This window comes from Vipera ursinii (genome assembly GCF_947247035.1).
Source record: "Vipera ursinii genome assembly, chromosome: 6".
Classification (NCBI taxonomy): Eukaryota; Metazoa; Chordata; class Lepidosauria; order Squamata; family Viperidae; genus Vipera; species Vipera ursinii.
In genome coordinates, this window is record NC_139515.1 from 62200399 (window position 1) to 62272487 (window position 72089).

General features: G+C 40.3%; 1 protein-coding gene across 2 annotated transcripts; it reads left to right on the forward strand.

Annotated features, from left to right (window-relative positions):
- The first annotated feature begins 12706 nt into the window (after positions 1-12706).
- Positions 12707-54214, forward strand: TMEM184B (transmembrane protein 184B). Of its 2 annotated transcripts, none has more exons than XM_083365795.1 (9): positions 12707-13085; positions 20178-20400; positions 29684-29849; positions 36521-36611; positions 38266-38341; positions 42747-42838; positions 44977-45146; positions 47762-47950; positions 50625-54214. In XM_083365795.1, the coding sequence occupies exons 2-9, from the start codon at positions 20197-20199 to the stop codon at positions 50864-50866; spliced, it is 1230 nt and encodes a 409-aa protein (XP_083221921.1). In that variant the 5' UTR covers positions 12707-13085; positions 20178-20196; the 3' UTR covers positions 50867-54214. The 2 variants fall into 2 exon arrangements, with proteins under 2 accessions (XP_083221921.1, XP_083221922.1); XM_083365796.1 differs by having other exon boundaries at positions 12707-12865.
- The last annotated feature ends 17875 nt before the right edge of the window (positions 54215-72089 follow it).

The window sequence follows — 72089 nt, forward strand, 5'->3', positions numbered from 1 at the left end:
TGCCGGCCACATGACCACGGAGATGTCCTCGGACAAGCGCTGGCTCTTTGGCTTTGAAACGGAGATGAGCACCGGCCCCTAGAGTCGGAAACGACTAGCATGCATGTGCGGGGGAACCTTTACCTTTACCTTTAGATCAAGAAAAAGCATAGGGCATAGAGATAGGGCAACGGCATCAGTGGTGGGATTCAAATATATGAACAACCAGTTTTCTGTGTGGATGCCGCTTCCGGAAGTCCACTCTGGGCCTGGGCAACAAAAAATTAGCTACTAGTTCTGCCAAAGTGGTGCCCACTGGCTTGTCCCACCACTGAACAGCATCCTAAACAGCTTATCTCCCATGCTACTCCTTTGGTTTCTTAACCCAACTTCAAAAATTCCAGTTCCGATTGCAGGGAGTTGGCAACTGTGCTGGGCTGGTACTCAGTCTGGACTATGGTCAGTTTTGAATCAAAATTGGAATATATGGGTGCAGGATGAGAACATCATCCATTCCTGCTCTCTTAAAGGAGTGAGAAACTTGCATTAGCAATGTGCTAGGCAGAAAGTGCGGCTCTTGTCTTAATGCATCCGGACCTCAGCAAAATCTTGTGATAACGCACTTCATGATAGTTTCTTTAATAAAATGCTAAATCCATGCCCCTCCCGTGTAAGGCCACAAATGAACTGACATGTAGGTGATTGCTAGCAATGCTTAAATCATCCTTGAGGGAGGGAATGTTCCAGCTCCACTTAGAGAGGCACTGGTTCGCCCTTTCCTCAAGGAGTCGTTGATGGACCCTGCTGTCTTAGAATTTTTTTCACCCAATCTCTCACCTTCTCTCTTTAAGGAAGGTCTGTGAGAAGATAGTGACATAGGAGCGCCAGAGGATCCTGGATGAAACAGATTATCTGGAGCCCTTTCAGTTGGATTTCAGTCCCAAATATGGAATAGAAATGCTTTTGGTTGATGTCTGATAGGAGTGACATGGGGGTAGTGCATCCATCTTGCCTCTTCTTGACCTGTCAGCAGCCTTTGATAGATTGACCAGGGTATCCTTTGGGTCATGTGGCACACAGTTTTGTGCTGGTTCACCTCCTTCTTCCAAGGCTGCTCCCAATTGGTGTTCTTAGGGAGCAAAAGGTCTAGCCTATCCCTTGCTTCATGGTCTGATAGGGCTCAGTGCTCTCTCCACTCCATTTTAGCATCTACATGTGATTATTGATCAGTACCAGATGAGGTATCATCAGTATATGGATAATATCCAATTGTACATCTCTGTGAAGTAATGCTATGGATGTTTGTTCATGGTGTTTGTTCATGTTCTGTAGCAGTCTGGATGGGGAACAACAGGCTTCAACTGGGCCCTTTTAAGATGGAGTGATTGTGGTGGGGGTCTCTTCTGTACCTGGAGATTTACCATCTTTGATCTTGGATAGAATTACACTGCCCCAGATGGACCTGGTATGCAATCTGGGGATTTTCCTGACTCTCAACTCCTGCTTAAGGAGCAGATGGCAATTGTGGCTAGGAGGACCTTTCCTCAACTTTGCATTGTGCACCAGTTGTGTCCTTTCCTGGATCAGGGAGCCGCCCTCTCTCACTCATGCCCTGGTCTACATATGGACTACTGCAATGCGCTCTACATGGGGCTACTTCAAAGAGTATCTGGAAGCTACAGCAGGTGTAGAATGTGATGATGTAGCCAGGTCTGGGAACCCCTACAGCTATGCATACACTTCACCTACATGAACTCCATTAGATGTCAGTTTGCTTCCAGATCCAATTCAAGTTAAGAGAGGCCCAGGTTACCTGAGGAACCATATTGTCTCAATTACATCAGCTTGTCCTGCCTGGTGAGGCAGGAAGGAGATGTTATAGGTCCCGTCAGTTAATGAATTCCAACTGGAGGGGACTAGGAGAGTCTTCTCTGCTTTTGTCCCCACTCGGTGGAAAATCTTGCCCCCTGATGTGAGGTTAACCCCCACTCCTCTGGCTTTCCAAAAAAAGCTCTGTTGACTGGTTTGGGGGATCAAGAGTGGTACACAACACTCTGAGGATGATTGGTGGGACAAGGGGTTCTCTCCATATTTTTGCCTATTTTTTAAGGATTTTATGAATTTCTAATGTTTTTTTTATTTGTAAACCACTCACAGCCACTTAGACACTGAGATGGGCAGCTTAGAAATTTGATAGATAAATTGAAAAGTAAATTGGCAATGTGTTAATGAGCTTTTCTTTCCCTCTGGATCTCAAAAAACTCCACTGAGCTCTCAAGGAACCTAGGTCTGGAAAAGAAAAAAAAAACTAGGCTACAGGGGCTAATAAATAGCTGAACAATTGTACTAACAAGTGCTTGTTAACACCTCTACTTTAACCTGAAGAGAAGTATTGACTGGAATGCCACAGGGACCTGCATTTGTATCAATGACTTGATAAAGCTGAGGGGATATTTATAAATGTGCAGATGAGACAAAGCTGGAAGGGATGGCATATACTTTAACAAAGAGGTAGAAGAATCAAAAAGATCTAGGAAACTCTGAAAATGGACTGAAAGGAATAGGGTGGAATTTAACAGGGAGAAATTATTGTTCCATATTGGGTAAGAAAAATGAAAGGCATATATATTGGGAGACCCAGTTTGGTAGCAGTATGTATAAGTGAAAAGGATCTGGTGTCCAAACTATGAGCCAGTGTATTCAACTTTTGATAAGTTGTCTCAGTCATCCTAGCGAGATTTCTTTTCCAGGCATGCAATGGCATCAAGCCAGCATCCTCTTGGGGAAACAAATGATTGCTGTAACTGAGGATTTAAATCTAGCTTCTCTATTGAGGTGAAAAGCTAAACCTGAGCACAGCCTTCTTCGGCTTGGCATTTTCTAACTGTGCTGGTCTAAACCCACAATTCACAGCCAGCATTGTTTGCAAGAGAAATAACATTCATTTGAATACATTTTAATCCTCAGTAGACCCCTTCAGGCATTCAGAAATGAATGTTTGAACAGGCTAAGAATGAGTCCCGTTGTTATAAGCCTTGGTGTTAGAATCCAGTCTTTTCCAAGTTCATTTAATTGACAGAAATGGTTGTGTTCACAGATCATGCTACACCCCTGATATCTTTTGTCTGATTTTGGCTCAGCATGTTGTATGGACCCAGCCCATTTTGATCTATCTCACAAATCATGAGCAATGTCTGCACAGCTGTTATAATCACACAGACTATGAAAAGTCACACCAACATTCTACACTCCCTGAAGTTGCTGCCTCACGGTTAAGCCTGGCAGAACAGAAAAACATGACAACTGCTAGCATGGGAAGTGTTAGAAGCAGCAGCAAAAGGAGAGGCAATACTCAGGGTCTGTATGAAAGAGATTCACTAACCATAGCTACATAATTTCTGATAAAGGATTTTGTGGAGCCCTTCTTTAAGAATACAGACTTCTCTAAACAGATGCGAAAAAGGTTTGCATTTAAAAAGCACACAAATATTCTTAACCTGCTAGGCTTGGTGACATATTTCTCAGGAGAAGCAGGATGATGTGAATCAGATCATCGAGCATGGAAGAGGATCTTGTGTGCATGAGACATGCCTGAGCATGTTTGTAATTATTTTTTCAATTTATCTATAAGTAAAGTACATAGCTGGTAGAATATTCCTCAAGTGCACTATCAGAAGTATTCTGGCTGTTTTATTAAAAAATTTAGATATAACATACCTACACCACTAATACATTTTTAAATAGTATTATTGAAAGACTGAGTAGCATATGATTTAAAATGATTAAGCAAAACCATTTAAAAGCAGGAAAAGCATGTCAAGAAAACTTTTGGAATAATATTATAGACATTTCTATGTTGCACGACTTCTAGTCCTTCTGGATCAGTTTGAGGAGAATTTGTTGATCATCCCGACAATCGTGAGATGCTGAGAACCTAGTAGTGTATCAGTTAATGTTCTGTTCAACCAAGCAACAACCAATTCACCCAGAACTCCACATCTCATAAGCTAGTGGTGGCCCTGAAGAAAATAAAGTTGTATTATTTACCCCACAAAAAAAGATTAAAAATCTGAGCATTTGTTGTAAGATGCAGCTGCCCAGGTATTAAATCAATATTCATATTGTAATAAAATATTGTAATAAACATGATTAAGGTAGCGTGAAATTTAGTCACCTCCTCTGCAATTAAATGCTTTTCTCAAAGTCTCTGACCATGGTCACCGACAGTGCCTGAAGTAGGGAAAAGGGTTCAAAGATGTAAACAAACATGTAGGAACTGGAAATCACTGTTAAGCACACTTTCTCACATTCTAATATTTTCATTCTATTGGAGTAAGGAATTTTCAACTCCACATAAAAGGGAAAGAAAATGCCTTTTTAAAAACCCAAGCAGCCTGCCTCCTCTATGCCCACTAATCCCCTTCAAAGTGGTGTAAATTGAGGAAACTCTTGTCAGTTTCCATTACTGCAAAAAGATAACTGGAAGGAAACAAAAACATCAGAACACATCCTCTCCAGCAACTGACACCCAGATAAGCAGGGATTAATACCAGACAAGCAATCAAGTGAAAACAATACCCTAATCTAAGAATTACCATGGAGAAAACCACTTCCACGCTAACACTGGCAGAGCAAACTACTGTGTATAAACAGGAAGCATACCCCATACTCACCAACACTGATAATGTTATCTAGTTAGGTACTGAAATGTCTGCAAACATTTCAAGCTCAGAGAGCACCAAGGACTCCATGTGTATAAGATCATACTGTAAGTGAAAGCTTTTCATTTTTGGAAGCTGAGTAGAGGTGATAACTTCTATGAAATATGAAAAATAACCCACCAGTCTGAACAATAGTATTAAAGAATTCTTAAAGAATGAATATGAATGATGAATATGAATGAATTACTGAAGTACTAAATTTTGTAATATCAAAAATACAACACAAAAGCATCCTCTTTGTTGGAGAACCGGGAACCTTACCTACAACTTTTAAAAAGTTATCCTGTGATAACCTAAGTAATTGTAGACCTATTGTCTAATGTCAATACGTAGAAAAAAATCTGAAAGCCAAAATGTTAGGTTATAGTGCAGGAAACTCTTGCTCAGAGGTGGAACGTGGCCTGTGGAGTCTTTGATTCCAGCCTGCAGCATCAGCTCTTCATCTGTGTCACACAAAATTAAGCTCGGGTAGAAAAGAAAAGACACTACTCAAATGAATGGAAGTTTATTGTTAAGCCTAAGTATAGAACTGAGAGAAAGAAGATGTTCAAGGGACTCCAGCATATGAGGAGGGGAAAAGGTCCATTTAGATGTAGGGAAAGAGAAAAAGAGGACTATGAGAAGGAATAATTATTTGTTTGTTTGTTTATATTTAAATTTGTTATGGCCACCCAACTCCAATTTATATAGTTTCAGAGGAAACCTGGTAGGCCTAGCCTTTGTGAAAGATTGGAGTATTGATAAATGAAATATTTAATGCTGTATTTCAAAAATGCATGTCAAGTTCTTTCCCAACAATCTTACACTGATGAAAAATTTACCCAATGGAAGTAGGAGTGGAGGTCTTCAGAGATCTGCACTGAGATTAGCACTGCTTAAGAATGTGGTCATCCTGGACAGTTTTCTTAATAGAAAAGCAGAAGAGATTCATTTTCAGACATTTGCACAGAAGTTGTTCCTTATGTATCTTGTCTATTTCTATAAAACTATTCAAAGCAGCTAAATCTGCTTATGTCTGTTTGTCCAGAGCAAAATTGAATTTTATTCTAAAAGGTATGAAACACCTGCCCCCCCCACCACACACACATACACATATTCATAGGCATTATTTGTGGATTGTAAATGTTTACCAGAAATAGCAGAATCAATATCATGTTTGTTGGTATTGAATTTGATTATCTACTAGACCTTAACAGCTTTAATGCCATCTATCTGTTATTCTTCAAACCCTATTTATATAATTTATAACTTTCAAGGTGCTCCTCAAAACTTAATTTTGTTTGTCTTCACAGTAACAGTGACTGTTCTTATTTGATAACAGGATACTAACACTGGAAAATATATTTTATAACAGCTGAATTTGAATGTAAATCAGTCTTTTTATAGGTTTCTGTTTTAATAGAGTACAATATTTTTGCAGATATAAGGTTCATAAAATAGTAAATGTGGCAATAAACTGATAAATCACATATACTTGTGGGAGGTGCTACATACCAGCAGTTTGTAAATTATAGATTCCCAAATTGGGGCAACTGAATATCACGTAGAGCATTCAGGATATGGACCACCTAAATCAGGGGTAGGCAACCTTGGCTCTTTTATGACTCGTGGACTTTTATGACTTGTGAGCCAGCCAGGAATTCTGGGAGTTGAAGTCCATGAGTTATAAAAGAGCCAAGATTGCCTACCCCTGACCTAAATGGTGCAACCTTAGATACAAATGTGAAGCCCTGGCTAGGGTGGAAGTTTCAGTGCCCAGCTTGTATCTCCCCATGACAAGAATAATAGATTGTATATAAATACCTGAAGTCTATTTTTTTTTTTAAAAAAATCTTAATCAAAGAGTAGAAGCTCACATTACATAACAACGTGGCAGATTGATTTTGTTATCCTTGTTCAAATTAATTTTTAGTATGTTTTCTTTACATTTTGTGATCAGAATATAATTTAACTAAATCATCTAAGTGTGAGTTCTAGCCTTGAAAGCTAGAAAGCCATGAAAGCCAGCTGGGTGACTTTGGGCCAGCCTCTCTCACTCTCTCAGCCCTAAGAAGGAGGCTGTAGGAAACGACCAGACTGAGCCCAAGGGAGGAGTCAAACATGTCATCAGTCTTGAGTCTCTTCCACACCCACAAGAGACCTAAATTCAACCCACCTTGAATTCTGCTGACTTTTATCTACTACCAATTTGGTAGTAGATTTGGTTATTAATAGCTCAGATTGTTGTAGAGAGCATTAAAGATAAAGGTAGATTTCTCCCATTCTCCCATTCTATGGGGCAGTGAACATCTCCGTTTCTTAGCTGATGGAGCCACATTGTCCAAAGACACTTCCATGGTCAGGTGGCAAGCATGACTATATGCCAAGGCAAATGGAACCCTGTTACCTTCCCACCCAAGTGATACCTATTTATCTACTCGCATTTGCATGCATTCAAATATTAGGTTGGCAGAAACTGGAGGAAGTAATGGGAAGCTCACCCCATCACACGATGCTTGGGTCCTGAACTGGGTTGTTAGCTTTCCAGCTGACCAAACTCAATGTCTTTAACTGTATATTCATTTCAACTGCCTGGACGCCTGATTTCCTGTGCTTGATACAGGCAACGGCAAACTACTTCCAAAAATATCAATGGTCCTGTCCAGGTACTTGCCAGAGTTAAGACATAATTTGAAACCACCACAACGACCCCCAAATCACCTGATAATGATATTACTTAATAATGTGCAAATGTCATTTATGTGCAAGAGTTTTATGCTGAGGACAGAATATACTGGATATGGCGGAGGTACTTATCCTTATATTCAGAGCACTTAAAACTTAATTTCAGTCAGTTGGCAATTGATTCAAAAACTAACTGCTGTATATGCAGAAACTGGTCTGTTAATAAGCAGAAGGTCCAATGAAATTGTAAGACTAAGAGCTAATTAAATAGGAGAACTCCAAGGTTGTGACAGCAATCAAAGAAGAGCTGGTTTAGAGGGAAATCTGAATAAAATAGAGTCAAAAGGGAAAGATTTTTTTAAATGGTGTTTGGATTTTTTTTTAAGGGAAATGTCTGCATTAAGATTACACTAAAGACTACTAGAGCCAGTTTGATTTAGTGTTTAAGGCACCAGGCTAGAAAGTAGGAGACTGTGAGTTCAAGTCCCACCTTAGCCATGAAAGTTGGCCAGGTGACTTTGGGCCAGTCACTCTCTCACAGCCCAGCCAGTGGTGGGATTCAGCTGGTGCACACCACTTTGGCAGAACCAATAGCTAATTTTTTGTTGCCCAGGCCCAGAATGGACTTCCGGAAGTGGCATCCACACAGAGAACCGGTGGTTCACATATTTGAATCCCACCACTGTCCCTAGAGAAATAATATCTCTAGATTTTTTTCTTTACTATGCTATATCCAGAACTGAAAATTATCTACCTACACCACTCAGTAACAGCACACACATACTATAATAAGGGAAGGATGGAACTGAGATCCCCATGAGAAGTTATTAAGGACATGACAAAAGATTTGACAGAAAGAGGAAGACGAGAAAGGGAGCTAAAGTCCCAATTCATATTTGTTAGCCAGTGGAAAAACCAGTGGTTTGGGAAAGGTGCAGCAGTATAAAGCAGGCAACAGATCTTTTGAGACTAGATTTCCCAGGGGGGAAGAATCTGCTCTACCAGCAATCCTGCATAAATACAACCTTCACTTACTGCGTGAAATATAAATGGAGTTAGAATCAGTTTAAAAAGATATAACTTGGCTTTAGGGTTGGAATTCAGTAGGAAGTTTCCCAGAAGCTGGGGGACTCCGTTACTGGGGAGGTGCTGGCAAGGCTTTATGATATCACCAATTCCTTCCTCGCTGGTTGGAGAGGAAGACCACGTCTGTACAGGAACACAGAAACAAAAGGAGAGAAGGAAAGCAAAAAACAAGAACACACACAAAAAAAAACAAGGACCAGCACTGCTTCAAGCAGAAACACAAAGATTTGCACACATACTACACAATTTCCTCTGTGACTTTGATTATCTTCCCTTCTAATAATTACTCAAACTCTGCCATTTAAATCTCTGATCCTTTCCCAGAAGCACCCTCTCCTTGAGCACCCTGAGTGTAAGGCAACTATCCATACAAATGGAGAACAGACACTCCAACACTCCTTGAAAGGGAACAAAGATTTTAAACAGGATCAAAGGATCACAAACCACAAGCTTCATAAGTCCTGGAGCAACTGATGCGGGGTGGGTGGGGGGAGAAGTAAAAACAGAAACATACATCAATGATTCTGACAGAGACAGAATTGGGAAACCTCATAAAACAGGTCAATAGACCTACAACCCTACTCCTAGATAACATGTGAGTGGTCCTCCTAAATGGACTGAATAGAGCACCTTGTGTCTTCTGACAGATGGCACTATTAGCCTAAGAAAGGTTAAGGTGGGACTTGCTTTGGGATGGCACCTGCCATAGCACCTTCAGAAGGCAGAACAGAAGCATTAGCGACCAACACATGCCATGAAAGTCAATGTGGTGTTAGCAATCCAGGTATTGGGCTGGTACTCCAATCTCAGCCGTGGAAGCTTCAGGAGAGACCTTAGTTACTCTTTCAGTCCAACCTGTCTCACACAAGTTATTGTAGGGAAAGAGGATTGGAATACTATAGATGTTGCTTTGAGCTAGTAAATGAAAAAGCAGGATGTAATTCTAAGAAATAAATCCCCATGGATCTTAACAGTTATTCCGAAGAATGTAAGATGCAGGAATCACATCTGAAGCTAAATTCAGATTTGCTTCAAGGATGTTGTATTCATATTATCTTGCCATCACATAATCAGAAGTTAGTTCTGCTATGATGGGTGCTCAGCTGGTGGTTGAAAAATTGCTGCTGTGGGACAGAGGACATAGTCTGGATGTCATTCTTTCAGGATGCCGCATGATCCAGAGAAGATAGCAAGGCTATTGTCACAGAAATGGATGACCTATTTGAAATTAGAAGTTAGTTAACCCCCCCCCCACCTTTGATATCAAAATTGGGCTTCCATGTTTTGTAGTTTCCTCCCAAGTTTTCCCCCTTTCTTCATCAGATTATGGATAGAAGAATCTCCTCTTGGTAGAGATGACCTATACTTGTAAAAGACTGAGGGGAATAGATGAAGACACTTCTGAAGAACTGAAGATTCCAGCCAATGTCTTTATCATCCAGGTCTCACATGCTCACTTTGACACCAGTTGATGTTACTTTATCAATCAATCAATCAATCAATCAATCAATCAGAATAGAGCTGCAGGTCTTCTAGTCCAGCCCCCTGATCAAGTAGGAGACCCTGTACCATTTCAGACAAGTGACTGTTCAGTCTCTTCTTAAAAACCTCCAGTGATGTAGCACCCACAACTTCTGAAGGCAAGCTGTTCCACTGGTTAATTGTCCTCACTGTTAGGAAATTTCTCCTTAATTCCAGGTTGCTTCTCTCCTTGATTAGCTTCCATCCATTATTTCTTGTCCGGCCCTCTGGTGCTTTGGAAAATAAATTGGCCCCTTTCTCTTTGTGGCAGCTTCTCAAATACTGGAATACTGCTATCATGTCCCCCCAGTCCTTTTCTTTAGACTAGCCAAACCCAAATCCTGCAATTATTCTTCATATATTTTAGTCTCCAGGCTTGTTTTAATCATTTTAGCTGCTCTTCTTTGCACTTTTTCCAAAGTCTCAACATCTTTTTTGTAAAGTGGTGACCAAAACTGGATGCAGTATTCCAGATGTGGACTTACTAAGGATTTACTTTACTAAGGCTTATTAATACTTCACATGATTTTGATTCCTTGACAAATAGGTAGAGGTTTTCATTGTCTCAAGGGGAAGGGCTAGGGAGGTATGTCTGCACAGCTACTTTTTCCTTCTTTTCTCTTATGGATGAACACTTCTTCTGGGCTCCATTGTTTTCTTTTGTTCAGCGTTACATGAATGTGTGTTGGAGGGCCATTCTTTGGATACATATGCCTTATTCCCAAGTCCCTTGGTTGGGATTTGGCCTCAAGGGAACCATCTCTTTGGATGAAGACTCTCCTCTCACTTATCTCTTGACATTAGCTTTGTGGTTCAACAGCCTCAAGATATAAAGATATGCTATAGTGTTTAATGCTCATATTGAGTGGAAGCTTGTATTTCCATCTATCTATCTATCTATCTATCTATCTATCTATCTATCTATCTATCTATCATCTACCTATCTCTGTTTTCAAATATATAAAGAAAGTTGGTCCACCATACCTGGATTTCAAAATCTCTGGACAAACATTTGCAGCAGAGATCAGTTTTGAGAAGAGCAAAGGCTTTACATAAATATAGCAAAAGGGTATTGCAATGTGTATCCACGTATTTATGTTTGTGTTTATGCATGACTGTGAGACAGAGGGAAAGAAAGAGACAAGGTACCATCCCATGGGTTCCATATTAACATTTGTTTTTCCACAAATCCTTTCCTCAGATATTTCTTTGTCTCTGGCTTCAAGAGCATCCCCTAGTGTCGTCTTGCAACAAGATCACCAAGAAATATTTTTCTCATATTATCAAGCAAAAATAGGAATAGTGAATTGTGTGGAAAAACTGTAATTTTGTATTCGTTAAACATTTTTTTTCTTCCTTTCCAGTTTGCACTTTTCAATCTGGTTTACTGAGCTTAACCAAGACTCCCTAGATTAGGGATTCCCAAAGAGTTTCATTGTATAGTAATGCTTTCATTATTTATTTTTGTTGATTTTGATGTTTGGATTTTTAAGGGAGGTGTGTACATTAAGATTACACTAAAGGAAAGTGTGAAAACAAAGTGTTTTGGAACCCCTATTCTAGATGAATAATATCCCTAGATTTTTGTCTTTACATACTATATCCAGAACCAAAAATAATCTAACTACACGACTCACCCCTTTATGGAAAGCACAGATATGTAACTTCATTGGCCAACAAGAAAAGTTCCCCCAAACATAAGATGCCTAAATTCTGGAATTTCTCCAAAATGTTACAAAGTAGACAACAAATTTTTAGTCCTCCGGGTTGGGTTTGAAGATTACATGAGGCATAATTGGTGACCATTAAAATCTAAAGAAGTTAGATCTAACTTAAGAACACGCTCTATTATCAGATTGCCCGCACCCCATGATCTAATGAGAAGAACGTCTCTCATATTTTTATACCTGATACTTCAATTTGAAATACAAGCTGAAACGGATGTTAAATAATTGCAACTGTGAGATTTAAAAACCCAAATTTTGATACTCACAACTCAAAGACAAGTCTGGTTAACAAAAACAAAGATTTATTGAAAAGAAATTGAAAATAATAAAGAAAATAATAAAGAAAGAAAGCGTTTGCAAACGCGGCCTCTTAGACCCTTCCCAAGTTGGATTGGGTTCAAAGAGCGCACTGAGCAAGTTTCAAGGTAGGCATTTTATACTTTTTCACGATACATGCCATTCCTAAGAAGCTTAACTCATTCTTTGAAGTTGTTTCCTATTTCTAAAGGGGTCCTTCTGACCATTTCCATCTATCCATTATGATCTTATCTAGATCTTATCTCGTTTACTTGTAATTTCCACCTTGGTTGTAATTTCCACCTTGGTCGGATGTTCCTGTCTCTCGGAAGCTTTTTAACATTTCAAAAGAATTTGTTGATTACTATTTGTGAGTTCTCTGTCTGAGCAGGAAATAGATAGCCCCGCATCTTAGTGTTACGTTTGATACAATTCATTGGTGTTAGATTTTATACAATTTATAAAAGAACAACCTTTATTTATTTTCCTTTACAACTGTCCTTGGACTTTCGCTCCAAGAACAAACTGTTGAAAGATGGAGAGCGAGGAAAAACACGACGCGACATCTTTAAGCGGCCGCGTCCAGCGCGCTGAGGCCCACTGGAGAGTCTCTCTCTCTCTCTCTCTCTCTCTCTCGAAGGCGGGTGAGAAAGGGGGAGAAGACGGTACCATCTCCTTAGAGGCCGCTGGTTACGTCACCCGCTTGTGGCTCCTCCCTCTCCCCTCGGGTGGGGGAGGGAAGCCGTGAACGAAGAGAAGGGACGCCAGAGCCTTCGCGCCTGCGCAGCACAATTTCGTGCCTTCTGTGCAATTTCTCGTCCGCTCGCCCTCCCCCCCTTTTCTTCTTCCAAGCCCTTTAGGGCCGCGGCGGTGAGTCCCGGTGGAGGATTTACAAGTGGCTCCGCGACGGGACGTAGAGCAGCTGCGAAGCCACCGAGCTCTACCGGGGAAGCCTCGGCCCGGCCATGGGGTCCTGAGGGCCTTTCTCCCTGCCCGTTCCCGGAGGGTCGGGACCCTGGCAGAGAAGGGAAGGGGAGCGGCGGCGGCGGCGGCAGCGGCGGCCACTGGTGTTTGCAGTGCCTCGTGGCGGGTGAGGGCGCAGTGGGAAGGTGGATGGATGGGGAGGAGGGATCGGTGCTGAGATGATGGGCATAGCGGCAAAGCCTGAGAGCGGTGGCCTGACTCCCCAGGTGGGGTGGGGAGTTTGTTGCCTGGCACTTGGCGTGGTGTTGACGAGCGTCTGGCCGCGATAATGCTTAGACTGCAGGGGTCTTCAAACTTGGCCCTTTTATGACTTGTGGACTTCAACTCCCAGAATTCCTCAGCCAGCTTTGCTGGCTGAGGAATTCTGGGAGTTGAAGTCCACAAGTCATAAAAGGGCCAAGTTTGAAGACCCCTGGCTTAGAGCGAGTGAGAAAGATGGGGAAAGGTGAATGGCAGCAAACTCCTGCTCGGGGTTGATGGCGCAGGAGGATGGGTGGTCCTGGGATGCACGTTGGCATTGCCCACTTGGGTGGAGCGGCAGTAGAAATAAGCCGTGGGTGGTGAGCAGCACAGCCTGGGTCTAAGGGGAGCAACGTGGCACCACTGAAAGTGGGTTTGGAGTTACCTCTCAGCAGCTTGGTCTGGAGTCTTGGTTGTGATAATAGAGTGTGCCTTCTGTAGGAAGCCTTTTACCTATATAAGTTGACAGCCCAGCTTATTTTCAGAGTAGTCAAAGCAGCTTAAATATTTGTAGCACAGAAGGATAGCCCCATGATTTTTCAGTGGTGCAGCGTGGTTCTTGAAGGGCATAGTGTGGGGTTAAATATGGGTACTGTGCGCAGTGGAACAAAACTAAATTCTGATGTGAATGGTTGCAGGAGAAATGGCACATTTAGTGCCACATTAATGGCTTGTGTGGATTACCTAACTATGTCCACTTCACATAGGAAATACTTTGTTCTTTCCATCTGAGAACTTGCATGCAAATACCAATATTTGAAGGGTCGTCATTTTTTTTAAAAAATGGAGAATATTTAAGCATGCTAATTTAGTTGAATCTCCTACCTTTCTCATCCTCTACAGTTTCAATGCTATTGATTATTTCCTTTTGCTTGACAATGGAATCGTGACATACTTTGAATTCACAACCCCATATTTCAAAATACAGAAATGCCTGCTAATACCCTTAATAAATAGAAAAGTATTGTGTATGTAAAGTATTGTGTATACAGTGTATTTCACAGCTCAGCGGCATATCTTCAGATTTTTCTAATTTTCATTATCAGCTAAATGTAAGTTAGTCTTCTGAAAAGAGTAAATAGATACTACTGTATATTACTGCATATAGTGATCAATTACTTTTTATATCTTAGAAATAACTCTAATGGTCAACAGCAGCAGCTCTTTGAAATTGCTGCCAGTGGTATCATAGGATGCCAAGGAGAAAGAACAATAATGAACTATTGAGGGAAGATGGGATTTAAGTATGCATTAACTTATTTTTAAAATTACGCTTTCCTGTTTTGTTCTTCCATAGAATTACACTCAGATTTCTGTCAAGACATTTAATCCTGTTTCACCCTATGGGAGTCTTTAAAAACTAATCTAAAACACAATGATTAAAAAAACAAAGCAACTTTTAAGATAGGATGGATCTTGAAAATAACAGTTTTCAATACATGGCAGATTTTTTTCTGAAAGAATAGCACTTTGCATTTATATTGTCAACTTATCAAAGCTGTATTGTATGTTTTAATTAGAATATTAGTGTGTGATGTAATGTGACAAGTTTTTCTGACTTGGAGTTTCATTTTTTTTAAAAGACAAACTAACAACAGCAAAAGTATTCACTGCAGGTTAGTTTTGTTTGTCACTGCAAATGCTGAATGAGAAGGCAACAAATTAGCTTGTGTTCAGGGAGTAAGAACATGACGATTTGAACATGTAATGCAGCATGGTGATCATTTTAATCACCCCTGTGGGATGCAATTTACTGGAAACAAATAGGGGAGGGGTGAATTAAAAACCAAATTCTATCTGCTATATAATATTTTCTTAAAAGATGTATATTAACTATTGTTGCTCATGTTATACAGTAATATTTAGCCTTGGTCATATATTGCAGATTAAGAGTATTTATGATAGAAACTATTATATATGAAACTATGTTATGGAAATAGAAGAAGTTGTCCAAGTAGTCCTCAGTTGGGACCTGAACATCAGTCACTAAATGATGCAGTTGTCAAACAAAACATCATGTGATTGGACCTGAATTTATGACCATTTTTACTGTAGCAAATCTGGCTTCCTCAGTTGACTTGTTGGAAGCCAACTGGGAAGGTTGTAAATTGTGATAACATGACCACAAGATGCTGCAACTGAGGTAAATACTAGCAGGTAGTGTGACGATCATACAAGTGCACGTCAACTACCGGTTGTCACTTTTTCTGAAGCCATCAAAACTTCAAACCACTATTAAATGAACAGTCATAAGTTGAGACTACCTGAAATACTATAATGCATGTTTCCAGCTATTATGTTCTGCAGCAGTTCATATATTCAGTTTCTTCCATGGAAAGCTCACTTTCTATATAAAGATTTTTAATTAAGTACTGTACATATTGAAAATTTAAAGCATGTAACATTTCTCAGCTTATATTTGCTCACATACACACCTGTCTAACTTTCTTTTATTTGGAGTAACCCCTTCCACCCATATTAGGTATTTTTTTTTGTCTAACATTCTTGCAATGTTCCATATGCAAGCAATCAAGTTATTTTACATCTTCATTCTATGTTAAGTCAGTTATACAGTGAAAGCCTTTTACCATGAAATTCATTTTCAATGTAGTTTTTCTCCTCTATTAACTTATATTTTTCTTTAATGCACGTGTGTGTGGGTGGGTTTGTAAAATGAATGTATGTGATAGGACATTCTTTTTTTGGAAAGAGACAGGAAATAAGTCAAAAGGGAGTAGTCTAGTTACTTTTCCTTTGAATATATCAGACCAAGGCTACCGTAGGGTGTGCCTATTTCCTAACATCATTATTTCCTAACCCTAACCCTAACATCATTATGACAATCAATATTCAGAATATTAAGAAGAAACGAAACAAGAAACTGATCCTGCAAGTAGAGATTCATTTTCATAAACTGATAAATGGGCATAGTTTCCTCCCCCTAATCTTCAAAATAATACCTGTTATTTTTGAGGTGCATCAAGTAAATAGATTTGCGTCTGAGGTTATTTTGAATAATTAATTAAATTCTCTAGTTTTAGTTACATAGATTATTTATTAACAATAAAGCATGTTGTAGTAATTAGTTTGTGGGAAATGAATTACAAGCTTAAAACATTTGTTATTATGTACTTAGTTATAGGCAAGCAAGAATTCAAAAACAGAAGTTTTAAACCTCCTACCTGTTCAGATGGAAAAGAAAAGTCAATTCTATCTGCTATTCAGCACTACTACATAGATAGATGCTCCACTCACTCAAAAACAACTACTACATCTATATCAATCCAGTGTCTGTAGTCCTCTACTTACAACCCTTCTTTAGTGACTTTGAAGTTACAATGGCACTGAAAAAAGTGACTTATGGCTATTTTTCACACAACTGTTGCACCATCCCCATGGTCATGTGATCAAAATTTGGAAGCTTGGCAACTGTCATATTTATATAGATGCTGTGTCCTAGGGTCATGTGATCCCATTTGGCAACCTTCTGAAAACCAAAGTCAATGGGGAAGCCAGATTCACTTAACCATGTTACTAATTTGACAACTGCAGTGATTCACTCAACAACTGGACAAGGAAGGTCACAAAAATGGGGCAAAACTCAATAATGTCTCACTTAGCAACATAAATTTTGGGTTCAATTGTAGCCATAAGTAGTGGACTACCTGTAATGCTTATTTGAACCAGGTAACAAAGGAAAAATACTCTGGTTTTGCTGATTTCTGTTATTAAACACTGGAGGCTCCAAAAAAAAAAAGTAACTGCACTGTTCCATTCAGGTTTATCTTTGACATACTCAGGATCAATTAAGCCCAGATACAACTTTGGGACAAAGTGCAGAACATTATTTAGGAAAATAAGTGGGAAGATTCCCAATTCAGCAAGACTGTTTTTTTTTTTTTTTGCTTTTACGTGAAAGTAAAATATACTTTGTAAAGAAGATACCCTCCAATATTGGGTTCTAAAATAATTAACATTATTCATACATTTGCCTTTTATTGACTGATTTACAACCATCACAGTGTCCTGCAATTGTGTGATCAAAATTTCAGCACTTGGCAACTGATACGCATTTGGAATAGTTGCAGGATCCCTTTGCAGACTTCCCAGGGGGCTTCCCACAAGCAAACTCAGTGGGGGAAGTCAGATTTGCTTAACTTATTTATTTCCCCACCGTCTTGAAGGAGGCGGTGGTGAGACCTCTCCTCAAGAAGCCTGCCATGGACCCAGCTGTATTGAACAACTTTCGTCCAGTCTCCAACCTTCGCTTTCTTGCGAAGGTTGTTGAGAGTGTGGTGGCGCATCAGCTCCCTCTGGTCCTGGATGAAGCGGATTATCTGGACCCTTACCAATCGGGTTTCAGGCCCGGGCACAGCACGGAGACGGCATTGGTCGCTCTGGTGAATGATCTCTGGAGGGCTCGGGATAGGGGATATTCCTCTGTCCTAGTCCTATTAGACCTCTCGGCGGCTTTCGATACCATCGACCATGGTATCTTGCTGCGGCGTCTCAGGGGATTGGGAGTGGGAGGCACAGTTTTTCAGTGGTTCTCCTCCTATCTCCTGGGACGCTCGCAGTCGGTGTTGGCAGGGGGGCAGAGGTCGACCCCTAGGACTCTCGCTTGTGGAGTCCCTCAGGGATCGGTCCTCTCGCCCCTCCTGTTCAACATCTATATGAAACCGCTGGGTGAGATCATTCGTGGTTTTGGAGTTGGGTATCATCAATATGCCGATGAAACCCAACTTTTTATTTCGACCCCAAACCACCCCAGTGATGCCCTCTCTGTGATGTCCCGTTGCCTGGAGGCGGTTCGGATCTGGATGGGGAGGAACAGACTTCAGCTCAACCCTGACAAGACTGAGTGGCTGTACATTCCGGCATCCCGGGACATTCAAAATGTTCCATCTCTTTCTATGGGGGGTGAGCTCTTACCCCCCGTGGATAGGGCTCGCAACTTGGGAGTCCTCCTAGATTCACGGCTTACCCTGGAAGATCATATAGTGGCCGTGACTAGGGGGGCTTTCGCCCAGGTTCGCCTGGTGCGCCAGTTGCGACCCTATCTGAACCGGGATGCCCTGTGTACGGTCACTCATGCGCTCGTGACCTCTCGCCTTGACTACTGTAATGCTCTCTACATGGGGCTTCCCTTGAAGACCACTCGGAGGCTCCAACTGGTACAGAATGCGGCCGCGAGAGTTGTCTTGGGAGTTTCCCGGTACTCCCATGTTACACCTTTGCTCCGCGAGCTGCATTGGTTACCAGTTGTCTTTCGGGTGAGGTTCAAGGTTTTGGTTACGATCTTTAAGTCCTTACATGGCATGGGTCCGGGATACCTCAGGGACCACCTGCTGCCGGCATCAACTCCCCTCCGCCCTGTGCGTTCCCACAGAGAGGGCCTCCTCAGGGTGCCGCCAGTCAAGGAATGCCGACTGGTGGCCCCCAGGGGGAGGGCCTTCTCTGTGGGCGCTCCGGCATTATGGAACCAACTGCCGGTGGAGCTCCGGACGGCATCAGACCTCCGAACTTTCCGTCGTGGCCTGAAGACCCACCTATTTGAAACGGCTGGTCTGGCCTGACGGGGGATTATGGGTTTTAATTTGTCATTTTAGATTTGTATTACTGTTTTTAACTGGGCATGGGTTTAATCTTTTTTAATTTTTGTATTGTCTTTTTTATATATGCCCTGTGAACCGCCCTGAGTCTCTACCAAGGAGAAGGGCGGTATACAAATTAAATAAAACTTGAAACTTGAAACTTGCTGTTTGATATGACTATGCCAAAAAAAGGTGGTAAAATGGAGCGAGTTTCACTTAATGATTGCATTACTTAGTTATGAAGTTCTGGTCCCAGTTGTAATCATAAGGAGACAGGTAGTCCCTGACACCATTTGTTTAATGAGAGTTTAAAGATATGACAGTGATGAAAAAAAGTTATTTCCAAGCACTGCTCTCACTGTTGCAGCATCCCTGCGGTCATGGGATTGAGGCACTTGGCACACAGCATGTGTTTACAATGGTTGGAGCATCCTGGGGTCAAATCATTATCATTTGTGACCTTCCCAACTTAGCTTCTGATGCACAAGTAAATGGGAGAAGCAAGATTTTCTTAATGATTTGTTTAATGGCTATGAAAAAAGGTTATAAAATTTGGTATGGTTCACTTAACAACCACATAACTTAGTGTCAGAAGTTCCATGCCCAGTTATGATTGTAAGTCAAGAACTATCAGTATTGTAGAGTATAATTTCAGATTTTTAAAACTAAATGGATTTGCTGGATTTTGACGACATTATTTTGTCCAGAATAAAAGTCAACAGGCTAATGTTGTCAAAGAAAATACAATAACTACCTGAAGGATATTTTAATAGCATGTTTGCTGATTACATACATACTTGTCTTGTAAGGCTGATCTCTAGCAAGGTCTGTCAAGTATCAGAACTTTATATCATTTTTTAAAAATGAACTGACTACGTAGATTACTACATACTGTAGGTGTAAAAACATCTAGTTTCTCTTTAGTATCACATCATAATCTCATATGTTCTGTTTTGAATTGCTGCTGTTTCTTTTTTGGAGCAAAGGTTGTATCAATTTTGGAAATGGATTTATGTATTTATTTAATTATTTACTGGGCTTATAGGCCACATAAATTGAAGCCAGTTCTGAGCAGTGCACATCTCAATCTTTTATAGATTGAGTTAAAAACAAACAATGCACATTACATTTCTACAGATTAGTTTCTTCTATCCTTCTGTGTTTTTTAACTCAAGGATAACCATGCTGTGTGTATTATAAATACATAAATAAGTTGTATCAATTATTTCCTCTATATGTTTAGCACTGATGGCAATTTTTCCCCCAAAATTCATGTAGTTTTGTCTTAGCATTTTTGGATTATGTCTACATTATTTCAAGTCATTCTGCTGATTTTTTCCCCTCCTCTTTCAATTTTCCTGTAGGTTTGAACAACAAAAAATAATGATGATTGTAGTAACTGGAGCCATGTCAGTGCCTGAGTCAGCTTTCCCAGCCAGCACCCCTGCTACAGCCCCTAATTTATCCAGGATGCCTGAGGATGGCAGCCTCACTGCAGTGGAGCAGCCAATATTCCTAATGACAACTGCTGCCCAGGCCATCTCAGGTTTCTTTGTGTGGACAGCTGTGCTGATCACCTGCCACCAGGTAAAACAAACAATTTAACATTTTAAATTGCTCTCCATTAACTTTATTATCTAGTAAAGAAGGAGCTTGTTTTCCTAAATGTTGTTATCCCATTAACATAATCCAGTCTCCTTTTAACTATGAGCACTGCTGTTTTGCATGTTGTAATGACCTGCAGCATGTATGAGGGCAATTTGGAAATAAACCTCCATTTGGTTATCAATGACAGACACTCACAGTTACAGAACTTTTATTAGACACATTAGACCATGGCTTTTCAACCAGTGGTACGGGTACCACCTGTAATACATTGGCACCTGGCAAGTGGTACGTGACCATCCTAGAAAAGTAACGGGGGAAGGGAATGAGTTGAACCGGTGGCAGCACAGCACAAGTCTAAGCGAGAGATGGCTGGAGCTAGGCGATTGGTGGTACTCAGATGTTGCCATATCCTAAAAATGGTACAATTGGTGAAAAGGTTGAAAAGCCCTGCGTTAGAAAACTACAACATTACATTACTTTTCAACATAATTGCCATTCAAATTGAGGCACTTGTCATAAAATCTTAGAAGGTTAGTAGTAGTCACTCGGTGCCAAATCTGTGCTATAGTGATCAAAAACATCCCAACGGAACAGCTTCAAAAGTTCTTGGGTGCGTCTGACGGTGTGTGGGCGAGCATTATCATGAACCAACATCACACCGGAAGTCAGCATGCCCCGACGATTGTTATGGATGGGTCGTCTGAGTTTTCATAACGTTTCACAGTAGACTTCTGAACTGATAGTCAAACCACACTCCATGAGCTTCACTAGCAGTACTCCTTTGGCATCTTCGCATTTGGCAGGATTTTCTATGGCACCACTTCTGGTGTGGTGTTGGTTCAGTATGGATTTAGGGCAGGCACGTCTACCTAGGGATTAGCACAGTTCTGTGTTAGCAAATTGTTACGTTGGGATGAGGGGATTTTTAAAGGACCATGTCCACCCATTAGATAATAGGTTCCATTTTAGCAAGCAAGTAGATGAAGCTGATAGATCAGCCTTTTAAGCAGGATTTTACTGCATAGTGACTGGTTCTATTCTACTCACAGATATCTTATCAGAACATAGGGCTACAAAACATGCTGTTTCTCTTTCCTCCTCTTCCTCCATTGTGGTTTTGTTTTGCATTCTTTCCCAAGCTGTTCTATCTGGATTTTAAAGCAAAAAATTGCTTCATAAATATGTTTTATATGATTTGGATTTTGAATTATATTTTGGTTGAACAGTTTTCCTGACGGTATGGAAGGGTTACTGCTTTTATGTTGTTCCAAATCCTCTGCACTTTTAAGAGAAAGTAGGTCATTGTAATTCAGAGTGATATAACTTGACTTTGAGCACAGATAGACTCATGGCAATAATTGTAGGACAATTTTTTTTTAAAAAAAAATAAAGTTTGCCAATGGAAGTATGATTCTTTAAAGAAGAATTTGAATGTTTTAAAATGAAAATGGTTTATATTTTGATTTTATATCTAGGAGATTTTTTGAGATATATCTTTAATTTTTAGTTCACGTTTTGTGAGTATTCTGTTGACTGAATGCATAATTTGAATACATAATGCTTTATTATATAGTAACCATTAAATTTATAGTTTAGAGGTGGGGAGGCTGCAAATCTGGCATGCATTGAGTCTCCAAATTCTTTTAAACTGATCCTGTTTCCAGTATTATTTCCCTTAACATACAGGTGTGATAATTCTTTAATACCTTATTTTGGGAGGAACCAAAAAAATTATTTAAAAAAAGCACAGGACTTTTTTTCTTCTAGTTGCAATACAAATGGTTACTGATAATTTCTTAAAAACAAGGTTACTGAAAATTTCAGTATAATATAAAGCAATGGTGTATAAGATAAGTAAGGCTCAAAAGGAAGCTATGTGTATTTTTTTTTCAACTTGCCCACTTCTTTACAAATTGAATCTAGACAGTAATTTATAGGGGAAAGTGGAGGAGTATGAAATTTACAGAAAATCAAATGTCACTTTTAGCTTTTAAAATGATGAGGCAAATAGTCATTTCAGGCTGGAGACATTTAGATAAGGTAAGGTAGGATAGGATAAGATAAGATAAGATAAGATAACCTTTATTGTCACTTTTTTCTGCAAACACACTGGCACACAGACGTGTGTGTATCCATACATATATGTATATACATATTCTGCCTCATCTCTCTCTCTCTCTCTCTCTCTCTCTCTCTCTCTCTCTCTCTCTCTCTCTCTCTCTCTCTCTCCTTGATTCTATTTTAGAATTCTTCATAATTTTTGTATATAAGGAATGCACTTCACTGATAATATATTTGGCTAATTTAGGAATATTATACATTTAATTATATAGGGATAGGTGGGAGGATGATGATGAAAAGTTGTGATTCATAATGTTTAGTAAACCTTTGGCATCATCTTCCCACTTTGTACCTCTGTTTAGTCTTAGTACATAGAATAAATAGCACTGTTTGATTCTTTCTCCCCATTCTAACTGTCATCATTGTTATGACTAGTTTCACTGCAGTGAGAAGAAGAGATATATCCACTTTTCTCCCACCATAGTCAGTGACACTTTTTAATTATTAGATAATGACTATCAATTGTAGAACATCTTCATGATATTGAATCAACTGGTAGATTAGGATTCAGAAGTGGATTACTTTCAGACCCAAAACCAAGACTGGCTCATGATAATTCTTCCAAGATGAGTTATTTATTGTTTCACACCTATAGGCAAAATCTTGCTAGACTGACTACTATCTACATTTACAATATACTCTGTGAATTATTAGGGAGGAGCTCTTACGCATGACATCTCAACTGAGTTTCCATTTACTCCTCTGGAATGTACCTCTTCCCTTCTGGGGATTCATCTTCTCGCTAAATTCCATCACATCTATTTATTAATAATAAGAAGCTGTCATTTATCTGCCATTTATTGAGGCAGAAGTAATTCATCTTGTTAATTCTACTTCAAAATTTGACCTGGTCTTTGGATTAGGTATACATGACTCTTAATGGAATTCTAGAGTACAGGAAGGGAGAATTCCTGTTCCATTATCTGTTATAGAATTGCTACAAAAGATTGTCATGGGCACTGATTAATAGTTTTTAAAGACATTCATGGATCTATCTATAGATTACAGATGTGATCTTATAGTTAAACAAGTCTATAAAATTATGTACTTTCTGATAGCCAGATGCTAGGAATAAGCAAAAAATACCTATTTGCTTCCAGTTTGTAAGTTTTCCAAAGTATTTTGTTGGCTGCCCATGGAAGCAAGATGAAACTTTTAATCAAGCAAAACAACATTTCTGTGCAATTATCTTGCATGGTAGTGTTATATTAATTACATTCTAATTAAAGGGTTGTACCAAAGTTTTGATTTGAACTGTATGAGGCAATAATTGAATATTTCATCTTGAAAATCTATTTTCGATATGAAACCCAACATGTTCACAATGACCAATTTCACCATCAAACCTAGTTTTGTACTTTTAATGGAAAGTAACATGAAGTTTCACAGAATGGTTCAGATCAACTTGTTATTTTGCACTCAAACCTTTTTTTCTTTTTTTCAGTAGTCCCTGTATTGAAATACTTGGCATTTTGCTATCTAGAAAAACATTCAGCCCAGGAAAAGCCTATTTCAGAATTATAATTAATAATCAACATTTTTCAACAAGTCCAAATATTAACTTGCAGTGGAAATATGCTGTTAAGTTTAACACAGAACTTTAGACATAGTTTTTAAATTATTTTAAAATTTTAATTTTTTTGGCGTTTGGAAGCATGATGTGCATTGAAAGCATGACTGATGCGCCTATTGCAAATTTAGATGTGTGTTATAACATTTCCTGTTTGGTTTTCAAAAAACACAGTAGGATATTATTATAGTAATCACATGATACAAAGCATTGCCACAACACAAAGGTGGGAATAATCTGCTGTATGCAATGTGCATTTGTGTGTTGGTACTATATTGAAACTATGCACTGTATAGTGATTGATCAGGTTGTAAGCTGTATCTAAATAGTCTGATAGTGAAGCTGTTTGACTTTAGTATCCTTATCTTGTATTAGAAGTCAGAATTTTGTGACTAATCATAGATTGCATCCTATTAGATTAAAATACATCCACAAGAGGGTATACTGTAGATTCCGGCGTATAAGACTACTTTTTAACCCATGAAAATCTTCTCAAAAGTCAGGGGTCATCTTATACACCGGGTGCTGAAAATTTAGGGACAGGGCTGGCTGGAAAACCTGGAGCGGATCTGTCATTTAGTCTGCGCAGGGAAAGCTGGACCAATTGGAGAAGAAGCTGCAGTCTGTGATTTTTTACAGGCTGGGGTCTGGGCGTCTTTCCTTCTAAAGTTGAAGACCAGCTGTAGTATATCCCAACTTGAAAGGCAGGTGGGGAAGGCAGCAGTCAGAGCACCGCTTAGCTCTAAGGACACATTTGACTCAGGAACCGGGTGGGCTGGCTGGAAAACCTGGAGCGGATCTCCCATTTGGTCTTTTTTTAAAAAAATCCCATTTATATCCTGCCCTTCTCCGAACACTCAGGGTGGCTTACAATTTAAAGCACAAATCAATGTGCTTAGCAATAGCCTTCATTCTGTGTATATGCCTGTTTATTAGGGCTTTCACACACACACCCCAAGCAGCATTATTACAAAGTCAGCTTATTGCCCCCAACAATCTGGGTCCTCATTTTACCTACCTTGGAAGGATGGAAAGCTGAGTCAACCTTGAGCCTGGTGGGATGCAAACCTGCACTAATTGCAGGCAGCTGGTTTTACTTAAGGCTCTGCGCAGGGAAAGCTTTAGAGTGAATTAGGAAAAGTGAAAAAGTGAATTAGGAAAATAGGGAACGGTTGCTGGAATTGGATATGTGTAGTTTAACGAAGAGAAGGGTGAGGGGTGACATGATAGCAGGGATCCAATATCTCAGGGGCTGCCACAAAGAAGAGGGAGCCAAGCTATTCTCCAAAGCACCTGAAAGCAGGACAAGAAGCAATGGATGGAAACTAGTCAAGGAGAGAAGCAACCTAGAACTAAGGAGAAACTTCCTGACAGTTAGAACAATTAACCAGTGGAACAACCTGCCTCCAGAAGTGGTGAATGCTCCAACACTGGAAGTTTTTAAGAAGAGACTGGCCAGCCATTTGTCTGAAATGGTATAGGGTTTCCTGCCTTAGCAGGGGGTTGGACTAGATGACCTCCAAGGTCCCCTCCAACTTATTATTATTATTATTAATTATTATTATTATAGTTTAATCCCCTTGCACTGTTTTATGTTTACATGTTTGATGACAAACAGCCTTATGTTTATAAGTGACAGTTTTCCTACTAAGCACCTGCATGTCATAAGCATTTGAATTAAAATTACCATATTAAAATCAAATCTGATGTTTTTTAATTTTTATTTGGTGTGCGTTGGAAGAGGGGTAGTCTTATACGGCGAGTATAGCCCAAACCGTATAATTTATGGATTACTGCCTTGTCGTGGCGAAGGGGCTTGCGTAATTCAATGAAGCTATGAGCTATGCCGTGCAGGGCCACCCAAGACGGAAAGGTCATAGCAGAGAGTTCTGACAAAACGTGATCCACTGGAGAAGGAAATGGCAAACCACTCCAGTATCTTTGCCATGAAAACCCTATGGACAGTACCAAAAGGCAAAACGATATGACGCTGGAAGATGACCCCCTCAGGTCGGAAGGCGTCCAATATGCTACTGGGGAAGAGCAGAGGGCTAGTACTAGTAGCGCCAGAAAGAATGAAGCGACTGGGCCAAAGCCGAAAGGACGCTCAGCTGTGGATATGTCTGGTGGTGAAAGGAAAGTCCGATGCTGTAAAGATTCTTTCTCCATAGGAACCTGGAATGTAAGATCCATGAATCAAGGAAAGCTGGACGTGGTCAAACAAGAGATGACAAGACTAAACATCGACATCTTAGGTATCAGCGAACTAAAATGGACAGGAATGGGTGAATTTAATTCAGACGACCATCAGGTATACTACTGCGGGCAAGAATCCCTCAGAAGAAATGGAGTAGCCTTCATAGTCAATAAAAGAGTAGGAAAAGCAATACTGGGATACAACCCTCAAAATGACAGAATGATCTCAGTTCGAATCCAAGGCAAACCATTCAATATCACAGTAGTCCAAGTCTATGCCCCAACCACCAGTGCTGAAGAGGATGAAATTGACCGGTTCTATGAAGCCCTACAGCACCTTATAGAACTAACACCCAAAAATGATGTCCTTATCATCATGGGAGATTGGAATGCTAAAGTAGGAAGCCAAAAGATAACTGGAATAACAGGCAAGTTTGGCCTTGGAGTACAAAATGAAGCAGGGCACAGGCTGATAGAATTTTGTCAAGAGAATACGATGGTCATAGCAAACACTCTTTTCCAACAACCCAAGAGACGGCTTTACACATGGACATCACCAGACGGTCAACACAGAAATCAGATTGACTATATGCTCTGCAGCCAAAGATGGAGAAGCTCTATACAGTCAGTAAAAACAAGACCAGGAGCTGACTGTGGCTCAGACCATGAGCTTCTTGTTGCAAAGTTTAGGCTTAAATTAAAGAAAGTAGGGAAAAGTGCTAGGCCAGTCAGGTATGAATTAAATCATATCCCTGTTCAATATACAGTAGAGGTGACAAATAGATTTAAGGAATTAGATCTGATAGACAGAGTGCCTGAAGAACTATGGACAGAGGTTCGCAACATTGTACAACAGGTAGCAACCAAAACCATCCCAAAGAAAAAGAAATGCAAGAAAGCAAAATGGCTGTCTGAGGAAGCTTTGCAAATAGCTGAAGAAAGGAGGGAAGCGAAAGGCAAGGGAGAAAAAGAAAGATATGCCCAATTAAATGCAGAATTCCAAAGAATAGCTAGAAGAGATAAGAATGCCTTCTTAAATGAACAATGCAAAGAAATAGAAAAAAACAATAGAATAGGGAGGACCAGAGATCTTTTCAAGAAAATTGGAGAGATGAAGGGAACGTTTAATGCAAAAATGGGCATGATAAAGGACCAAAATGGCAGGGACCTAACAGAGGCAGAAGAGATTAAGAAGAGGTGGCAAAATTACACAGAAGAACTATACAAGAATGAGCTTAACGTCCCTGATAATCACAATGAGGTGGTCACTGACCTCGAGCCAGACATCCTAGAATGTGAAGTGAAGTGGGCCTTAGAAAAGCTGAGCAACAACAAAGCTAGTGGAGGTGACAGTATTCCAGCTGAGCTATTCAAAATCTTAAAAGACGATGCAGTAAAAGTGCTACACTCAATTTGCCAGCAAATTTGGAAAACTCAACAGTGGCCACAGGATTGGAAAAGATCAGTTTACATTCCAATTCCAAAGAAAGGCAGTGCCAAAAAATGTTCAAACTATCGCACCATTGCACTCATTTCTCATGCTAGTAAAGTTATGCTTAAAATTCTACAAGCTAGACTCCAGCAGTATGTGGATCGAGAACTACCAGATGTACAGGCAGGATTTCGAAGAGGCAGAGGAACTAGAGATCAAATTGCTAACATACGCTGGATCATGGAGAAAGCTAGAGAGTTCCAGAAAAACATCTACTTCTGCTTCATTGACTATGCTAAAGCCTTTGATTGTGTGGATCATAACAAACTCTGGCAAGTCCTTAAAGAGATGGGCATACCAGACCATCTTATTTGTCTCTTGAGAAACCTATATGCAGGCCAAGAAGCAACAGTGAGAACTGAACATGGAACCACTGATTGGTTCAAAATTGGGAAAGGAGTCCGGCAAGGCTGTATACTGTCGCCTTGCCTATTTAACTTATATGCAGAGCACATCATGAGAAAGGCAGGGCTAGATGAATCAAAAGTTGGAATTAAGATTGCCGGAAGAAACATCAACAACCTAAGATATGCAGATGATACCACTCTAATGGCAGAAAGTGAAGAGGAACTAAAGAGCCTCTTGTTGCGATTGAAGAAGGAGAGTGCAAAAGTTGGGTTGAAACTAAACATTAAGAAAACCAAGATCATGGCATCTGGCCCTCTCAATTCCTGGCAAATAGATGGGGAAGAAATGGAGGTAGTGACAGATTTTATTTTCCTGGGCTCCAAGATCACTGCAGATGGGGGCTGCAGCCAAGAAATTAAAAGACGCTTGCTCCTGGGGAGGAAAGCCATGGCAAATCTAGACAGCACACTAAAAAGCAGAGACATCACCCTGTCAACAAAAGTGCGTATAGTCAAGGCTATGGTCTTCCCAGTTGCAATGTATGGCAGTGAAAGTTGGACCATAAGAAAGGCTGAGCGCCAAAGAATTGAGGCCTTTGAACTATGGTGCTGGAGAAGACTCTTGCGAGTCCCTTGGACTGCAAGGCGATCAAACCGGTCAGTCCTAGAGGAGATCAACCCTGACTGCTCTTTAGAAGGCCAGATCCTGAAGCTAAAACTCAAATACTTTGGCCACCTAATGAGAAGGAAGGACTCACTGGAGAAGAGCCTAATGCTGGGAAAGATTGAGGGCAATAGAAGAAGGGGACGACAGAGAATGAGGTGGCTGGATGGAGTCACTGAAGCAGTAGGCGTGAGCTTAAATGGACTCCAGAAGATGGTAGAGGACAGGAAGGCCTGGAGGAACATTGTCCATAGGGTCGCGATGGGTCGGACACGACTTCGCAACTAACAACAACAAATAATTTAACAGGAAATGTAAGGGGTCGTCTTATACGCCCAGTCGTCTTATACGCCGGAAAATACGGTACTTTGAAATTAAAATTAACCCCATTGGAAAAGAATCTCATTAAAATTCCCAAATTTTTTTTGTAACATTGAATTGGCAAAATTCCTGTTTTGTGGTATCACTGGAATTTCACTGAAAATAAAATTTACATCTTCATGTTATATGAACTGCAGGACTATTGTTTTTTTTTAAATTAGGTAAAAGGTGTTACGGAGAATATAATTGAAATAATTTCGAAGTATGTTGTATATTTACTAATTAGTTTTGTAAGTCAATCTCACAGGTTATTTTCTAGAACAACATTAGAAGGATAAAATGATGTATGTCAACTTCAGTTCCTGGAGAAAAAGCAGAATCTAACTATAATCAATGAAGACACAACTTCCAGTGACCACATCTGATTAAATTATTATATTTCAATATAAGAAAGCTAGGGGAAAATACTCTTGTTTGGGGTGTCCTTTGAGTTTGATTTTCTTTATGCCATGATTGAATTCTGATCACAGCCTCCATTTTCTCTTATTTAGATCTACATGCACCTTCGCTGCTACAGTTGCCCCAATGAGCAACGCTATATTGTCAGGATCCTTTTCATTGTTCCCATTTACGCTGTTGACTCATGGCTCAGTCTTCTTTTCTTCACCAATGACCAGTACTATGTTTACTTTGGGACAATACGGGATTGTTATGAAGGTAAGGTGTTTGTAAGCATGGGAAGTGGGGAAAAGGAAGGGATGGTAACCATATTAAAAATGATATGATGTTGTTTCTCTTACATTTGATTCTGTGAAAGTACATGCAGTTTCTGACCATGATAATAAGATACCCATAAGTCCTTCCTGAGTGCATCACATATTGACAATAAATTTCTGGATTCCAGAGTTGAAGTTCTCTGAAGTAGCCAGTTGGAATATTGGAAGAAAAGTCCTCCTTTACATATGAAATTTATGCTATTCTATAGTAGAGAAAGATATTGCTCATTATGTAGAAAAGGAAGCTGGATATAAACTGACAGGTATTCTAGTTTCTCTGGGTGCAGGACAGAACCCCACTGTACATGTAGTTGAAAAGTTTCTGGAGGCTGGCTGCAAACACCCCATACTGCAAACATTCCATGCCAAAATCCTGCTTGGATTTCAGGATGAACTTTTTCAGCTAGCCCACAGAAACTAGAAAGAGTCCTGTTGTCTCTGCAGTTCGGCTGCAAATACCCCATGCTACAAACAGTTTGTGCTAAAATTCTGCTTGGTTTTCAACATAGAGCTTTTTCAACTAGCCCTCAGAAATCAGAAGGAGTTCTCTCAGTAGGCGGTAGCAACTTGGGAGTTCCCTGCTAGCTTCCCCATTGACTTTCTGGGAAAGCCATCAGGTAAGATTTCAAATGGCAATCACACGATCGCGGGGCACTTGGTAACCCATTGTAAATGCAAATCGGTTGCCAAGTGTTTTGATCACAATCACATAACTGCGAGGACACTGCAAAGGCTGTAACTTTGGGTACGGGTCAGCGCCATTGTAACTTTGAACAATCACTGAATGAATGGTCTTTAAGTGAGGACTATCTGTTCTTGTATGTAACATTCTTTTGAGTATTTAAGGACGCTGTCATATTCCTTTAATCATCTTTTCTTGAGACTAAACATATCCAACTCTTTCCGGTTCTCTTTGTGGATCCTAGCTCTAATCCCCAGTCATTCCTTCTGTCTTTCTGAGAATTTGTTCCAAAGACTCTGAATCCTTCTTAAAACTATGTGCCAAACTAGAGCAGAATAAAGGGGAACAATTCTTTCCTAATTTAGAAATATATTGATACAGTGTAAAAGTGATTTTCCCCCCCTTTCTTTGCAATCTTAGCACATTGTTGGCTTGTATTCCAAGATCTTTTTCATAAGTACCATTAGAGAAAGATTGCAATTATTTATATACGTTTTAAGGATGGATTTTTTTTTTCTAAGTTCAGTATTGGGCCAAAAAAAAAAACATTCTAGAACACATTGAACCAGGGCATCAGCTAGTTTTTTTTTAGTATTTCAATAATCCAGTATAACTGGAAATTTTAAGTAATTGAAAATAAATAAGCATTCCCTGACCGTGTTTATATTAACTCAAGCTTCAGTTCTGCCCTTTTTTTCTGTTGTAATATCATAGTGGATCATGTGTGATTTGTTTGTAGAAGATTGAATTAAATAGCAACCAAAAACGACCTTTTCTTTGTTTCTTTAACCTTTTGCTACTATCATCATTGAGCATCTAATATATTAATTTATTCTTGTTTTATTTTGAACATAACTACAAATGTTCGTCTTTTTTATATTCACTGCCTCCTTTGCTAAGCTGAGCTCATTATGAGCTTTCTCTTTCCAACTCTACAATTCTAGGCTTCCTGTCTTCCTTTATGACCAAAAAAATGTCATCCTCTTTCCAGTCCCTATTGTTTCTTGCTTTCAAGTCTGCCATAAGCTTTTTGTACAGCTGCTCCAGCTTCTTTATGTTCTCTTCTGTTATTCAAGTTATTTGTAATAATGCCTCTTTCTTTAGGAACCTCTACCCATTGTAGGACTCCCACCAGCTTCTCCTATCATAGGTTCCTACTTATCGTTTGTCTGAATTAAGTAAAATTCACTTTTTGGAAGTCCATAATACATATTAAATGGTGGTCAGTTTTAGTTTCCCTTAAAGTCAAAATCTTCCTTGAATGTACTTAACTCAGGTTTCCTTAACTAGCTCTTCCTTAATAATAAGTTTTAGACCAAGAATCCTGTTGGGCCTTTCTCTAAACTCTGGAGCAGTAAATTGACATAGGAAACCATCAGTCTAAAAATAATGTATTTGTGTTCATTATCTTCCTCAGAAAAAAACCATCACTTGATCACAAAACTCAGGAGAACGGACACTCTCATTTCCAGAACATGATGATCTTAAAACCATTTTGGCATGACAACTTTTTTGTTCTGAGACAAACTCTTTAAAGGAATTATGTCATACACTCCTTAGGTGACTCATCCTAAGAGAAAGAGGATGATTAGAAAGCGGCTAAACCAAGACAGTTACAGAGCTAGGCCCAAACATAAGGACTTGCAAAGAATCAATCCCCAGTAAATTGTGAGGTTTATTTCCTACAACACTAGTGCAGATTCTCTAGCATATCCTCTCGCTCCAAGAGAACCCCAAGCAGAGTACAGTCAAATATCAAAGAACTGGAATGTACAGAAATGCATGACTGTAGGAAAGAACTCTGTGAGAATGATTACTTTTACTTTTGTTTTCTGACCAAGACAACTGTGCACCAGCTGTGGTGAAGGTCTGAGAACACCAGTATAAAACATTCTCCTTTGAAATCTGCTGACTGTTGGAGATACTGTTTTTGTAGCCTGGCTCTAATCCTCCAGGACTTGAAGCCAATTCATTCATCTGAACTTCTGAAGTGTGGCTTGAGCCTTTAGAGTTTGCCTATCTTGTACAGTTTTCTCCTTTCTGTAATTATGCCATATTCCTTTATTTTAAGGTTTAGGGATATGCTGTTTTGCTTGGGCCACTTGGGATGAGATAAAACAATCTTGGTTTCACAAGAGACTATGAAGGATCCCAAATTCTTTATTTTTGAGAAATATAGAGTCCTTCATACTAGTAACAATTCACTGGAATATGATACCTGATGGCAGAAATATATACTCAGCCTGGGAAACTCAACAGGTAAATTTGAGCCAGTGACATATTCTCTGTCCAACTACTTCACAGAGTTATATTGTTCAAATTAAATGAATACAGTTTCTTTGTAAGTTTTCCTAAGTCTCCTGCAAAAAGGCAGGATTTAAATCAAGTGCACAATCAGAAATTATTTTTGTTTAGTTGGGTATTCCCATACCTATCCATTACTGTATGTATAAATACAAAGTCATAGGAAGAAGCCTGTTGTTCTGTAGATCTCGTCTCTTAGCAACAGCTATTATTCCCTTTGCTTCGCTTATGGAGATTGCAAACATCATAACATCTGCTTGGAGGGTCAGTTTTCATTCTAAAATTTGCCACTTTGTCCAGTTCAATATCCTGTGTGTTAATGGTGTTTTATTTCCCCTCACTTTCTGTGTTTTCCACTCATGAACTGTTCAGAACTATTACTAGAAAAAGCAAGAACAGACGAGAAGAATCTGTCTTCATTTCAAAGGAGATTTTTTTTATTTTGCCATGGAAAGACTTCCCTTATACAAATGTTAATGAACATGGTACTTGATATTTATAATATTTACACAAACCAAATGTATTCTGTTCTTCATACCACCTTCCTCCCCATCGCTTTTTTCTTTTTTTCTTAATTTGGTTAACATGGTCTGATGATAGTGATTTGATGACAAATATTGTTCTAGAATTTGTAAATAATAAGCATATTCGATAATAAAAATATTGCGGCCAAGCCACTTGCAGACATTTCCATGCAATCCTATATATATCTTCTTGGAAGTTAATTCCTTTCTGGGTAAAATAGACATACAATTGTTGTATCCTGTTGTAAACACCTTGTGATGGACTACTGCTTTTATATTGTTTGTTATTTATCAATAAATACATTATTGTAAGTAATTTCTACTTTATAGGAGGATAAAGGAGATAGGCCCCTGGACAGCATGATTTCTTGATGTCTGTAGATGAATTTTCTAGGTTGAACCAAAGTTTTGGTCACAATTAGAAGGCATTTACAATCCATTAAATCATACAGAATTCTTCAACAAAGAATTGAAGAGGAGATTGCTCAGAATAAACATTAATATTATTTGGATTAGTGTAACTTGAAACTTAGAAGAATATATCTTTATGGCAGTAACAGGCATTGAATGTTGAATTTTTAAAAAGTGCCGTGCTTTATTCTTCATTTATTGTACAACAATACAACAATTATATTAGGTCGGTTCTCTGAGCCAAACGTCCAGGCATACAAGGCTTAAATCTTTTATCGTGCTCTCCAAGAAAATAATTTTCTCCTTGCTATTACTAGTTTGAGGAAAGAATATCTCTTCTGCTATCTTAATAAAAATCACCTATATGCCTGCCCCTATGCTTCTATTAGAGACGCGGTGGCTCAGTGGGTTAGAACGCAGAACTTGTCGATCAGAAGGTCGGCAGTTTAGCGGGTCGAATCAGTGCCGCGTAACAGAGTGAGCACCTGTTACTCGTCCCAGCTTCTGCCAACCTAGCAGTTCGAAAGCACGTAAAAATGCAAGTAGAAAAATAGGGACCACTACGGTGGGAAGGTAACAGCGTTCCGTGCGCCTTTGGCATCTAGTCATGCCGGCCACATGACCATGGAGACGTCCTCGGACAAGCGCTGGCTCTTCGGCTATGAAACGGAGATGAGCACTGGCCCCTAGAGTTGGAAACAACTAGCACGCATGTGCGGGGGAACCTTTACCTTTACCTTTGTGCTTCTATTATTAATTTTTTTGAAGAAAAAATGAGATGTTATCACTGCAAATATTGTGAGCATGACACATAAACCTCTTAAAGAACATTTTTAGACATAGATATAGAATCATAAGGCTGGAAGGCACCTTGAAGTTCTAGTCCAATCCCCTGCAGGAGGCAGGAAAGCTTACTGCACACTGGAAAAGTGGTTGTCCAGTCTTTTCTTGAAGATCTCCAGGGATGGAACACCCACAACTCTGGATGAAAACCTATTCGTTAATTGTTCTTGCTGTCAGGGAATTTCTCCTTAGTTCCAGATTGGATCTTTCTTTAACCATTGCTTCTTCTCCTACCTTCAGGTGTTTTGGAGAATAAGTTAACCTCCTCGTGACAGTCCCTCAAATACTGGAAGACAGTCATCATGTCACTCTTAATTCCTGTTTTCATTAGGCTAGACATACTTAGTTCTCTTTACTGTTAATCATATAATTTAGCTTCTAGACCCTTTATCATCTTTGTTGCTCTTATCTTCACTCTTTCTAGGGTCTCAGCACCTTTTTGTATTGTGGCAAGTAGAATTGGATGCAGTATTCCAAGTGTGGCCTCACTAATGTAATATAGAGTGGTACTATCACTTCACATTATCTTGTTGCTATTCCTCCATTAATGCAACCTAGGACTGTATTGGCTTTTTTGGCAACTGCAGCATACTGCTGGCTCATACCTAAATGATAGATGACTAGGACACCACGATTCCTGTCTATGATGTCTCCCTTGGACAACTTCTCTGACTCTTCCTCAGAGGCCGGCTCAAGGGTGGAAGAGCTCATGCTGTATTAGCATCCTGTGTTCTTTGGAATGTGATAATTGGGCTAAAATATGCTATTTTATCCTAAAGGCAGATTTTTGTTATTTTTGTGAGCAAGCTTACCAATGTAATAGCTGCTGAGTATTTGGATAAGAAACCTTGTTAAGTCACTTCTTCATTGAACATACTAACAATTTCACAGACACTAGGGAGCACTATGATTCTAAAAATGTGTTTAGATTGCAATGAAAAAGACATCTGAAGATTTGACTTGTTAAATGCTGCAGTTTTTCTTTTGGTTATAGAGAACTTTCTAAAAGAACAAATCAATGCTCAGAATTCATAACTAATTTCAAAATGGATGGTTTAACAGTGTAACACTCAGTGGATCATGAGTGTAATGTATATCCTTGCTTGAATAGTTAAGTACCAGTTATCTAAAATGCTCATCTGGATTTCTTTTCAGAGGACATAGAGATCACTGTCTGTAGAACCTGGCTTGGATGCTGAAGGTGCTTCAGTCAGCAGAATAACTTTGAGATAAATTTTGTCTAACGGAAGAATTAATTGTTTTCTAATTTCATTTAATGATCATTACATACATGGATATAAATATCATGAAATGCTGTATTGGTTTCCTTGCTGCTTTTCCCCCACCATTTCTGTTTACTCTGCTAGCTCTGGCAACAAGCAAATAATTTTGTCTTGAACAATTTATTTGCTGTAGCTGCCAATAATGACTTTTCTGTTTTTAGCAGCATCCATCATATCTCTAAATCATTTTTAATGAACCATTTAAAAAAGCACATCTCATTATTGAAACAGCAGATTTTTAAAAATCACAAGCACAATGCAAAAATCATCAAGGGCATTTTTCAAACACTCGTTCTTACAGTGACCTCTTCTTACAATGACATTTTGCTTATACTGAGCGATATTTTACTAGCTTAATATGTGCCTTTCTTTCTTTCTTCCTTCCTTCCTCCCTTCCTTCCTTCCTTTCTCTTTCTTTCTTTCTTTCTTTCTTTCTTTCTTTCTTTCTTTCTTTCTTTCTTTCTTTCTTTCTTTCTCTCTCTCTCTCCTTCCTTCCTTCCTTCCTGCCTTCCTTCCTTCCTTCCTTCCTTCCTTCCTTCCTTCTCTATCTCTCTTTTTTTTGCAGCTTTTGTCATCTATAACTTCCTTAGCCTTTGCTATGAATACCTAGGTGGAGAGAGTTCCATCATGTCTGAAATTAGAGGAAAGCCTATAGAGTGAGTATTTGGTGTCTATATACATATGCGTACTTTATGTTCTAGGACAGCAGAAGGTTTGAAAGAGGTGCTTTGTGCCATATGGCAGGGCTTTTCAACCTTTTCACCCATTGTACCACTTTTAGGATATGGCAACATCAGAGTACCCTAGCAAGGTGTCAAAAACTTGATGACCAAAAAAAAAAAAAGGGAAAAAGTGATGAAGTACAGGTAGTCCTCAACTTACAACAGTTCGCTTAGTGACTGTTCGAAGTTACAATGGCACTGAAGAAAGTCCCCCCCAAGGAACAGCCGAGCAAGACATATGCCTGCCCGCTTGGCGGTGCTCTTCCTCCTCTCCAAGGTTTTCATTGTTGTGAGCATTTCTGTTGAGGATTGGCGGTGGGGGGGGGGTGTTTGGTTTTTATTCCCCCTCTCTCTGCTGGGTGGTGGCAGCAGGTTTTGGTCACTTCACATGACCCTGGGACACTGTGACCATCATAAATATGAATCAGTTGCCAAGCATCTGAATGTAAATCACAAGACCCTGGAAATGCTGCAACATTCCAGCTGATTGGTGCTTCTTCTGGGCTCAGAAGCGCCAGGATCAGTGCTGAGCTCCAGCTGGAGCCTGGCACTGATCCTGGCACTTCCGCTGAGCCCTGACAGCCCTGCAGCTCCAGCTGTCTCTCGCTCAGGCTTGTGCAGTGCTGCCACTGGTTCAGCTCATTCCCCTCCCCCGCTACCATTTTTCTAGGATGGTCACGTATCACCAACCTGGTGCCTCTGTACCACAGGTGGTACCCATACCACTGGTTGAAAAGCCCTGCCATATGGATTGTGAATGAAGCACTCACTTTGAATGGTTCAAGAACATTTGTCTTTTGCAAGGCTTGTACAACTGAAAATTGTTCCAACTCTTGCAAAGGAGGTAGTTGCTTTAATGATTTGAAGAGAGATGCTTCATTTATATTCCCATGTTTCCTAAAGCACTTCTTTCAGATGCTTTGCAATATAATCATTCTCTATTTGGTGGGAGAAAGACTAGACAGATATCAATTATAGCATTTTTCTATCTCTTCTACAAGGAACACTCTACAAGAAGACGGTGATTTATATTTATAATTGCAACTCTTGTGATATATAAAAAGTATAAAATATATAAGAAATCCAAAATGAAAAGAAACTAATAATAAAAACCCTGATATCGAATAAGATAGTGTTCACCATATCAATATTTTGCATTCAGCTGGTTGATTAATTGGATTGAATTGTAATATTAGTAGCCTTTTTGTTCTTAGCCTGTCCAGAATTTAATTTTAAGCATTCAGTATCCAACATTGAAATTAACAGGTTCCACACTGAGAACGTGTGGAATTAGCAGTACTCCAGAAATACAAACAATGTAGTGTAGCTCTGTTGAAATTAGTGAGAATTTTGTCTTACAGCAGTGAAAGGAGTATTGAATCTTCCAGATTTAATTTGGCATGAAAAGCATGGTGAAAGAAATGTTTGTGTGCCTGTTTTATTTGCTTCTTTGATAGATTTTACTTAAAAGGGGCACCATATTGTCATTCCCTTGTTATATGCATAAACATATATTTATTTTATTAAGCCAAATTCCACATAAAATTTTACTTTGTTCTAATTTGACATACTGCTTTGTTGCTTTTAGGTCCAGCTGCATGTATGGGACTTGTTGCTTATGGGGAAAGACATACTCGATTGGCTTTCTGAGATTTTGTAAACAGGTATGGATTGACAATATCAGACTGAAAAACTGAGTCCTATCACAGTGATTTTCTTTTCCCCTCCATGGCATATTTCAAAGGGTGATCTCTTGAGATTATTTAAGATTTATCTCATTGCAAGAGGTTTGACGTCAGTGTTGATTAATATGAGTGGATGTATCCAGGAAATTCTTTTCTTGTTCTCTCATAAAATTTTAATTTCAAATCTTACAAATAGTTATGGGAATTAGTCTTCCATTTGTGACAACTTTAAAAATTAGAACTGGGAAAAAACAAAATTATTTAGTTCCCTTTTAAACCATGAGTTTGTGGCAATGAAGGGTGAGTTATGGAACAGGAAATTATGAATTGAAATTTCACTAGCTTCACTGATGTAAGTCGTCACTTCAATTTTCAGCCAAGAGCCTTGCAATTGAAGAAGCTTTTTTGGTATATAAACTAAACTTAAAAGAAAATAAAAAGTTCAAGGAAAAAGAAAAAAGAAGAAAGAGAAAAGTAAGAATATAATAAAGAATGAGAATATATGTATAAAGAAGTGACTTCCAATAACAATAAATGCATAACAAATTTAGTAACTTAATAACTTTTCACCTTCTCTAAAGTTATAAACATTTATCATCTTCAATACTGGTATCAGCAGAAAGTCCAAAAAAGTAGCTGAAGTAGTAGTAGTAGTAGTAGTAGTAGTAGTAGTAGTAGTAGTAATAATAATAATAATAATAATAATAATAATAATAATAATAATAATAATAATAATAATAATAATGCCATGTTTCCCCAAAAGTAAGGCCTACCCCCAAAATAAGCCCTAGTTTTGGGACACCTAAAAATCAAACTAAGGCGGGGGTACGGTGTGGATCTGCCTCACAGACAGGCCTCTCCTTGCCGGCCCACTTCTCCTGCAGCGTCTTCTGTAGCCAGGCCTGCATTTCTCAGTCATAGGCCTTTCCAGAAGGCCTGTGCAGCCAAGAACCAAGCTATGAATTCAATCCATAGCTCAGTTCTGCAAGACCTCTGCAGCCGAGGACCGAGCTATAGATTGAATCCATAGTTTGGTACTCGGCTGCATAGGCCTTCCAGAAAGGCCTGACTGTAAAATGCAGGCTGGAATGCAGCTGCAGAAAGCTGCTCCTTCAGCCCCAGAAGAAGTGGACCGGCTGGGTGGGGCTGTTGGTGCCAGAAGTGAGCAAGACATCCCTGGTGCCTCTTTTGGAGGAAAAAAAAAAGACCTGGTCTTATTTTTGGGAAAACACAGTAATAATAATAGAGTTGGAAGGGACCTTGGAGGCCAGGTAGGAAACCCTATACCATTTCAGACAAATGGTTGTCCAGTTTCTTCTTAAAAACTTCCAGTGTTGGAACATTCATAACTTCTGGAGGCAGGTTGTTCCACTGATTAATTGTTCTAACTGTCAGGAAATTTATAACAACAACAACAACAATATAATGCCTGCAGTGCCTGGAGACAGCAGAATAGAAGAGAAAGAACTGGAGAAGATAACAAAATACAATGACCTACAAATAGAAATAGAATGACTGTGGCAAAGGCAAGGTAGGGTAGTACCAATAGTAATAAACACCTTGGGTGCAATCCCAAAGCAACTTGGAGGGCCACTTGAACACCATTGGCATTGACAAATTCACCATCAGTCAATTGCAAAAGGCGGCCTTACTAAGAAGAGCTTCCATCCTGCAACGATATCTGTAATACCATCAGTTCAAACATCCACATCTGCTTATCCCAAGTCCTTGGTAAGGACTCGATAGGTAGACAAAAATGCCAAATCCAGTCTGAACATCTGGCTGACTGTGCAATGATCAGTAGTAGTAGTAGTAGTATTAGTATTAGAGTTCGAAAGGACCTTTGAGGTCTTCTAATCCAACCCTCTGCTCAAGCAGCAGACCCTATACCAGACATGTCAAACTCGCGACGTCACGTGACATCGCGCAACGTATTGGAGCTTTTTCCCCATTGCCAGCAATGAGGTGGGCGTGGCTTTGTCATGACGTGTCCGGCCTGTGGGACGGCAGTTTGACACCACTTCCCTATACCATTTCAAACAAATGGCTGTCCAATCTCTTCTTAAATCCTCCAATGATGGAGCACCCACAACTTCTGGAGGCAGGTTGTTCCACTGATTATCGTTCTAACTGTCAGGAAATTTCTCCTTAGTTCTAGGTTGCTTCTCTCTTTGGTTAGTTTCCATCCATTGCTTCTTGTCCTGCCTTCAGGTGCTTTGGAGAATAGCTTGACTCCCTCTTCTTTGTGGCAACCCCTGAGATAGTGGAACACTGCAATGTTTCTATATACAATATAGAAACAATGTATGATTTAGCCATGCATAACTTTTAGTGCTGTAATTATTTTGAGTTCAGTCTTCTTCCACATCTAGCTACTGACAAATTTCTGAAGAGTTTAATAGTTAAGTAGTAATTTGTAAATACTAAAATGAATATGTTTAATGTTTGTGTATGCTGAACAGTGTGTGCTTAAAAAGACAGATCATAACAAAAAGGTTGTGATCCTTTAATTTTTGTTTACAACTCAAAAGTTTGGCATGAAGAAATGTATGTACATTGCTTACATGGATAACAAAGGGTTTCTTTGACAACGTTGAAACAACAGGTTTGACTGGATTATCAATCCATTCATTTCTAGGAAGAAGGAACTGCTGTGTGCTTGCTTCTGGCGTTCTGTTTGCCTAGGGCAAAAATGGCATTCTTCGATCTCAGAAAGTGATAGGTGATGAGATTCTGAAGAGCCATCATAGGCTTTGATTTGTCTCTTTCTCAGACATCTGCCTGATGACTGGGTAGTTGTGTAGGTCATTTGCTCCCACTTGTTCTTCCAGTATGTCTTAATACTTTTTTTCACGAGGAAGTGTTTAAAAATAAACACTTGTGGGATTGGGCTACAGGAAAATGATTAAACAGTCCCCAGACTGAAGAAGAAGAAGCTCAAACGAACAGTTTAACAATTAGCTTGACATTTTCCAGTTCACAAGTTGGTTATGACTCACTGTTTGGACTGTGCTTGGATTTTAATCTCTTTTGAGTCTTATGATCATCCCTCAAGAATGATCAGAAACAAACTTTTCCTTTTCTTTGACTTTCTTTTCTGTCTGACTGAATGGGCAGCTTCCAGTGGGTATATTATAAAAAATATTTCTTTTGAAACTATCTTGGTTTCACTAGGGCCATTATATCTGGGCTGCAAAACATTGGGATGATAACAAAATGGTGACAAATAAGTAAACTTTTCTATATTTCTGAAATACTATCCAGAGGTTAACTGGGTTTTGCAGCCTAGATATGGTAGTCCTGCTCATCCTTATATTGTTCTGTGATTATTAGGCCTAGTTTACATTCAGCTGCATCCAAGACATATAGCTAACATTTCCTGTACTTGAATCATTTCACAGGCTTCCCAGAGATCTAGTACCCTAGTCTAAGATAGCATATTACATAGCTAAAACATTTCTAAAGTGCTATGTAGGCAGTCACTTAGACCACCATTAGCTAGTATTGTTCCCTGCCTTCCAACAGTAAACAGAACCACTGCTTTATACTTCATAAGCAGTAGCAAACAAATTTAATAAATAAAGGGCTGGAACATCCTTGGCAATGATGATTATTAGCAGTTTAAAGAATTAGAAATGATTTTTAAAAACTGTAACAAAAGAAGCTAGTGTACAAGAAATCCAATAAAAACTATATAGTACATGATCCTGCCTATTGCTATGTTTATGCATCTGTGAATAAATAGGACAGGAGTATGAAGTTATGTATGAATCTGGCAAGGTTTTTTTCTTGGATCTATTTATGAATTTCAGGCTGCTGTTTTTTTAAGTACTGTATTGTATCTATGTAAAAGAATGATTTCAGAGTCTAGGTTGCTGTGAAGTATATATATATTTTATCTATAGTCAAGGGTTTTTTGAATTCAAGGAAGTTTTTTATGTACTTTATTCACAAAATTTGACTTTGAGTTGAACTCAGCTCCTAACAACTTACATGAATATATGATACAGAAATGGTTTCTGAGACATTTCTTGAACTGCCTAATAGCCTGTAGTTCTGCTCCTCCAAGGTGGGCCCTTTTCCACCTTGGGGATCATACGTGGAGCGAAGCCTGATTGTCTCTTCTAGAACTCAAGTCAGAGAAGTCAAATAAATCATATTTTTACCTTAAGTACAGTTAATTAATATTCAGACCATATGCTCAAACAGAAGAATGAAAGAAAGTAGATGATCAGAGCTGGTTAAAGAACCCTGGTTGTGCCATTGAGATGTCTTGGGACCACAGCTTTCAGAATTCCCAATCCTGAAAAGATTTAGGAAGTCAACATCTGTATATTTTTTCTTATTCTCATTTTGTCTGCCTTTCTGTTTTCCTTTCCTCCAGGCCACACTGCAATTCTGTGTGGTGAAACCCCTCATGGCAATTATTACAGTTGTTCTTCAGGCATTTGGAAAGTACCAGGATGGAGACTTCGAGTAAGTAAATAGTTTAATTGTAAAGACATTCTTTGTTAAATAATGCATACCTGACATGCAGAAACAAGTCAAGTCTTTATTTCAATCACTGACCAGCAAAATAAAGCTTTGAATGGGAACTAGTTTTTGTAAAAATGAATGCTTGCTGTAAGAACTGGGAGAACAAAAGAGGACTATATGCATAAAAGAGAAGAGCATAATAATAATAGTATTAGATGTAGAAGTGGAAGATCAAACCCAAATAATTCTTTTGGCATTATATTTTAAATGAGTGGAGAGACTGGATGGACACAAGATAAGGGAAAAAACAGTATATTGGTTCTGTACATGGTCAAGCATGCATGTTTTTCTCCCTGTAATTAGTATTTCTTCAGATACTTCTAGGCCCTATTTTTACTGTATTTCCCCAAAAATAAAAACCAGTCTTATATTTTTTTTGCCTCCAAAAGAGGTACTAGGTCTGTTTTCGGGGAGTGTCTTACCCACTTACCTCAGGACTGCTGCAGACAAGCCTTCCATGCCCTGACACCTGTTGCACCGCTGCCCAACTTGTTTTTTTCGGCCACTCGTGGCAGGATGCCACATGACACATTGTGCTGGTGCCCCTCACAGCAGGACACAATGTGCCTTGCGCCAGTGCTACCACTGGCGGCAGGACACCACATGGTACGTTATGCCGTGGCATGCACAAGTGGCAGCATCGGTGCAACGTACATGTGGTGTCCTGACATGAGAGGTGGCACCGGTGTGACACATCACATGGCCTCCTGCCGTGAGTGGCAGCACCGGCACAACTCACCACATGGCGTCCTGTGAGCAGCAGCACCAGCGCGATATGCCATGTTGCCTCTTGCAATAAGCGGCCGCCAGTAACTAGAAGAAGTGGGCCAGCGGCCATGCAGGTTCCTGCTGGATGGGGCTGCTGTTGCTGGTGCCTCCGCCACAAGGCAAGGCAGGTGTTGAGGCATGGTTAGGTCTAGCTGTGGGGGCCCTGAGGTAAGCGGGTGTGGGGCTTACCTCACCTCACCCCATTTTGTACAACCAGATGGTGGGACGGAGTGGGCGGGGTCTTAACTAGGGCTTATTTGGGAGATAGGGCTTATAGTAAGTGCACATGTAAAAATCAAGCTAGGGCTTATTTTCAGGATAGATATTTTCAGGAAAGCAGTTGTGTGTGTGTGTGTGTGTGTTTGCGAATAAGTGCCTTATATTAGAAGTCTCCAGGCAGAATAAAACAAAAGATAATAAGCCAGAATATAGATGGAGCTGATCTTAAATTCAAAACCTTAGATGAGTATCATATGATCTTCATTTGACTTTAGAACAAAAGAAATGTTGGTAGTAACTTAAATTCTGGAAAGGGAATTACATTACAGAAATAGGATGCCAGAATCAGAAACTTCACACATTGTACTGCACACAGTGATGATATACAGAGCAAAACCATAGCAGAGTCTAAGTCAGATATCGAGGCTTTATAGCATTACAGATTTGAGCATTATCACCAACATCTTGATTTTGGGTTGGATATATGATGCCTATCAATATTATTACTTTAAAACCAGTATAATGTAATTCCTAAATCATATTTCTTCCAATAACCTAGCTGTCCATTCTGTGATAACTCTGTAGACTTCTTGTTGTCTCCAGACACTGTCCCAGCATCTGCACAGTTCCACCTGATTTTGGCATCAGGGAGAAATAACAGTTAAACATTATTAGCATCCTGATGTCATCCAAATCCTAAGGCATGATGGAATCACCCAGTTCATACAGATGTAACTAATGAGTAGGGCAAAAAAGAACCTTTTGGCATAACCTAGTAGCCATTGAATTGAATGTAGCTGCCGTAATACAACCTCTTGGAATATTGTAGTTATATGCAGATTCAGTCATAAGGCCATTTCCCTAATTTTCATTTTCATTGTAAAACACCACTTAACTCTGTTTAGGACCATTCAAAATTGTTTTTAACTGGACTTACTATAATATTATAGAAACAATACGTGTGTGTCTCTTTGCAATGCCCATTGTTTAATGACTGGAGGATATACTTGGGTCAGAGAAAGTCTATGCTGTAAATTTTCTTAAGATAAACAATACTAAAAACATATGACATCTTTTTTTTTCTTTTCCAGTGTCACAAGTGGATATCTCTATGTGACAATTATTTACAATATTTCAGTCAGCTTGGCCTTGTATGCCCTCTTCCTCTTCTATTTTGCCACCCGTGAACTTCTCAGTCCTTATGGTCCTGTCCTAAAATTTTTCATGGTCAAGTCTGTTATTTTCCTGTCCTTCTGGCAAGGTGAGGTATTAATGCACATGTTTACAACTCGCAAGCACAAATAACTGAGAACATTTAGCAGCTCATTATAATTGAATAATGTTACGTTTGATTTTTTTTTAATTTCCGATGCCATTTTGTATGTATGTTGGTTCCACTTTGGAATAATAATAATAATAATAATAATAATAATAATAATAATAATAATAATAATAATAATAATAATAATAATTTTATTTATATACCGCCCTTCTCCCGAAGGACTCAGGGCGGTGAACAGGGCAGATATATAAAAAATACAAAAATACAAAAGTTAAAAGAAAATTAAACATATGCCCAACTAAAAACAATAAATACATATATTAAAAATGGCAATAAAAACCCAACCCATCCCCCATCAGGCCAGGCCGGCTTGTTCAAATAAGAGTGTCTTCAGATCGCGACGGAAGGAGCGAAGGTCGGGCGCCATCCGGAGCTCAACCGGCAACCAATTCCATAGCTCCGGGGCGCCCACAGAGAAGGACCTCCCCCTGGGGGCCACCAATCGACATTCTCTGATCGGTGGCACCCTGAGGAGGCCCTCTCTGTGGGAACGCACAGGGCGGAGGGAAGTTGATGCCGACAGCAGGTGCTCCCTAAGGTACTCCGGACCCATGCCATGTAGGGCCTTAAACACCATTACCAGTAGGGCCTTAAACACCATTACCAGTACCTTGAATCTCACCCGGAAGACAACTGGTGCAGCTCACGGAGCAGAGGTGTAACATGGGAGTATCGGGAGACTCCTAACACAACTCTCGCGGCTGCATTCTGTACCAGTTGGAGCCTCCGAGTGGTCCTCAAGGGCAGCCCCATGTAGAGAGCGTTGCAGTAGTCCAGACGAGAGGTCACGAGCGCATGAGTGACCGTACATAAGGCATCCCGGTCTAGATAGGGCCGCAAGTGGCGCACCAGGCGAACCTGGGCGAAGGCCCCCCTAGTCACAGCTACTATATGGTCTTCCAGAGTGAGCCGTGAATCTAGGAGGACTCCCTAGGCAATTCATTCAGTCAAGTGCCAGGCAGTTTTAGAATCAGATTATTTCCAATTGTCATAAATAGAAGGTGCTAAATAAACAAATCAATCCAGCAGTTTCTAGGATTATATACTTAAATTTATTCATTATAGTTTATGCAATAAATCCCCCATTTGAATTTAGTATCCCTTCTGGATCAGTACACTGGTTAGTATATCTGTGCTTTATGTTCAAATTAGCATAAAAACATAAGAAATGAAAGCCTGGATTGGCTAGGGAAAACTTGACATCATGTCTTGTATAATATAAATAATTACTTTTCTGAGTCTGATTAGTCATCATTCCAAACTTTGGATAGTGTAAACAGGCATAAAAGGGTTTTTAAAACTTTTTAAAGATATACAGTCAGCAGTGTCTTTTCTGAACATATTCTGATATGAACTGAATTTTTTTTAGTTTACTGTTTTAGACCATCAGACATGGACTAAGGGAGGTTTGCTTGCAGTGGTTCAGATCCTTAATGTTATCTGAAGTAGAGAAGGCGGTTCTAGAGAACTAAAGTTCAATAAAATAGGGCATGGATTCTGTCTTATTTCCTATGCTACATGAAATTACTGGAAGAGGTCATTTGGCTCTTTGGAATAGGATGCTATTCAGCTCAACTGGTCTCTAAGAAGAAATGATTACCTTTCAATACAGACTAAATTTCAATAATGAGCTGTATGTGGAAAAAAATTCCGGTATTAAACCCAGAGAAAACAGAGGTGCTCTTGGTAAGAAGAAAGTTGGACTCTGGGATTGAAATTATCTCTGGATTGGGTTGAGAAAGAGTAGGTTTACAGTTTGGGGGTTCTCCATGACCCCCAACTATCACTGATTTTGCAACTGAAGTGTGGAGCACTTTTGCACAATTCTGGCTAATGTGTCAACTGCAACTTTCTTTTAGCTGATTGTATGCAGTGACTGCCCTAAGGAGCTGCATTTGGCTTCCATCATTTAGGAAGAAGTAAAAATACACCTCCTTCACCAAATACTTAACAGTTAACTAGCTACTATAATTTATTTTCATTTTTGATGTTTACTAATTGTACTCAGAAGTTAAAAACAAAGTTGAACACTAAGTATATTTTACACTATTTTATATTGTTATATTCTATTTTGAGATTTGGAATAAACTGTATTAGAATAAAAACACAGAGACATTTAAATCACAGAGACCAATTCCTTGCTCCATGCAGTAATCCAAATTAAATCATCTACATAAGGTAGTTGTCCAGGGTTTTCTTGAGAACCTCAAATGAAGAGTAACTTTCTAGATAATTGGCTTCATTGTTAAAGTATTCTTACCTTTTGTTTTTCAGTGAGAATCTGTTTTTCTATCATTTAAAACCACTACTCCATGTCTTCAAGATGAAAGAAACGACATGGCCTTCCAAAAGAGAGAGGGAGAGAGAGAGAGAATAAGCAATTAAGCAAATTAAGCAAAAAGGCTTAACAAAATGAATGGAAATACGAACCAAAATCAGTAATAATCTTATAAACAATTCATAATAATCCACAGTAAAACAGGTAAAAATGAACACGTGGGGAAAGGAGTCTGAGAATATTTCTTTCATTTCAGGGATGCTATTGGCCATTTTGGAGAAGTGTGGTGCAATTCCTAAGATCCGCTCAGCCAATGTATCTGTGGGGACTGTAGCAGCTGGCTATCAGGATTTCATCATCTGTGTGGAAATGTTCTTTGCAGCTATTGCTCTGCGGCATGCATTCACTTACAGGGTCTATGCAGACAAGCACCTTGATGCGCAAGGTATGGAGGTCATTACTGAATCTGCAATAAAAAGCTGACTTAATTCACTCTCTGAATACTTCATTTGAAAAGTAGAATGCATTTTCCTTTGGTCGTATTTGTACATAGATTAGTACCAGATCTGGTTTTCTTTTTTCTGAACATGGCTATATAGAGTTGAAAGACAATGTTATATAGGTCACCAACCTATGACACCACCAGCAATTTTCTAGATTTATAAGGACTCTCCTGCATAGAATATGAAATAAGCAAAAGGCAACTAGAAGGCATATCCCTGTTGAATTGTGCATCTGTGTAAAATAAGAGAAGCAGTTTTGGAATAACAGTCTTAAAATGAAGAGAGTAAAAATATTGAAGGCACAGGAAAGCCAAGTAGTATTTTGACCACTAGAATTCACCTCCAAGGATGCAAATACAGTCATCATTACAAGTCTTGTGTTCACGTACTTTTTTTAATATTAAAAGAGGTCTGAGTGCTTTTATTTCTATTATAAAAGGTCCTTGATGTTCTCTTTGCTTGGTTGTTTGCTTGCAACAGTTTAATTACCCAAAGTAGGTAACATCATCAGTGCTAGTAGGGAGTGGGGTTTGCTCTCAATTTACATTGTCCTGTCAGTGTTGATGGGAATGGTCTTGGTGGTTCTTTAATTGGCCTATTTGCTGTTAGTATGTTTGTCAGTTTCTTGATTGCAGTATTGTTCACTTCTTGATTGTTAGTCTGATATTAATCCTGGTGTCAAAGAAGTAAACAGTCCCCTTATCAAGGCACTGCCAAACAAGCTAATAGTAAACAGGCTAATCAAAGAATAACCAAGACCACTCCCGTCAGCATTGACAGGGCAATCCACTACAATATAAATTGACAGCAAACCCCATTCCTCACTAGCATCGATGATGTTACCTAGTTTAGGGAATGAAACATCCGCAAGAAAACAACCAAGCTCAAGAGAGCACCAAGGACCCCCCCCCCTCATTTCAACCTTGAGCTACAAATATTCTCTTTTATTGGTATTTCTATTGTGTTGTTCAGAACTGATTGTATAGATATATTTTTTCTGCATTGCTTGAGTAAGAGTTCTGGGTCAAGAGCATTGGTGAAATTGGGTGGCGGGTAAAGAGTAAAGAATTCAACTTGCTATACTACCTGAGAATTGCTTGCCATTTCAGACTGTTGTTTCCCATATTTTCCTCTCTTTTTTTTCTCCTCCTTTTCTCTTTCCCTTGCTTTGGGCTCTGGTATCTGGCGCAGCTGTTCCATCATATGGTCCATATGGTAGGTGCCAAGCTCTCTCTGCACTTGTTTGTTTCTTCGTTGTTGAGGCACTTCAGCTTCCTGCACTATTTCTCCTAAGTCATATGTTAGAAACAGCAAATATTTGTGCTTTGGGGAAATCATCAATAAAGTGGGAGGCCTCATTAAACGTATTTCCTGAACACTACAAAAGTTCTGCCTAATAGGAACAGCTGTAATGAAAACTTTAAAAAAAACCCACAGCTGCAGTTCAGTGTCTCTAATGGGTTTGTACACAATATGACTCACTGCCTTCAGTAACGAAGTATTAGTATATAAGATGATATGAAACTCTATTGCTTTTGCTGCAGTAGATTACAGGTAGTCCTCGCTTACTAACTGCCTCATTTATTGACCATTAAATTTATGCTGCTATAAAAATTGCGATCGATTTATGATCATCATAGTATCCCGCAGTCACTTGATTGCCATTTGTGTACTTCCCGTGGATTAAGGGAGAACATTGAAATAAAACCATTAAGTTGTCATTTGCTGTTTCACTTATAAACAGACTTGATGGTCTCAATTATGGGTGCTAAGCAAGGACCACTTGTAATATGCCCACACCTCTGGAAATTATCTATACTATAGGTTATAACTGCTTTTGTTTCTTTAATTGATACAGTGTACTGTCCAAAATATTCTGATGATCTTTTTATTTTAATATTTTAGTTCAATCATAATAGGCATATTGTGAATAAAAGTAGCAAAGGCATTGTTATTTTTTTCTGTAACTGTATGTGATCTACATTAGCGGTCCCTAATCTTTTTGGGCACCGGCAACTGGCTCCGTGGAAAAAGATTTTTCTGTGGACTGGGGGGGAGGGGTGGGGGGACATGGTTTCGCACTCTGCCTACCTCCCCATGTCTGCAGATGGGGGCTTTGCTGGTTTGCGTGGCCTGGTTTCCAGTGCACTGCAGACCAGTGCTGATGCACCGCTTCGGGGTTGGGGACCCCTGAACTACACCATTGGTAGGCAAATACAGATTTTCTAATTTCTGATTCACAATTTACAGACTCCTCTTTTTTAAAACAGCAACAGCAAAAATGACTCACTGACTTCAAGTTATATGCTAAATAAATAAGATTTTACAGTTTTATGTATTTTAAGAAAATTCTGGTCAGCTTACAAAGATAAGATTTAGAGTTGGAGTTGATATTTTTATGAAGGAACTGAAAAGAACAAAATATACTTAAAATACATTTACTCCTAATTTGAGGTAGTATCCAAATTTCTTTACTTGTCAAAATTAATTCCTGCCTAATTCATGCCCTTGTTAATATATGGGCACCAGGAGAAACTACTGTAGGTAGCTTTTGATCAGGTTTATGGGATAACTGGAGAAAAGCTTCCATTTTTCATATACTGTATCTCTTTCTAGGACGGTGCGCCCCAATGAAGAGCATCTCTAGCAGCCTTAAGGAGACCATGAACCCCCATGACATTGTCCAGGATGCTATCCATAATTTCTCCCCAGCCTACCAGCAATACACACAGCAGTCCACCCTGGAACATGGACCAACGTGGCGGAATGGCAGTCATATAATTTCACGTTCTCATAGCACCTCTGGTGTCCGTGACAATGAGAAGACCCTGCTTTTGAGCTCAGATGATGAGTTTTAAGGGGTTGGTGGATCATGCCATAGTCTGGAACTTTCCTTTATTTATTGAACCAGAAAACAGGTTATATTCCTTTTTTTACATGGTGCTCAAGTCAGGATTGGGCACCTTCTGATGCCAATTGTAAGCAAGGACCGTCGTGGCTAATGCGGGTGGTATGGACTTCCTTTTCTAAAAGCTTAACTAGTGCACATTTCACTTAAAGAAAAAAAAATTAAAAAAACAGTAAATTGTAGCCTAAAACGGAGGTGTAAGATGAGTAAAACATATTTTGTTTTCATAGTTTTTAGGTGATTTGTAAGGTAAAGGGCTGGTAATACAAAAATCAGACAAATGATTTCCAAGAAATGAGGCTGTATGTTTATTCACTTGTTAAATTATTTGAAATGAAACTAGCAGAAAAATTCATTTTTTCATTTTTTCAATTCTGATTATTTGAGGATAGAATCTCATCCTTATCTATTGCCCTGTTAATTTGTTCTATTAAGTTTTCAATGGTGACCAGGATTTATTTTAATTAATATTCCATAGTATATGTGCAATTAGCCTTTGCAAAGGATCCAAAGTGTGAATGGGAGAAGACAAGAAATTCTGGATTGAAACAATCCATAGCATCTTTTTTCTGATGTAGAAGTGAAATATAGCATTTGTGGGTATTTTTTGCAAAACAAAACAAGATTTTTCCCATCTGTAGAGAAAGACATCTAAGAACCTAAGTGTCAGAGAAAGCTGCCCAAGATACAAATGTATCTATCCGGATGCATATTCCCAGGAAAGTTGCTCAATAAATAGAAGCATGTATCCCACATATATTTTTCATTATGTGTGAGGGTCATGTTGAATTATTTTTCTTCAGGCCTCATCTGATCTTCCTACATACCAGATCTTGCCTTTGCCTTGTCTGTTTTTGTCTGTTTTTGTGCTGTGCATCTCCTGGACTTTAAATTCTATAATACATTTATGGCAAAGTTACCATTTGTCCCTTCTGCTGTAAATATTTTACCTATGTTAATAGTTAATTTAAGTGCAGTGGAATGGAATTTGCCTAAGATGGAGAACATTCCAGCTTCCCTTCCCTTAGTCTTGTTCTGCTCCATTCTGGCCAAGAGATTTAAACATATCTATGCGGTGTGTAGGTATTATCTTCGCCATTATTTTCTACAACCCATAAGATTAAAACATGTTGATCTCATTAGGCATGTTGTATCTTTTATCTAAGAATCACAGGCTCCCTTTGCAAGGAGTAAAATCTGCTGCCACTGGTTTTGCCAGACACGTTTTAAAGTTGAGAAGGGCAATCAGATTAATTGCAATATGTTGCACATCTTTGTTGCTGTTGTGGTTGTGGTAACTGTGCCTGTTTAACACATTGCTGCATAAAAGGGGGATAACATTAGGCCCCTCCTGAGTCTCCTGCATGCTGGTTCTGTTCTAAGCGACGGTCTCCCACAGCATGTGGTGGTTATTTGGCACTTTTTCTTATGGTGCTTTTTAATCCCTTCACTGGAGAGTCTATATGAGGATCTCAGGGGAGTTGACTCTATTGCTCCTTTTCTCTGTGCCTTAATATTCTCACCTCACACACACACACACACACACACACACACCACATTATAGCAAAGACAGATTTCTACAGCAATTATTAGTATTCTTTAGCAAAGCTGTACTTATTCGGGCAAGCATCCTTTGTCCAAATTGTATTTGTTTGGGCAAAATGTATTTGTGTGGAGCTTGGGAAGTTTGCTGAAATTTGTGTAATTTTTCCTGGAGAGATAGAGAGTCTGTGGCTGCTGTCATCATGATTTGCACTTCCCTTTTTCCAGAAGACATTGGAGAGAATTTGGATGATGGAGGACAAAAGCTCCTTTCGCATTTTCTGCTTGAAATAGCTAGAGAACTTGAGATATGAAGAAATGAAGACAGAACAAGAACATGTTTCTGTATGCACACAATCATCAGCCTTGCTTCATATGACTTGTACAATATACATATATACATACATATATATGTATATATATATATTCATATGCACTAAATTTTAAAATCCTTTTAACCAATTAAAATAACAGACCAGTGGCAGCAGAACTCTGATGCTAAGTTCTTTGCAACTCTTAGTAAAGGATGGTTGAACACTATTCTTGCATAAATTATGGAGTTCAGCTCCCTGCAACTGGGAAGTAAGGTCAGTTCAATTATCCTTTAGTGCCAGCAGTAGGGAATTTTTATTGAATAAGATGACATAGGACATCAATATTTCAAAGAGACGTTGAAATTAGCATTTTTCTGCTGTTTATTAAAGAAGCTGGACCTTTTTCTAGCGTTTACCTTGGGTAGGAGCCAGGAATAGTGCTGCTGCTGCTTTAGGGAATGCACCCACTGAAGTTAAGGTGACTTTTACAAAGAAGCAACATCATTTTTTCGGGCCTCTCATGCACTTCTAAATAATGTTTGAAACATGCACAGTCTTTCTATTTATTTCAGCGCTACTTTGCTTCCAAATAATTTTCCTAACTCTAATTCTCAGTATACCTTGCTAATACTTGCACGTGTGAAAAGTTTTCAGCATTAGCCTCCTTTTTTAATAGAATGGGTGAATAATGTGACTGACTTGCAGATATTTCAGTGTTGGGGAGAGCTCTATTTTTTATTTGTATTAATGTATACCATTTATATGTATACTATGCGTACAGACTGATTACATTGAAGCAACCTATATGAAGTTTTAAGTAATTTGATGCCTACAAAGCAAGTACTTTGGGTCCAATAATAGTGTGACTGATTAAAAATTAGAGCCATATGAAAGCACCAGTGCTGTGTGATGGGAAGAGTTTATTGTATATCCATACAGGAAAGAGATGAAAGGGATTGCTCAATGATTGTCCATCCCAGTTAAGGTTCTTGGGAGACTGACCATTTAATACATGTGATTATACATGAGTCCCATCAAAATAATATTGGCACTGCCTGGTTCCTGTTCAACTTCCTTCTCTCTCTCTCTCTCTCTCTCTCTCTCTCTCTCTCTCTCTCTCTCTCTCTCTCTCTCTCTCTCTCCCCCCCTCCCCCTCTCCCTCTCTCCCTCCCTCTCTCTCTCTCCTTGTTGATTTTTTTGCCATGTACCATAACTGCAAGCTCTTTTTTTACTATTTTTCCATATAGTTCAGTTATTTGTATATAAATGGGGGAAAAAACTGTATAATAAGACAGAGTTACCTAGTTTTGTATCTACCATGTAATAACTGATGTGAGTTCAGAGACCAGCTGTTGTCTCTATTTTGTTATTTGTGATGTTATACTGCTTTGGGAAAACATGCAAATATGACAAATAAAGATATAGAGATAATATAGATTGTATTTAATGTGTTTCTGCTGTTTTTGTTCGTTTCCTTTCACATTTTTTTTCTGGAATTACTTTTTGAAAGGTATCGATTTTTATTCTACACCTTGCAAAGGATGCAGAGAATTATTTTAAGACAAAGGGTTACATGACACATGGGGAAGACTGTTGAAAAAGGCAGGTACCTCCAGCCAACGAATTTTTCCACTTGATACAGAAGGACTATACACAGAATTATTCTAACATAATTGATTCGATGTGAAGGATTCAAAATCCAGTAAAGATCATTTTCTGTGCCTGAAATAATACTTGGTTCAAATTTGGGGAATTATCTTGCAAATGTCTTCTGTTGGAACTAAAATATTGACATAAGAAATACAATCATTCTTTTCAGGTAATGGCTTATTAACAGCAAAAAGCTAAGCAGAGAGATTTGAATTAGAGACTCAGAACAGGAAAGGGCAGTAAAGGAGTAACCTGGTAACCTCTCATAGCTTGGTTGTGTAACTTTACTGATCCGAAGAATCTTATTTCCTGCTTCCTTGCCCTCCTCCCACACACAGACATTTTGTTTATCTAGGTCAGAAGGCAGATAAACAACATCTTTTTCTAGAACTAGCAGTGATGGGCATGGTTACATACAGCTAATTAGTCAAATGGATAGACTTGGTTCAAATGATAAATGTTTTGATCTGGAAAGTGCTGATTTGCCAACTATTTTGTCAGAGCTGGGGTATCAATTTTAACCTTTGCATGTCTACATTTGAATTACAGTTTTGTACGCTTAGACTTGTTTCATGTAAGTCATGAAAGTATTCAATAAGCCTTATAAACATGAGGAAGTGTGCCTGTTCAATCCAGTCATGTCCAACATGAAGAGAGGAAGAAAGTAAGTACTGGTGGAAAATAACATGTATCAACCACTGGTAGACCTTTACATTCCCCATATGCCTTAAGAGAAGATTGTTTATCATGCATATTCTTGTTTCAGTGCCTCCGTGACTCCAACCGGGACAACCATTCTTTCCCATCCTCCTCTATTTCCTCACCATCAGAAGCAAAATGTCAAGGTTTTTCCGTTTCTTGTTCTATATCCATCATTTTAAGACACATTCTCCTAGCAGTTTTTCACTTTTATTTCCACCCCTTTAACAACTGTCTTAGAATGTCGTTAAACCAAAACCAAACCCACTTGGTTCCAATCTGTCCAAAAGCGAAAAAGAATTTGCTATTTGAGAGGAGCAATGAGGCAAGCATTCAAAGCTGGTTATATAAACAAAAGAAATCAGATTTTTTTTAACAGATTGTGTAATTGACTAGACTAGAGGCTTCAAAACTAGGATTCTTTGCATCTTAACAGCCGCTGGATTTTTTTTCAAGCAGATGAAACATGGACAGGATATGAATGAAACGTATAGAAGGAGTAGCAGTACCTCTTTGGCTAATAGTGTCAACTTCAAACATGGTGTTGAATTATGTTCTATGCATCCTCCTGATCAGCCACAGGGTCCACTAACTGAGTTATGCTGCTCTCTGGCTACTCTGTTTTAAGGCCAGCAGAAGTAAAAATGATTTGGGGTTGACTTCAACTACTTCAGAGAGTGGAAATTCGAGTAATATTGTGGAAGTTCCCCTTATCTATATTTCTTTAACAAGAACAATACGTCCGGCACTGCCGTATGTGTGCCATGGCGAAACCTCATACAGGAAAACCATTGGGTTTACATCTCATGACCTCAGTATGTTTGGCTTAATCCCAACCCTTTCTCCATGCAATAATGATAATGATATAAATATATGTAAACTTCCCCAGGTCCCTAGAAGGCCTATGACTATTTCTGGCGACTGACACCTAATGATGAGACTACACTTTCACTTCCCCAAAACTTGGTGTCAACAGCTGACTTGTGGTATACTGCTGGAGGTGGTATTTGTCACATTGTTGACAAACATGAAATATATTGTCAGTCATCCTTTCAACCAAGAAACTAAATTTGCTATCATTTAATGTAATTAAAATTTAAGTAATTCAATATATATTTTAATGCTAATGTTATTAAAAGTTTTAAGAACAATAATATGAACTATAACAAACTAAATTAGAGCAGAAAAATGAAAAATAAAGCTAAAAGTGCGATAAGAAGATAGATGTAAATAGAAAAAAATAACCAACAAATATTACATTTTTTAAAACCTTTATTGTCATTTTTTTACTCTGGACACACTGGCACACATTAAAAATGAAATTCTGTTTCCTGCTCTCAAAAGTGTACACATACATAACACACATTGTACATATATATAACACACGTTACAATCTCAAAGATAAGTTTTATAAAAAGATGTATCATAGAACATAGAATAACAAGAGTTGGAAGGGACTGTGGAGATCTTCTAATCCAGCCCCCTGCTTGAACAGAAGACGCAATACCAGAGGTGTCAAACTGCCGGCCCATGGGCCGGATGCGTCATGCCAAAACCACGCCCACCCTATTGCCGGTAATGGAAAAAAAGTTGTGATTCATTGTGATGCGTCACGTGACATTGTGAGTTTAACACCCCTGCCCTATACCATTCCAAACAAATGGCTGTCCAATCTCTTCTTGAGAACTCCAGTGATTGAGCACCCATAACTTTTGGAGGCAAGCTGTTCAATTGTTCTCACTATCAGGAAATTTCTCCTTAGTTCTACTTTGGATCTCTCTTTAATGATCTTCCACCTGTCAGCTGCTTTGGAGGCTAGATTGACCCCCCCTTCTCTGTGACAGCACCTCAAGTACATATTATCATATCACCCCTAATCCTCTTCGATAAACTAGACATTCCTAATTCCTGCAACAAATCATCCCTTGTTTAGCCACCAGACCCCTTAACATCTTCACTGCACTTCTCTACACTATTTCTAGGTCCTTTTTAGTGTCTTTTTTTGTATTGTGGTGACCAGACTTGGATATAGTATTCCAGTTATTGTCTTACAAATGCGCTATAAAGCAGCAATAATAATAATAATAATAATAATAATAATAATAATAATAATAATAATAATAAGAAGAAGAAGAAGAAGAAGAAGAAGAAGAAGAAGAAGAAGAAGAAGAAGAAGAAGAAGAAGAAGAAGAAGAAGAAGAAGAAGAAGAAGAAGAAGAAGTAGTAGTTGGAAGGGACCTTGGAGGTCATCTAGTCCAACCCCCTGCTCAGGCAGGAAACCCTATACCATTTCAGACAAATGGCTGTCCAGACTCTTCTTAAAAGCTTCCAGTGTTGGAGCATTCACCACTTCTGGAGGCAGGTTGTTCCACTGGTTAATTGTTCTAACTGTCAGGAAGTTTCTCCTTAGTTCTAGGTTGCTTCTCTCCTTGACTGGTTTCCATCCGTTGCTTCTTGTCCTGCTTCCAGGTGCTTTGGAGAATAGCTTGACTCCCTCTTCTTTGTGGGCAGCCCCTGAGATATTGGAACACTGCTATCATGTCACCCCTCACCCTTCTCTTCGTTAAACTACACATACCCAATTCCAGCAACCGTTCCCTATATGTTTTAGCCTCCAGTCCCCCACTCATCTTTGTTGCTCTTCTCTGTACTCTTTCTAGAATCTCAACATCTTTTTTACATTGTGGTGACCAAAACTGGATGCAGTATTACAGGTGTGGCCTTACCAAGGCATTGTAAAGTGGTATTAATACTTCACGTGATCTTGATTCTATCCCTCTGTTAATGCAGCCTAGCACTGTGTTGGCTTTTTTGGCAGCTGCAGCACACTCTTGGCTCATATTTTAAGTGATTGTCCACTACGACTCCGAGATCCCTCTCACAGTTACTACTATTGAGCAAGGTACCACCTATACTATACCTGTGCATTTGATTTTTCCTGCCTAAATGTAGAACCTTATTTTTTTCACCATTGAATTTCATTTTGTTAGATAGAGCCCAGTGTTCAAGTTTGTCCAGATCCTCCTGTATCTTAAGCCTATCTTCTGGAGTATTGGCTATTCCTGCCAGCTTGGTGTCGTATGCAAATTTGATGAGTTCCACATCTATCCCCTCATCCAAATCGTTGATGATGAAGATGTTGAAGAGCACTGGGCCCAGAACAGAGCCCTGGGGCACCCCATTACACACTTCCTTCCATGTAGATGCAGTTCCATTGAGGACCACACACTGAGTACGGCCTGTCAGCCAGCTACGAATCCATTTGGTGGTGATGCTATCTAACCCACATTTTTCTATCTTATCAAGTAGTAGGTTGTGATCTACTTTATCAAATGCCTTACTGAAGTCCAAGTAAATTATATCTACAGCATTCCTCTGGTCCACTAATTTTGTCACTTGGTCAAAGAATGCAATAAGATTTGTCTGGCATGATCTGTTTTTGACAAACCCATGTTGGCTTTTAGTGATGACTTTGTTTGCCTCTAGGTGTTCGCTGATTTGTTGTTTGATTATCTTTTCCAGAATCTTCCCAGGTATTGAGGTCAGGCTGATAGGTCTGTAATTTCCTGGATCTATCTTTTTCCCTTTTTTGAAGATAGGAACTACATCAGCTCTTTTCCAATCCTCTGGTAGTTCCCCAGTGTTCCAGGATCTTTGAAAAATATAGTTCAGTGGTTCTTAGATCACATCTGCCAGTTCCTTGAGGACCTTGGGGTGTAATCCAGCTGGTCCTGGTGATTTGAACTTGTCTAGGCTGGACAGGTGCTCACTTACTATTTTCTTGCCTATCTTAACTTGTGTTTCTATTCTGTTTTTTATGGCACTGTTTTTTGTAGGTTGGACTGTTTTTTCCCTTTGTGTAAAGACAGATGCAAAAAACGAGTTAAATAGTTCTGCTTTCTCCCTGTTGCTTTCACCTCCTTGCCACTTTCCCTCACTAATGGACCAATCATTTCCTTAACTTTTTCTTGTTTTTTATATGTTGAAAGAAGCTTTTTTGTTATTTTTCTTTGATCGCAAGCCTTAGTTCATTTTGAGCCCTAGCTTCCCTCACTTCATCTTTGCAGGCACGGGCTATTTGCTGATATTCTGCCTTAGTTATGTTCCCCTCTTTCCAATTCTTATACTTGTCCTTTTTATCTTTCAATTTATCAGAGAGTTCTTTATGCAGCCATGCTGGTTTCTTGCTAGACTGGGCCTTTATTATCTCACTTTTCAAAATTTCCCAAGCTTCTTGAGTTGTTTTTCCCTTTAGGATTCTCATCCATGGAATTCTTCCAAAGGTCTCTCTAAGTTTATTGAAATTAGCTCTTTTAAAGTCCAAGACTCGTTTGACTGTGTTCTATTGCCTGTGCTTCCAGAATGTTGAATTCCAATATTGTATGATCACTTCCCCCAAGGTTCCTGTGGCTTCGACACCTTCTATCATTTCATCTCTGTTAGTGAGAATTAAATCCAATATGGCTAATCCCCTAGTTCCCTTCTCTACTTTTTGGGAGAGAAAGTTGTCTGCTAAGTTTGTCAGGAATCTGTTTGATCTTCCACTTGGTGCAGAGTTTGTCTCCCAGTTGATATCAGGGTAATTAAAGTCCCCCATTACTATTGTGATGTGCTTCCTACATACTTTACTTAGCTGACTAGCAAAAAGTTCATCTATTTCCTCTGCTTGGTTGGGCGGCCTATAGTATACACCTATGGCAATGTCATTTTCCCCCCTTTTATATTGACCCAAATGCATTCAAGTTTACAGTTTTCATCATTGTTGTGCTCTATTTCTGTAGAGATAAGGTTATTTCTTATATAGAGAGCAACTCCACCTCCTCTTTTGTTTGGTCTGTTTCTTTTAAATAATTTAAATCCCTCTAGCTGTGTGTTCCATTTGTGGGTTTCGTCCCACAATGTTTCCATAATGGCAACAATATCATGTCCACCCTCATTTACCTGAATTTCTAGTTCACCCTGCTTACTGTTCATACTCTGTGCATTGGTGTATAGACATTTGAGTCCTTTATGACTGACCCTGTGTTTACTTGCTACATAACTTGTGTGGTGCCTGAGTTCCCCTATTTTCTTAGATTGCCAGGGACAGTGATGTTCTGTATCAATTAACTCACTGTACCCGTTGTTTAGTTTAAATATTCCTCCAGAAGAGCTGTGAATTTATTGCCAAGTAACTCAGTCCCTTTCTTGGATGGATGCAGACCATCTCTTTTGTACATTTTTTCATTGGACCAGCTACAGACATCGTGACTAATATAACCAAAGCCTTCTCCTTTACACCACTCCTTTAGCCACATATTAAATTCTGCTATACGCTGGCCTTTTCCATTTTGCTCCTTATACACTGGTAACACCTCTGAAAAAGTGAGCCTACAGCCTATTCTGCTGAGTTCCTGCCCCAAGCTCTGGAAATCATTCTGCACACAGAGTACATCCTTTTGGGACAGATTGTTAGTGCCAAGATGTACAATAGCATCCACATCACAGTCATTTCTGGCATTGTTAACTATTTTGAAAATATGCTTCTTGTCCCTACTGGCAGTAGCACCTGGAAGACACCTGACCTCTTTTGAAACCTCTGTACCTTTCCTAAATTTACATCCCTTATAACTGAATCACCAACTAGAAGGTGGCTTCTCTTTTGGGGTACTTTCTTTTCTTGCATGACTGATGTGTAATACCTCATTCGCACTTCTCCCTGTCAAAAACAAGTTCATCTCGGACCATGGTCCCCTGCTTATTTGAGTTATCATCACAACTACCTTGACCTGTTTCCTTAATGTCCCTATTAAGGTCAGCAAGGGCACTGTATCTGTTATGCAGGGACACAGAGAAAGTTTTGGGTTTATGGTTCACAGCTCTCACCCTGCCAGATCCCATGGTTGTCCACACTGCCCTTCTCTTGCAGGATGATTATTTTGCGCATGCCCAAGATGGCGGACGTGCTCAGCTGAGCTCCGTGTGGAGCTTCGGCAATTCGGCGACTCATGGGAGCCTCACAGGAATATTTTTCTTTCTGTGAAGGGTTTGGGTTGGGGACGAGGAGAGGCTTCTGGTGGCTGTCCCTGGAACGGCTGTGCTGCTTACCGTTGGCTCCATGAGCCCTGGACTTTCCGCGGACCCTCAGCTGAGCCCGGAGGAGTTTTTGGAGGGCCTGGTTGGCCCAGAAGAATTGAGCAGAGCCCCGTGCTGTGCGGCACCAACCAGCTGATTGTCGGTGCCACAGGGGCTCAGCGAATTCCGATGGAATCTGCTGAAATGCCCGAAAATACCCGGAAGAACCCGGTGGAGCTCTGCTCTGTGCGGCGCCGACCAGCTGATTGTCGGTGCCGCGGGAGCCTTGAGAGCCCGGTGAAGCCTAGCGAAACCCACTGGAGCTGGGCGGAAGATCTCAAAGACCTGTGCTCCGCCAACCAGCTGACCATCGGTGCTGTTATGGTGCTGCGGGGGCCTGGTGGAGCCTGTGGAGCTTGGCGGCGCTTCCGGAGCTTGCGGAGCCCGGGACAACTTTGCGGAGCTTGGCGGCGCTTGGGAGAGCCTTCCAGCTGCTTGGAGGAGCCGCGTGCTAGCTGATTGATGGTTGGCACTATGGAATCGCGGCTTGGAGCAGCGTCAGCGTTGAAGTGCTGGAGTGGTGGAGATGCTCTCTGGTTGGCGTCTGAGATGGCTGGCAGCGAGGGGAGTTGGAGTACCGCGGCCTCTCTGGTATGGTGACCTTGGCCTGGTGGTGGCGTGCGGACGCTGATGCCTCGGATGTTTGCGAGGCACGACTTAATTTCGGTGCTGCCAGAAATCGACTAGACCATGTTCTATGGCCCTGTTGAAATACTATGGGTCTTGGTTTCCCCCTCTATTGGCCTGATTATCATCTGGTCCTTTCCATAACGCGAAAATGAACTTTGTAACCAGAGCTTCTCTTACCATTTTGTGACTCTACAGGCTTTTTAGCCTTGATTTATCTCGCTGACGCTTTTCCCCTAACGCTCCCCTTTCCTCTCCCCTATGGTTTTGGAAGGCCCGGGTGTAAAACCACTGTGGGAGAGTGGTTGAGATTTTCCAGCTGCTACCTTCCTAGAGGTGAGAGCTCTAGGCGGTATTGCCTTCCCCGGTTGTATGTCCCAGGCTGCTCCCCAGTTCTTACCGTCGTGAAAGGGCAGGAATTGATCTGTTCTGGGGTTACCCAGCTCTAGTGGCAGTGGAGCTGGGTTTGCAGTCTGGACACTCTCCTTCTACCTTAAGATCCTCCCATTTCGATCTGGGTCTGCCTTTTTTTGCCGGATTTGTTTAACAACCACTATGTCTTAATTACCCTAGCACTGTTTTGTTCGCCCTCAGGGGGGCCCCATCCTGGGTGCGACCCGCCTCACTTTCCATGCTGCCTCTTGATGAAGGGCCCGATTGCTGGGACCCTGAGAGATGGCTGGGCAGGGGCAGGGGCCTCTGGCATAAATTTAATAAGAGGCCCCTGGTTACTTTTTTAGTCAAATTTTTTGTGGGGTTAGGGAGGGGGGAGGGTCGTGGTTGGTTGGAAATGGGGGGTAATCCACCAACTGTTGTTCAGGCCAGGTCCGGGACTGATCGTGGGGGGGAGGAGCTGGGGTTGGCTGTCTCCGGAGCTTGGGAGCGGGTCGTGGGACTACCTATTCCCATGACGTTAGGGAATGGCAGCAGGTCTACGAACAGAGGGCCGTATCAACATCCGGGAGGGCATCTCCGCTATTTACAAGCGGTGAGGCGCTCCGACCCTCTGCTTTTGCCCCGAGGTCCCGGGAGCGAGGATGCACAGCCACCTGAGCTCCAGCTGGTGTACTTGAATGCCAGGTCCATCGTTAATAAGGCTCCTCTCGTCCAGGATCTGGTTGAGGGTGAGCAGGCGGACCTGGCTTGCATTACGGAGACTTGGTTGGGCCCAGAGTGTGGTATCCCCCTGGTTGATCTTTGCCCACCAGGTTTCCGGGTGCTACACCGGCCTCGGACTCAGGGTAGGGGTGGGGGAGTGGCGGTGGTTATGAGGGAGGCCACCGTTCTCCAGATAGTCGGGTGTGAATCTCTCCTACTGAGATGTGGTCCTAGGGCGCAGTTGGGCTTGCTGCTGGTGTACCTTTCGCCTAGTCGTGCAGCAGCAGCCCTGCCTGAGCTTCTCGATATCCTCTTGGGGCTGGTGATTGAGTTCCCCAAACTTATGATTTTGGGTGACTTCAATCTACCATCCCTGGGAGGATCATCTGAGTTAGCTCGGGAGTTCATGGCTTCCATGACGGCCATGGACCTGACGCAAGTAATTTATGGTCCAACTCATGTGGGAGGCCACACCCTGGATTTGGTTTTTCTATCTGGACGGTGGTTAGATGATCTTGGTGGGGGCTCCCCAATTGTTATGCCTCTGTCATAGACCGATCATCATCTCCTGCGGCTGGTCTTCCATTTTGCCACTCCCTGCCGTGGGTGTGTTGAGCCAACTAGATGGTTCCGCCCCAGGTGCTTAATGGACCCTGAGAGGTTCCAGGCAGCGCTGGGGTCCCCACCTGCCTCCTTTGCTCACAGCTCGGCGGATGCCTTAGTGGAAGCCTGGGAAAGGGCAGCCACGGAGGCACTTGACCGAGTTGTACCCTTGCGGCCCCTGAGCCGGTGCAGATCCCAGCGGGCTCCATGGTTCTCCGCGGAGCTCCAGGAGATGAAGCGTCGGAGACGGGGCCTAGAGAGCCGTTGGAGGTCCAGCCGATCTGAATCTGACCGATTGCGACTAAGAACCTGTATTAGGTCTTATCTCGCAGTGATAAGGGTGGCGAGGTCTAATCACTTTGCTACCCTTATCGCGTCTGCAGATAATCGCCCAGATGCCCTGTTTAGGGTGACCTGCTCCCTCCTTAATCAGGAGGTGAGGGAGGAGCCCTTGCAGGTCGTGCCGAGGAGTTTAGCCAACATCTGTCAGACAAAATCGCTCGGATTCGGACTGGTTTGGACTCCGACTGGGCAGAGTCTGACGATCAGGACACGGGTGGTCTTGTCAATGTTATTTGGGAGGAGTTCGATCCTGTGACTCCGGAGGAAGTGGACAGGATTATGGGGAGGCTGAGCTCCACCACATGTTTATTGGACCCGTGCCCTTCCTGGCTGGTTTATGCGGCCCGGGAGGGGACACGAGGCTGGTTCCAGGCTGTTATAGCTGCCTCTTTGAGTGAGGGTAGTTTCCCCGCCGTCTTGAAGGAGGCGGTGGTGAGAACTCTCCTAAAGAAGCCTGCCTTGGACCCAGCTGTGTTAAATAATTTTCAGCCGGTCTCCAACCTTCGCTTTCTTGCAAAGGTTGTTGAGAGTGTGGTGGCGCATCAGCTTCCTCTGGTTCTGGATGAAGCGGATTATCTAGACCCGTACCAATCAGGTTTCAGGCTCGGGTACAGCACGGAGACGGCATTGGTCGCTCTGGTGAATGATCTCTGGAGGGCCCGGGACAGGGGATATTCCTCTGTCCTAGTCCTATTAGACCTCTCAGCGGCTTTTGATACCATCAACCATGGTATCCTGCTGCGGTGTCTCAGGGGACTGGGAGTGGGAGGCACAGTTCTTCAGTGGTTCTCCTCCTATCTCCTGGGACGTTCACAGTCGGTGTTGGCAGGAGGGCAGAGGTCGACCTCGAGGCCTCTTGCTTGTGGAGTTCCTCAGGGGTCGGTCCTCTCGCCTCTCCTGTTCAACATCTATATGAAACCGCTGGGTGAGATCATTCGTGGTTTTGGAGTTGGGTATCATCAGTATGCTGATGATACCCAGCTTTTTATTTTGACCCCAAACCACCCCAGAGATGCCCTCGACGTGATGTCCCATTGCCTGGAGGCAGTTCGGGTCTGGATGGGGAGGAACAGGCTTCGACTCAACCCTGACAAGACTGAAAGGCTGTGCGTATCGGCATCTCGGGATATTCAGAATATTCCATCTCTTTCTATGGGGGGTGAGTTATTACCCCCTGTAGATAGGGCTCGCAACTTGGGAGTCCTCCTAGATTCACAGCTCTCTTTAGAAGATCACATAGTAGCTGTGACTAGGGGGGCCTTCGCCCAGGTTCGCCTGGTGCGCCAGTTGCGGCCCTATCTAGACCAGGATGCCCTACATACGGTCACTCATGCGCTCGTGACCTCTAGTTTAGACTACTGCAATGCTCTCTACATGGGGCTGCTCTTGAGGACCACTCGGAGGCTCCAGCTGGTACAGAATGCAGCCGCGAGAGTTGTGTTGGGAGTCTCCCGACACTCCCATGTTACACCTCTGCTCCGTGAGCTGCATTGGCTTCCAGTTGTCTTCCGGGTCAGATTCAAGGTGATGGTAATGGTCTTTAAAGCCCTACATGGCATGGGTCCGGAGTACCTTAGGGATCACCTGCTGCCGGCATCAACTTCCCTCCGCCCTGTGCGCTCCCACAGAGAGGGCCTCCTCAGGGTGCCACCGGTCAGAGAATGTCGCCTGGTGGCCCCCAGGGAGAAGTCCTTCTCTGTGGGCGCGCCGGAATTGTGGAACCGTTTGCCGGTTGATCTCCGGATGGCGCCCGACCTTCGCTCCTTCCGACGCGATCTGAAGACCTACTTGTTCGAACAAGCCGGCCTGGCCTGATGGGTGATGGGTTTAGATTATAATATTGTTTTAATGTATTTTAATTCATTGTTCTTAGTTTCTGGGCACCTGTTTAATTTCTTTTAATGTTTGTATTCTTGTATTTTTATATGTTTGCCCTGTTCACCGCCCTGAGTCCTTCGGGAGAAGGGCGGTATACAAATAAAATTATTATTACATTATTATTATTATTATCTTTGCAGTAGAGGCAGCTGATAGCATGGAGGCTCAGTAGAGTAGGAGGACTGAACTGAACACCTAATTTCTGCCTGAAGAACACAGATTACAGACCCTAGATAAATAATCTGTCCTTGTAGACTAGTGAAAAGAGTGCTGCAAAAGACAGCTGCAAAACAAGTGTTGCACTGAACTAAGCCAGACATGCTGAGATGAAAGGAATCTCAGATGCACTTGCCCTGAATGTACCACCACTATTTTTGATTTTTAGATATATCAAAACTAAAAATACTTTGCCCCTCCACTATCGCATAATTCTGTTGCTATCCCTAGGATTGCGGTGGAGGGAGGGTTGGCAGCTGTAACACACAGCTGGCTCATACTTAAGTGATTATCTACTAGGACACTTAGATCTCTCACAGTCATTACTGTTGAGCCGGATAAAGCCTATTCTATACTATACTACTATATTATACTACATTTCTTCCCTAAGTGTAAGATTTTACTTTTATCACACTGAATTGTATTTTGTTGGAGAGGGCCCAATGTTCAAGTCTATCAAGAGCCTTCTGTATCTTGAATCTTTCTTCTAAAGTGTTGGCTATTTCTCCATCTTGGTGTTGTCTGCAAATTTGATTAGATCCCTTTCTATTCCTTTGTCTATATCATTTATGAAGATGTTAAAAAGAACTGGGCCTAAGACAGAACCTTGAGGTACTCCACAGCATGCTTTCCTCCATTTAGATGTAGATCCACTGAGGATGACACACTGAGTGTGGTTGGTCAGCCAGTTACAAATCCATCTGGTGATGATCCTGTCTATCCCACAGTTTTCTATCTTACCAAGAAGTGGACTGTGGTCTACTCTGTCAAATGCCTTAATGAAGTCAAAGTGAACTACGTCTACAACATTTCCCTAATCCACTAATTTAGTCACCTTGTAAAATAAGGCAATAAGGTTTGTGTGGCATGATCTGTTGACACCTGCTGCCGGCGTCAACTTCCCTCCGCCCTGTGCGTTCCCACAGAGAGGGCCTCCTCAGGGTGCCTCCGGTCAGAGAATGTCGGCTGGTGGCCCCCAGGGGGAGGGCCTTCTCTGTGGGCGCTCCGGCTTTATGGAATCAGTTGCCGGTCGAGCTCCGGATGGCACCTGACCTTCGCTCCTTCCGACACGGTCTGAAGACCCATCTATTTGAACAAGCCGGCCTGGGCTGATGGGGGATGTGTTGGGGTTTTAATGGGGATTTTTATATTATTATTGATTGTTTTAGCTGGGCTACTATTTAATTCTTTTTAATTTTTGTATTCTGTATTTTTATATATGCCCTGTTCACCACCCTGAGTCCTTCGGGAGAAGGGCAGTATACAAATATAATAAAATAAATAAATAAAATAAATTCTTTTTGTCTATTCTGGATCTTTTTGATAACTGTAAATGAGAAAACCATTAACATCTATTTCCTTCTACTCTTCATTGCTCTTTTGATTGAATTTTAAATTTCCCTTGATGGTTTTCCAATAATTCCTGGTATGTCAACCATTTGTCTTGACCTGCTGTTTCTCTTCTGTGGCATACTTCTTGAGCTGAGATCCACAGAGTTATTTGGGGGCATGATTTGGCTATATATCTATACTATATTCTCAGTGTGGTACAACTAATTAAATTGTTTTTAAAATCAACATTTTAACTTCATCATATCATAGGTATCCATGCTATCCAAACCTCAGGTGATAATCCTCTAACTCTAAATATCTCATGTTTCTCAGCAGCATCCATTCTTTCATCCAGACCAACGACAAGTTACAAAATAAATCTCAAATCCAGTAAACTCATACCTCCTCTTTCTTTTACATCTTGTAACAATCCTTGTTTCCAAATCTCCTTTGTAAAATCTATGTTCCAGAAGTTATTTCCTACAATAGTTCTACTTTTTTTGGATCTAAAGTTGATTTCACTTATTGTGGGGTTTTTTTTTCAGCCATAGGGTTCATTTGTTTTAGTTCACTTTGCAGTATATGGATTTTATAGGATTTAAAACGGTTACTGATCATGTTCATATCTACGATGACTTTAATCCAGAATGTTTTCAAGATTATAAATACCAAAACAGCCTCCAGATGTTGTAGGAGTGCACATTTCTCTCTGGAAGAACTCAAAAGTGCTAAAAATCCCAAGCGATGATCTTTTACAGAAAAATATACCAGATGGCCTAACAAACATGGTTCATTTGGCATTGTCTGGGTGTAACTGGATCTGCCAAAACCCACCAGCTGAATCAAGCACTGAGAGTATCCAAACACCTGCAAACTGTGGAAGAATATCAGTTGTAAAGAAAAGGATATGCATTTCTTTTTTGACAAACTTGTTCTGCCCTTTCTGGTCTGAGTTATGTATAAACGTGATTTGAAATGATTCAGAAAAAGTGCTTTGAACCTTGTGCAAGCATTTCTTTGCCATTTGTTTTATAAGGAGGGCCATTTTTCAGAATTCTTTGCAAACCTGCAAAAAAGATGCTTTCAGGAATGCAACTACAAACACTTCCATTTTTCTTGAGTACCAATGATGATTAATTGATTATTTCAAACCTTTCAACACTGAATTATCCTCTGGATCTATTTTTACCTTGGGCAGTAGTACAGATGATTCCACTGTGGCTCTATGGGTCCTTTTTTAAAAAACTACCTGCATGGGAAGAAACTTTAAGCTTTCCATTTCTTTGTCAGGCTTCCCAATGAAATCTTCATATACACATACACGTTGCTTCTTGGCCTAGAGATGAGTATTATGTAGACTAGTGTTTCTCAGCCTCAGCAACTTTAAGATATGTGGACTTCAGTGCCCAGAATTCCTCAGTCAACTGAAGAATTAATTAATTAAGCCAATGCTTGATTCAAATACAGTAATATTCCTGTCCAAAGGTCTGACCACAGAGTATATACATTTTAGATTCTGTTCCTCTGATTTTGGAACTGACTATAAAATACCCAAGGCAATATGAGGTCTTCTTCTGAGGTCACGGTTGGAAATAAAATATTTTTGAAAACCTCTGCAGAAAGATTGTGAAATCAGTGACAAAAGCATCAACTTTAAGACACACTTCATGTACACTGATTTGTAAAGATACTTTCCATAGTCTGGCAGAAAAATTAAGGGCATACAGCTGCTCGTCAAATGAAGTGCTTTATGTTATCACTGTTTTTATTTTAGTTAATTTCTCCTGCCACTTCGTCACTATAGATAGCTGTAAAATATTCTATTTATGATAAGCACGTTTCTCAGAAGAACGTTTCTGGCTTCTGTGCATGACTTCCCCAAAATGACATTTCTAGTACTTCCTTCAGTATTAGTGTAGATTTACTGATTTTATTTATTAAATTTATTGGTTGTCCTTCTTACCATGGGGTAACTCTGGGCAGCTCACAATATTAAAAGATGCCCTTGAGCATTGAACAAAGTTGGTCTGATGCGGCTTTTCCATTTCTGTACACCGTAGCTTTCTTTGAATGTCCTTGATGGTTCAAAGATTGTTGTCATGTCCACTGCCCTTCTACAGCTAAAGCAGCTTCCATTTGTAATTTTTAGGATAAACTCTTCTGCAAAATACAATCTGCCTATCTGTAATAGTTTCATTTCTCTTGTCTTTCAACTCAGTTGTCTGTTTTCACCCACTTTTTAGATAGCTTCAGGCTTTTGTATGTGAGAAGCTTTTGTATGGATTGGGGGTTTGGGGGAGACAAAAGATTATTATTTTTTCCATGAGAAAGAGTCATTGTTATCCGCAGCAGCAGATTTGCTGTTTACTCCTTTTGGTTCATGTTGGAAATGAGGGTGCATACCTGGATTCCTCCATTCGCCATCAGTTTGTTAGCAATGTTGGACTCAACAACTGTTTCCAGTTATACCATCTAATAACCTACTGAAATCAGTCTGGTGGAAAAATTCCAGGAGGCCAAGTCTCAAAAGTGAGAGGATTTTAAGTTTCATTTCATAGGAATCTCTATAGCTGCAACATGGTTTACAGTGTTGACACTATTTTTGTCCTTTACAAACTGACCTGAGAGTTGCATTCGAACCATAACAAGTTAATTGCAATAACTAAATGTATAAACTGTTTGTCATCCTTCATCTGTTTTTCCAAGAAGATGGCCTCCTTCAACTGTGGGATCTAACCATAAATAGAATTGGCGGCTCTTTCTATTCACTTATTAGGATTGCATTTCACTACAGTGAAATGCATCAATTCAGATTCATTTACAGCTCATTGTAAAGTTTTGATATTTAGACTGGCAATTCATTATTATGCAGGACGTGGAGATTGCAGGTTGTCTTTGACTCCTAAGCAGAAAATATATGGTACCAAACTGCTGATTGAGGAAATACTGTTCCAGGTAACATGTAAATACTACTTAACATGGGTTTTGCCAAGAAATCTTCCCACTCTGTCCCACAGGTATTTTTCCCCCCAAAACTGTGACTACTGTAGTCATGTTTGATTTAAATAGGCCAAGTGCAATTTACTTAGAAACTCATTGATTTTGAGCTGCTGGTAGAACCAGTCCCTTAAGTAACTTCTCTCTCTCTCTGTGTGTGTGTGTGTGTGTGTGTGTGTGTGTTTGTGTGTGTGTGCGCGCACACACACACGGGCATGCTTTTCCCCTGTATGTAAATAGGAACTTTTTTATAATGATGAAAAGTCTATGGAATGTAGAATAGGCAAGTTCAGTTGCCAAACTCTGACCTGTAGGCCACATTCCAGGAGGTGTTTCTTTCCAGCTGCCTTGCTCCGTCGTTTTAGAACTGCTTTTATCTGGCACAGATTACTTATTGATCTGCCTATGACAAGAGTCCCTGTGTCGCTATTTTAATACTTTTGCACACAGGGCAGTTGTAATTTTTTTTCCTGCTGCTGCTTTTTTGGTTAGATGTGCACAGCTGCGACTATTGTGGTTTCCTTTAGTCAGGAACCTATCTATTAATGCATGGTCATTCTTCAGCATCAGTGAGATCTGATTTATCCTTCCAAAACTATCTCATTCAGACATTTTCTTTGAGGACATGTGCCATTTACTTGAAACCCCCAGACTCACTTGCATTATTGAATGTTACAAAAACAGAGAAGGGTTGAACTAAAAGAAATGCATCTCAAAATACAAATGCTCTGGATGAGGCAATTTATATGGTTCTGTTATTAGTGTGTTTTAATATGCAATGAGTTCTGTATGCAAGAATTTACCTGTTTGTTTATAAGAAAGGCCAATTCACTTCTTTACACTTCACACCACGCTTCAGCAATAAATCACTGCTCTTCAAACTTTTAATATCTTATTCAGAACTTGGCAGAAGACGCTTAGATGTGACTCAGGTAAGATAGAATTATTATTGCAGACGAGGACGTCTGAACACAACAGTTGATTACCCACCACAAAGTCAAGAAGTCAGTGCCTTCATAAATCTACATTGCTCCAGAGTTTAAACTTAACTTTTTCTGTCTGCCCTTTGAAGCTAGGAGATATTTGTGTTGTGATTCAGGGTCAGCCTGTGGGTTCGGCAGTTGGGTCGGACGACTCAGAGGAGGAGGACGGGGGTGTTGAAGAGCTTGCTGAGGGGGTTGGACAGCTTGATGAGAGCCCTCAGCCAGGCCCCTCTCACCTGGTCACGACGCAGACTCAGCTGTGTGAGCCTGACAGCGTGGATGAAGATGACCCACAGCTGGCCCTGTTCAAGAACGCCCGACGCAGGAGGCAGTCAATCAGGAGTAAACAGAGGAAGGCAATGGGGCTCCTCGGAAGGAGGCAGAGAGAAGCCACGCCCTGAACTGTATAAAAGGGGGAATGCGTGGGAGGGCTGGTTTGCTGAAGGCAACTGCTTGAAAAGCTCCTGTTTCTTGGTTTGTGTCTTGTTCTATTTGTTTTTGTAACAATAAATTTGGCAGGCATAATTCCAGCCTCTTGCCTTCTTGTAAAAGGGGTTGTCCCTGCTTTTTCTGCAGGGCCGGTAGCAGGCTGGTACAGAACAATTTGATTGCTTTCTTGATACCCTTAGGAGGCCCTGAAATATATTAATATCCAAAGATCTCTAGCCTGGGAACTGCTGCTTCTCAATCCTTACAGCTTGTGTATTGGCTTGATTCAAAACTCAGTCTGTATTTACAGTGGATTGGTGTTTGTTGTGATAGGGAAAAACAAAGCTAC

Excerpts from the sequence above, each read along its gene's own strand:
- TMEM184B (XM_083365795.1), top strand. The coding sequence starts at position 20,197 with ATGATGATTGTAGTAACTGGAGCCATGTCAGTGCCTGAGTCAGCTTTC. Across the intron at positions 29,850-36,520 it reads AATACGGGATTGTTATGAAG|CTTTTGTCATCTATAACTTC; the intron begins GTAAGGTGTTTG and ends TTTTTTTTGCAG. Across the intron at positions 42,839-44,976 it reads TACCAGGATGGAGACTTCGA|TGTCACAAGTGGATATCTCT; the intron begins GTAAGTAAATAG and ends TTTCTTTTCCAG.